Raw genomic sequence first — 72,089 nt, forward strand, 5'->3', positions numbered from 1 at the left:
CTTTCTTTATATTTTACCATGGAAATTTCACATGCATTCTTTATGAAAAGTTGTATGACTTCTTAAAAATTTTTGTTTTGCAATATTCATTTGCATTCTTTTTTCAAGGGAAACAACATCCCTACAATATATTTCTTAATAAAATGACATGGTTTATTTATTTTCAAGATGTAAATTTCTCATGCATCTTTTGGAAAAGTATTGCATAGAAACCATGCAGAACCTTCCAATGAAATAATTAATTCTTCTACACAAAAATCCCCGCAACTTTCAAGATTCCAAAGAAATATTTATAATTAATAAAATAACCCATAATTACTTGACAAAACACATGCAATTTATTTCCAAAGAAAGTCATGGTTACTTATATCTTTGTGCACAATAACCATGAAGTCCCATGTGCATACGTCATGTTCAGGAATACCTTTCATTGGAGCCACAATATTCCTCACCAAAGTTGTGATGATCAATGCCTCAAGACTTCACATGATGAAAACTCCAGTAGATTAAGGTGAGAGTCATTTTTCTAGTTTACAGATGAATTTAAAGAACCTGTAAAACTTTATTTATCTCAATGAGTTATCATTTTCTTTATTTGATTCAAATTAGTTTCCAACTAAATCATAATGATTCTTGTTCCCAACCATTTCGTTAAACATGGTAAAACTAATATTTTCCATTGTGAATTTCAACGTAAATGTAGTTTAGGGATATTACACAATCGCCCCCTTGAAGTAAACACCTTCCTTCATGTGTGTCATTAACTTTTACTCATGATATAATGATCTAAACCAAAAGAGAAACATTTTCCTTTAAAATGAAGGATTTTATTTATAGGCAATATCGATAAACCAAGAAAAACAATAATGTTTATCAATAGTCATAAGTATTTACAAGTGAAAAAATATGCAAGTTCTACTTTCCATCACATCGCCATTATTCAAATTCGTAAAATACAAAACAAAATCTCTATAACGCCTTATCATTACTTACCAATTACTCTTGAAACTCATGGTCACTTTTATGCAATTTTTCTAAGAATGATTTGACAACCCATCCACACTCCATGGAAAGCACCCTGTGATATATGACTAACTGATCCAACATAATCATATTAGTCACAACATTTTCAATCAAATGAAATACTCTTAAATATCAATCAATTATGTAATGTCAAGTGATATTTCAATCACAGTGCTTCTACAAGTACTTAGAGAGCACCAACACTGTAATCATCAAAATGATAAATTACTACACCATGTTCACACTATCTTAGCTCTCGCAAAAGACATCCACATAGTACTTCTAAAACTACTCAGAGAGCACCTATCTCTCTAATCGTCGAAATGATCAATAAATGTACCAAGTGCATACTATCATAGGCCCCGATAAGACATTCAAAAGATTAGTAATATAATAAAGGAACTTGTACCTCTAGTAATTCCTTTTTGAACAGTAGGCTCATTTCCTCTCAATATGTACATAAAATATTTACACAATCATATAGAAAATTCATTTTAATACAACACACAACTCATTGTTTAACTTGTTCTTCTATGAGAACCACAGTGGGAAAAATAATGCTCCTCCCAACCAATGGGAACTAGTTTCCACAACCAAATCGAGTCATTTTCACATCCCGGTAGTTCCTTGACAGAGACCATACTAGGCCCCATATGGAATTCAACTAGGAAACCAGATCAAGAATTCCAATGACCACACAGAGTCCAATACATGATTCCTCTTGGTAGTGTCTTGCCTATTCCTCTGAATCATCCTATTTATGAGGAATCTTGGGCCTCCTCCAACCAAATCTACAGAGCTTCCTGAGGCTTTTTCCCTCTTACCATCTTGACCAACTGTTTTCCCTTATTGATATCATATTATCTCTAGGGAGAAGAAATATGGGTAGGCAAGTGCCATCAACCTCTCTAGGTATGCAACCACCATCAACCCAAGGCCTCTTGGCCTTTCACAACTGTCCACAACTGACTGGCATGTGAAATTCTATTTTAGCACTCTTTCCATAGTAATTTACATAATAAACCATATGCACATTATCATTAAAAAGAAATAAACATTTATGTACACCATGCATTCATATAACATGGGTTCACAATTATATCTATATTGAGAGGAAACATAACTAACATAAAGGTGGTATACATTCTGATTCTCTAAATAACACAATCATGCATATCATAACATTATACTTTCTCATTTATGGTTGCAATTCATATAACAACATGTCACCTTCACAGGTTTTCTTGTTGCCATTAAGCTACCTCTACTTAATCCCATCAACAACGTTAGTCATAAATATGCATTGTTTAAACAAGTATTCACTTTCCCAATCATTTTAGTTTCATGCATACAATATTGTCATGCATAAAAGTATATGAAAATATTCATTATTGTGTAAATGTCAATAATAGTTAGGGTAACAATCCAAACATTTCCAATTTCCCACAGTGTAGTGTTCCCAATAGACCAAGACATGAAGTAAATAACCTAATGACTTGTTTACAACTTTCAATAAGCTTTAATCAAATCCAATTCATGCATATAAGTTTTAATAGTTGGTCATGCAACACTAAATAATCAATGCTACCAACCATCTTAATGCAATCATGAAAAAACTCAATCAACAACTAGCTATTACAGTCAAGTCTCACTACTCGACTCATTGTTTATTTTTAACATCTAAAAGGGTTCTTCCAATGTCCTTTTAAAACACTCTCTCATCCTCTTCAAGGACTTTCCCCATATTTTAAATTCAAGCAATCACTCATTAAAAGTAGTGCAATATAACTTTAGTCATGTTCATTAAATGTATCATTAATATTTTCATATTTGCAAAGGATGGTAGTCCATTTTCACTTTCACTGGTGAGTTCTCACGCTTGTTCATAGGTGCAATATAGGTTTTATTTTCTTTTATCCTCACCAAGATTCAAATGTCATGATCATAGTTTTACAACAGACATTATTACATAATACCCATGATCAATATGTAATTTTTTAGAATCATACCTCAGTTGTTTCCCACTAGTATCATACCTCGACTTCATTTCCTCTTACAAATTCCGAAAAGGCGTAAGTGTTGCAACCTTCATCTCTAATACCACTTGTAACATCCCCTAGTAATCTCACATGAAAATGTATGCATTTAGAATTTTATTACACAATTTACCCACAAGTAACTATCAAAATTACTAATGCAAAACTATCATTAACTATTAGATAGAATCTCCATTACATAGAGTAAATTTAGTAAGGGAATAGTAAATTACATAACCATTAATGACCATTGCTGTAGAATATTAACATAAACTTTCTGATGTAACATTGCATAAATTCCATGATTCCCTTAACTTAGTTAGTTAATTGTATTCTTAATAATATAAATGTCACATCATTAGACACTAATATACCCTCGAAATGCCGTAGGGTGAAATCAACAAATATTTAATTTTAATATTAAATGCTCATGAGTGTGTTCATCTCTCACTCAATGACTATAAGGGATTCCATCCCTTTAACATTGTCATAAAATATTACAAAGAATATCATCTCAAAAAAAACATAACTTGTTATAAGTTGTTACAATCATCATGACATCATTTACCCACAAAACCTTGAGCATTGTGTCTTTAGGGCCTTGTTCTTGTCATTATTATCCTACAGACAAAATTCCTTCAATCTGCATAGACCACTAACTTATTACCTTTCATAATGGTAACTTAATCCATCTTTCTATGTCACGGCCTTTTCCTACAACTGATATTGTCAGCAACCTATGATATCGTGATTAAATCAAGTATTAATCAAACCATGTCATAAATCTACACTAGTGGTGCTTCACTATCTATTCATGCATATTCATGAAGTGCAAACAAAATATCATGACATGCTTACTTTAACAACACAACATATGCATTAGTTATAAGAGTATAACCATCAATGCATTTCTGTAAACAAATATCACATTAACTACTATTCCCCTCGCATAAGGACACATTCTTGCAAGACAAATCACTACAACTGTCCACACATTCCTTTAAATTAAGCTAACACATCAATTATGATCTTCATGCATGTGAATTACATAAACTTTATCAAAAGAACTATCCCTTCAATTATTACTTTTAGTGCATACAAATACGTAAATAAAGCTAACACCACGAATGTTGTTCCTATGCATGAAAATGCATATGCTTTCCAAAAGAATGCTTAACAGAATAGAGCATGCAAAAATATGTTTAATTTTCCATAAAACTAATGCAATAAAGCATACAAATACATGTCTTCTTTTCCAAATATTATACCAATATTACCCATATATATATTCCAAGGAAACCAACACATTACTATGGTTTTTGTGCATGTAATTCATCTTCTTCTCCAAAGAATATTTTCCAATGTAGCCTAACACAACATGCTACCATTTCCCACATACAAATGTATATTTTTTCCTACGAAAGCTAATACAAATCTTGAATGTATGTACATTATCTTATTCCAAAAGAAACTAACATAATACTTATGATAGCATAAAAGTAATCACATATATTGTTTTCTAAAGAAATATAGCTCAATCGTTCTTCTATCCAAGTGAAGAACATATCTCTATAATTCAATCTCTAATCTTTGTGCATGCAAGAGCTTATCATAATAGCTCTTCTTAAATGTACGCAACACATATTCCCTTCTCTAAAACTCTACCATCATTAGGTATTATTTTCATGTAAACAAATACATACTTCTTTATCAAAAGAAAGTTAATATAACCTCATTTTTGTATCTTTCTACATGCAAGTTTCTCATGCTTCCCCTTTCAAGAAATTACTATAGGTAACCATGTTTTATGCATAAAACCCGGGTAACAATAACTAGGTTACCGTAACCTTTTATGTACCTAAATTAAGAAATTAACACAATTCATCTAGTCAGGCAAATTTTTCAAGAGATTATTCCTTTCAAGAAAATTAACATGATAAATTTATTTATCTACACACAAAAACATATTTTATATATCATAATGACTACCCTTTTGTGCATGCAACATATTTTTTTTCTAGCACAATGACCCTTACTTCAACGCATATAATATTTTCAAGAAACGAGCATGCATTCTTGTTCTTGTATGAAAAAGGTTCATATGCATATTTTATGAAAACTATCCTTATTTTTCATCAATTCATGCACAAAAGTCCTATGCAAGTCTCTCTGCACTCAAATCCTTGCAGTCTTTAAATAAACAACATGGGTAATATATGCATACATATTCATGAAAACCCTTCCAAGAAAAATAATCTAATTAACTTTTCTCTTTTCCAAGAATATGGTAATGTATGAAAAGACATTTCACTTCGAAATCTATTACAATGATGCATGCAATTAATATTTTATTTTCAAGAAGTAACATAGAAATTTATTTCAAGACTTCGAATATAATGGATATTATTATTGTGCGCATATTTCTATTCAGAGTCTCTAGGAATCATGCTAATATCTCCGAGGAAATTAATAATCTAATTTTCTTTCATAATTTCTTGGCAATATTTTCTTTAGTGATATAAATTAGTTTCTTTCTCTTTTCATAAGAAAAGTTTACAAACATTCTTTTGATGAAAAATATCATGATTTCTTTAATATTTTTGTGTGGAGGACCCACTTTTGTTTTCTTTCCAAGAAAACAACATCCCTAACTTATCTTTTACCATGCAATTTTCTTCCAAGAAAGTAATCTAGTTTATTTATCTTTTACCATGGAAATTTTCCACAACTAGATCGAGTCATTTTCACATCAAGAGAGTTATTTGAAAGAGACCATACCAGGTCCATTTTGGAATTCCATTGGCCAACCAGCGCAAGAATTCCAATGACCACACAGGGTCCAATACATGATTCCTCTTGGTAGTGTCCTGCCTATTCTTCTGACAACGTCATGCTTATCACAAATTTTGGGCCTCCTCAAACAAACTCTAAATCAACAGAGTTCCCTTAGGTTTTTTCTCTTCTTACCATATTGTCCAACTCTTGTCCCTTATTGAGATCATCTTATCTCTATAGAAAGGAAATTTGGGCAGGGAAGTGACACCAAATGCTCTAGGTAGGAACCCACCATCAACCCAAGGCCTCTTGGCCTTTCACAACTTTCCACAACTGTTCATCATGTGAAATTTTCTTTTATCACTCTTTCCACGGTAATTTACATAATAAACCATATGCAAATTATCATTAAAACAAAATAAACATTTATGTACATCATCCATTCATACAACATGGGCCCACAATATCTAGATTGATAAGAAACATAGCTAAAATACAAGTGGTTTACATTCTAATTTTTAAAATAACAAAATCATGCATATCATAGCATTATACTTTCTCATTTATGGTTGCAATTCACATTGCAACATTTTACCTTCACAGGTTTTCTTGTTGCCAAATTTAAGCTACCTCTTCTTAATCCTATCAACAACGTTAGTCATAAATATGCATTGTTTAAACAAATATTCATTTTCCTAATCATTTTAGCTTCATGCATGAAATATTGTCATGCATAAAAGTATATGCAAATATTCATTATAGTGTAAATGTTAATAACAATTAGGGTGAAAATCCAAACATTTCCAATTTCCTCTAGTGTACTATCACCAACAGACCAACACATAAAGTAACTACCATAATTACTTGTTTACAACTTGTAATAAAATTTAATAAAATCCAATTCATGCAGATAATTTTTAGCAGCTAGTCACGCAACACTAAATAATCAATGTTATCAGCCATCTTAATGTAGCCATGAAAAAACATAATCAACGACTAGTTATTATAGTCAAGTCTCACTATTCGAATCATTGTTTATTTTTAAAATCTAAAGGGGTTCTTCCAATTTCATTTTAAAACACTCTATCATCATCTTTAAGGACATTCCCAATATTTTACATTCAAGCATTCACTCATTAAAAGTAATGCATTGTAACGTTAGTCATGTTCATTAAATGTATCATTAATATTTTCATATTTGCAAAGTTTTGTAGTCTAATTTCACTTTCACTAGTGAGTGATCACGATTGTTCATTGGTGCAATAGAGGTTTTATTGTCTTTTATCGTCATCAAGATTCAAATGTCATGAGTATATTTTTGTAGCAGACTTTATTACTTATTACTCTTCAATGTGCTTATAAACATGCATCATGAACCTAAGGTCAAAAGTAGTCTATTGTGTATATCGATATGTAAATTTTTAGAATCATACCTCAGTTGTTTCCCACTAGTATCATACCTTGAATTCTTTTCCACTTAACAATTCCTAAAAGGTGTCAGTGCTACAACCTTCAGCTTTGATACCACTTATAACATCCCCTGATAACCTTGCATGAAAATGTATGGAGTTAGAATTTCTTTACACAATTTACCCAAGGGTAACTATCCAAATTACTATTCCAAAATCATCATTAACCATTAGATAGAATCTTCATCAATACATAGAGTAACTTTAGTAAGGGAATAGTAAATTACATAACCATTAACAACCATTGTTGTATCATATTAACGTAAACTTTCTGATGTAGCCTTGCATCAATTCCATAAGTATTTTCACTCAATTAGTTACTTGTATTCTTAATAATATAAATGACACATCATGCAAGGAATTAACATCATAAAAATGGCACAATAGGCAAGCACATCATTAGACACTGATATACGCTCGAAACCTCGTAGGATGAAAACCAACAACCTTTTAATTTTATTATTAAACGCTCATGAGGGTGTTCACCCCTTACTCAACGAATATAAGGGAGTTCATCCATTGACCATTGTAATAAAATATTATAAAGAATATCATCTAAAAAACAACATAACTCTTTATAAGCTATTACAATCATCATGACATCCTTTATCGACAAACCCTTGAGCATTTTGTCTTTAGGGCCTAGTTCTTACCATTAGTGGATTATCATGCATCTGACATTCCTTCAATCTGCATAAACCACTAAGTTATTTCCTGACATAACAGTAACTTAATCGATCTTTATATTTTGCATCCTTTTCCTGCAACTACTATTGTCAGTAACCTTTGATATCATGATTAAATCAAATATTAATCAAACCATTTCATAAATCTATACTAGTGGTGTTTCACCATCTATTCATGTACATTCATGAAATGCAAACAAAATACCATGACATGCTTCCTTTAACAACACTGCATATGCATTAGTTATAAGCGTATAACCATCAATGCATCTCTATAAACAAATATAACATTAATTAATATTCCCCTCACATAAGCACACATTCTTGCAAGACAAATCACTACAACTTTCTAGACATTCCTTGAAAGGAAACCTGCACATCAGTTATGGTCTTCATGTGTGTGAATTAGATAAACTTTAGCAAAGGAACTATCCCTTCAACTATTACTTTTGGTGCATGCAAATACGTAAATAAAGCTAACACAATGAATGTTGTTCCTATGCATGAAAATGCATATACTTTCCAAAAGAATGCTTAACACAATAGAGCATGCAAACACATGTTTCATTTTCGAGGAAATCTAGCATAATAGGGCATGAAAAAACGTGTTTTCTTTTCCATAAAACTAATGCAATAAAGCATACAAATACATGTCTTCTTTTCCAAATATTATACCAACATTACCCATATATATATTCCAACGAAACCAACAAATTACTATGGTTTTTGTGCATGTAATTCATCTTCTTTACCAAAGAATATTTTCCAATGTAGGCTAACACAACATGTTATCATCACGGGGGCTTCACTCAATGAACCTATGTCATATCGCGTGCATTCGTGGCATACTAAGAAATACCCCTTATTTGAATACATATTGGAAAATACCTCTAAAAATCACATTATTTAACCCCCTACAAATACAAACCCAATACATCTTCCCAATTTAAAAACCCCCCACTTTCACTAGATATTGTAGGTATCCATATTTTCATTAACATTTTTTATACCCCTTTATAATTTTTCATTAACTTCGAACTCCATTTTTTATACTTGCCAATATAAAATCCCTTTACCCTCTATATATCCCCCAATATATTATGTCATTTTTTCCTCAATAAATATCCCCCAATATGAACCCACGTGCTATGGTATTGCTTCCCTAGTGAAGCCCCCATGGTTATCATATCCCACATAAAAATGTATATTCTTTCCAACGAAATCTAATACAAATATTGCATGCCTATACATGATCTTATTCCAAAAGAAACTAACATAATAGTTATGATATCATAAAATTAATCACATATAATTTCTTCTAAAGAAATATAGCTCAATAGTTTTCTATCCAAGTGAATAACATATTTCTATAACTCAATGACTAATCGTTGTGCATGCAAGAGCTTATCATAATAGTCCCTGTTAAATGTACGCAACACGTATTCTCTTCTCTAAAACTCTACCATCATTAGCCATTATTTTCATGTAAACAAATACATACTTCTTTTTCAAAAGGAAGTTAATATAACCTCATTTTTCTATCTTTCTACATCCAAGTTTCTCATTCTTCCCTTTTCAAGAAATTACCATAAATAACCATCTTTTATGCATAAAACCCACAACAATAACAAGGTTAACTTAACCTTTTGTGCACCTAAATCAAGAAATTAACACAATTCATCTAGCCATGCAATTTTTTCAAGATATGATTCTTTTCAAGAAAATTAACATGATAAATTTCTTTATCTACACATACAAACACATTTTACTATATCACAATGACTACCCTTCTATGCATGCAAGATGTGTTTTTTTCCTAACACAATGACCATTACTTCAATGCACATAATCACATAATATTTTTAAGAAACGAGCATGCATTTTTGTTCTTGTCTGAAGAAGGTTCATATGCATCTTTTAATAAAACAATATTTATTTTTCATCAATTCATGAATAAAATCATATGCAAGTCTTTATGTATTCAAATCCTTGTAGTGACCATTACTTCAATGCACATAATCACATAATCTTTTTAAGAAACGAGCATGCATTTTTGTTCTTGTATGAAGAAGGTTCATATGTATATTTTAAGAAAACAATCTTTATTTTTCATCAATTCATGAACAAAATCATATGCAAGTCTTTCTGTATTCAAATCTTTTCAGTGTTTAAACAAACCACATGGGTAATATATGCATACAATTCATAAAATCCTTCCAAGAAAATTAATCTAATAACTTTTCTCATTTCCAAGAATCTAGTAATGTATGCAAAGACATTTCACTTCCAAATATGTTACAATGATGCATGCAATTAATATTTTGTTTTCAAGAATTAACACAAAAATTTATTTCAAGAATTCCTATATAACGGATATTATTATTGTGCACAAATTTCTATTAAGAGTCTATAGGAATCATGCTAATATCTCCAAGGAAGTTAATAATCTAATTTTCTCTCATAATTTGATATAACTTATTTTATTTCTCTTTTCATAAAAAAGTTTAGATACATTCTTTTCATGAAAATATCATGATTTATTTAATATTTTTGTGTGCAGGTTTTACTTGACTTTTCTTTCCAAGAAAACAACATCCATAACTTATCTTTTACAATGCAATTTTTCTTTAAGTAAAGTAATATAGTTTCTTCATCTTTTACCATGCAATTTTCTTTCCAGATATTAATATGGTTTCTTTATCTTTTACCATGAAAAATTCACATGCATTCTTTATGAAAAGTAGTATGACTTCTTAAATCTTTTTGTTTTGAAAGATTCATGGTTTATTTATTTTTAATAAGTCAAGTTCTCATGCATGTTTTTAGAAAATGGTTGCATAGAAACCATACAGAACCTTACAAAATGCCCTCCAATTTTCAAGAGTCTGAAGCAATATTTCTAATTAATAAAATAGCCTATAATTCCTTGCACAAAACACACACAATTTCTTTCCAAAGATAGTCATGGTTATTTATTTGTTCTGCTCAATAACCATACTTGATTAGCATGAAAGTAGTTTCCAATTTACTAATAAATTTAAAGAACCTATAAAACTTTCTTTATTCCAATGAGTTATCATTTTCTTTATTTTATTCAAATTAAGTTCCAACTAAATCATAACTATTCTTTTTTTTAACCATTTCACTAAACATGGTAAAAATAATCTTTTTCATTGTAAATGATATTACAATTTCAAATTTTAAGTATTTAAATTATTACTAATGGCTTATACTAAAAAATAATTGCTAATTCCTATATATATATATATATATATATATATATATATATATATATATATATATAGATAGATAGATATATATATATATATATATATATATATATATATATATATATATATATATATATATATATATATATATATATAGATATAATTGTTTTTTGTATTATAATTTAACTAATTTTATAATTTGATTGTTTAAATAATATTCATATATTTTATAGAATAAATTATTAAAATTAATTAAAATCTAAAACTAAAAATAAAAGTATTTAATTACATTGGATCGAATAATTGTGAACTTACTATCTATAACTAACATTCACACCCTATAAATAGTATAAATAATAAAAACCAAAAGTTATATTTCATTATCTTTAAAAACCAAAAGTAAATAATAAAAAGTTTTCTGAATCCCAGGATTTATGGACTTCCGAAAATCCATAAGGAGGGAGCCCCCCTTAGGCCCATTGTCAACACCATAGGTGGACCAACCTACCTTTTATCTAAGTATCTAGCCTCAAAACTTAAGCCCTTAGTTGGCCAAATGGAATCATTTGTAAAAGACTCCTCATCATTTCTCAATGAGTTAAAGGATGTGAGTTTTGATCTAGATAACATTCTAGTTAGCTTCGATGTGGTTTCCTTATATACTAATATTCCCATCAAAGAAGCCTTATGATCCAAAATTGGATCCTGGATAAACCTCTAAGTCTAAAAGACTTCATATAAGAGGTAAAAGGTCCCAAATGGCACAAATCCTTTATAAATCAAAGGAAAATGAAAGTTGTTGGCTACTGTCATAAATAGTCTCATTGCAGAGATCTCCTCACTCTAAATCCAACGCAACTTGAATGGGCGAAAATGGACTTCATATGAAGGAGTTATCCTAAAATGAAGCTACCCTTTTGATAAGGAAAAAGGAGCAAAATCCCTTAAAAAGGGATTCTAAAAACCCTCTAAGTTTTCAAAATCCTCATAAAAGGTCAAAACCATCACAAAAGTAGGACGTCTTAACAATTCAGATTACACTATTGGGCCTTAAAAAATATGAAGAAAAGGAGGAAATGAGGCCTATCGGAGGCTTTAACAGTGAATGCACAGGGGCTATCAGATCTGGCCGATCAACAGTCTAGATCCAGTCGGCAATCGCAATCAATGAAGGCAGTCAGGAGGCAGTCGAGAGGCAGTCAAAGGCATAACATGAGGGACCCGGGCTGATGCGATACCACGATCACTGATATCGGCGAACACAATGGAGCGGGACCTATGTATATTTGCGGTGCGATATGCCGATCACCGATGATCAGGTTGGAAAATTGGTATCAACGATGACCGGACTCGACGACAGTATGAATCGGGTTTGATATATTTTGAAATCCGCTGAAAGGCATTTTTTTTATGTATTTTCATATATTTTTCTATTAAACAAAATACAAAGGGGAAGCGATATGTGATGCTAGAGGCCAATCGGGGCAATTAGAGATCGATAGATCGGAGCGCAATAATACAAAGGGGAAGCTTGGAACAAGGCATTGCGACTCACAACAGCGACTCACAGGCAGACCCGAGAGGAGAATAGGGTGCAGTTATGAATGTTTCAAGTCCGGATGAACTGTGTTTTGGAGGATTTTCCATGTTTTTGCAGCGTTTTCCTGTGTTAACAGAAAACAACTATTTCAAGGATTTCGAAAACCCGATGCGCTCATCCATTGTGGAATAGGTGGCATTCATCCCCGAGGGAATTTAGCAATGATTGCTAATGCTCAAAGAAGGGATTCGAGTGGACCAAAATAGGGAGACGAAGAGCCCGAGAGGGAAATGAATAAACAGTGTTGTTTTGGCTTCAAAGCCACGGATGTCAAAGACAGAGGGGTGGGCTGAGTTGTTGAGGGCTGCTGAATTGATTGTTGGTTGTTGTTATTGATTATTGGGGGTTTTTGTTGCTAAAAGTGAAGCCAAGGTGAAAGAGGCAGTGCAGAAGCAAAAGGCAGCCAGGGGAGTCACTTGGAGTTCAAGTGAAAATCCCAGAGAGAGCTATAACCTGATAGAAGGCAAAAAGAATCCAGAGTGAATAGCGAAGAGCCGAGAGCCATAGCCAATGATCTAGAGTTAGTGCCAAGAGCCAGAACCAAGAGCCAAGAGCCAGAGCCAAGAGCCAGAGCTTCAAGAGCCAAGGGATAAGATGGTGTCTAACCCACTGTTTATGTCTAGAACAACAGGAGTTGAGCCAAAAATCTTGTAAAAAGGACTTATACCATAATCCCAGAGAGCCTAGTTGAGTTGACTAGAGCTCATGGAGATGTAGCCCAAGAGTTGTGGGTGAACTCCTAATTAAACTGTTGTCTTATGTGTTTGTTTTTACTATTGTTTTATTTACTGTTATATGTATTTTTATATCAGTTTCAACACACTAATTTACAACACAACAACCGAAAAACAAGTAATCAGTTGAAAACAAATACAAGCATACACCCATATTTTCAAGCATTTCTTAATTCCACATTTGTTAATCATTAAGACTTGGGAATATTTAAAGCTTTGGAAGTGGGAGAGGTTCTTGTAACTTAGACAAGAAGCCTAAGTGCCCCATTTTCAGATCAGGTGGTATCAAAGCCTGAGATTTAATTGACCTCACCTTCAAAGAAGGTTATATCAGCATGCTTGATTGACAAAGCAAAGACTATTTTTCTGAAAGGTATTTGAATAACAAGAGGCTGATTGTATGCTTGTTTTGTAGACTGACTATTTTCTGAGTTTGCAGAGGTGAAGGGAAAGCTATTGATAGCTCAGTCCAAGAAGGACAAGAAGAAGAAGGGATGAAGGCACTCTTCTTATCCCAAGGCAACCCAAAGCACAAGAGCTTTATCGCAAAAGGTTGCTTAAATAAGCTCCTTATTTATCTTGTTGAAGTTCTTTTTTGTTCATTGGCATAATGACAACTTCTACAAGTGGGTCCTCAAATTCTTCTCTCTTCACAAGACTCTTTGATGAAGACATGAAGCAAGAGTTGTCCACCATGATGGATATGGTGAGAGAAATGCATGAGGATGGAAGGAAGAGCAGCATACTTAGAGAACAGTTGAATTCCATGAAGGAAGAGAAGCAGTTGCTTGCTAACAAATTGCAGGAAATGGAGAGGAAACTTCATATTGCAAATATGAACCTGAAGAGGATGCATGAGTTGGAAACACAGCTCTTTGTTGCCCAAGAAGCCTTAGTCAGGTACTAGCTTGAAGAAGAGGTAAGCCATTCTAGTTTGTCTTCAAATTCCTCTGAGAATGTTTATATTGGTTCTTTTGAAAAACATACTAAAGGCATAGGTTCCAAGCTAATGTCCAAGATGAGCTATGAAGGAAAGGAATTGGGAAAGCATGAACAAGCTATTGTTAAACCAATAATGGTTGAGAAAAGGCCTAAGTATTTAGGTCTTGGCTATGGACAGTCTTATGGAGATAGTTCCAATGCTGCCATGAAGGCCATTGAAACAGTCCCAAGAAGGAGTTTCATGTCATGTCCTCTACCTCAAAAGTGTGAAGGTTGTATTCAAGAGGAATGTAATGGCTTGAAACATCATTTGCAGAATGCAGGTGTTCAGGAGCACACACTAGAACCAGAGATTTGGGGAGACTCTGTTATGAAACCAGCTCACAAAAAGATAGAAAAGAGAGATCCACGCCTTAGAATTCAGCCTCTTCGAGGGGGAAACCTCCTTTACATTACATAAATGAACAATTCTTGGATGATACAAATGACAAAACCTCCTTTCTATATATAGGAGTCTAAGGAGTCACAATATAATCCAGCCGACCTAACAATAATAATATAAAGCCACAAAAATAACAATAGAGGGATTCTATGGGGCACAGAAATAACAATATGGGGGTAATAGGGGCACAACAATATAAATAAGGGGTATAACTACAATAGTAATGGGGTAATCACTAGTATTATAGGGACCCAACATGCCCCTCTCCTTCAAAAAAGTGTTGTCCTCAACGCTTGAGTAGTTCTGGATACTTCTGCATAAAATTCTCATCCTCCCATGTGGAATCTTCAGCGGATAAGTTCTTCCACTTGATAAGATACTCTGAAATTGATCGATTTCGTAGCTGTCGAGTTCTTGTTTCTGTGACTGCTTCCGGTTCCAATATAATTTTTCCTTCCTCGTCAAGTTCTGGCAATATTGTTTGAACTGGGAGCTTGTCGCCTATAACCTTCTTTAAACATGAAACATGGAAAACTGGGTGCAATCGAGAAGCTGCAGGAAGCTCCAATTTGTATGCCATAGTACCAATCTTTTGCAACACCTTGTACGGACCATAATACTTTGGTGATAATTTATTATCCTTCTTAGCTTGCTTTAGGGACATTTGCTTATATGGTTGTAGCCGTAGGAATACCCAATCACCTACATCAAAACTTCTTTCACTGCGATGTTGATCTGCCTGTTGTTTCATTCTATTTTGTGCCAACACGAGGTTATCCTTTAAGAGTTGGAGGACTTGTTGTTGATGTTCGATGTGATGTTCCACTGCCTGAACCTTAGAATTTTCTCTTAAATATGATGTGATGGATGGTGGTTGATACCCATAAAGTGCCATAAATGGGGTCATTTTTGTTGCTGTATGGAAGGAAGTGTTATACCACCATTCAGCCAGAGGCAACCATTTGACCCATTGTGTCTGTTTATCAGATACAAAGCAACGAAGATATCCTTCCAAACATTTGTTTACTATCTCAGTTTGCCCATCAGATTGAGGATGATAAGATGAGCTATGAGCTAACTGAGTACCAAGACAAGAAAATAATTCTGTCCAAAAATTTCCAGTGAAAATGGGATCTCTGTCACTTACAATAATCTTTGGGTTTCCATGTAGCTTTTGAACTGTTTCCATAAATGCAGTAGAAACTGTACTGGCTTTAAATGGATGTGATAATGCACAAAAGTGTGCATACTTGGTAAGTCTGTCAACTACCACCATGATGACACTCTTTCCCTCAGACTTGGGTAAACCTGTGATAAAATCCATTGAAACCTCCTCCCAACGTTGGCTTGGAATGGATAAAGGTTGTAATAGACCCGGTGTCTTAATTGTTTCAACTTTATTTTGTTGGCAAACCAAACATTCCGCCACAAACTTTTGAATATCTGATTTAAGGCCATCCCAAAAAAATTCCTTCTTAACCCTGTGGTAAGTTTTTAAAAATCCTGAGTGCCCTCCTAAGGGAGAAGTGTGCAATTCCATAAGAATCTTTTGTTTTAGCTGGGAATTCTTACAGAGGTATAAGCGATCTTTGTACCATAACGAATCATTTTTCCAGCTAAATGTATCAGAAGTACTGGAATCTTGTTGTAGCTTTCGAATAAGTGCCCACACTTCTTCGTCATTCTTCCATTCCTCCCTTGCTTCGTTTATCCAATCTGGTTGGATAATAGAAATGGCACACAACAATGCTTCCACATCCTCATCCTTTCTTGAGAGTGCATCTGCCACCACATTTTGCTTCCCTTTTTTGTAGATGATTTCAAAGTCATAACCCAACATCTTTGTGACCCACTTTTGTTGCTCTTCAGAGGATAATCTTTGTTCTAAAAAGTATTTAAGGCTATCATGATCCGTTTTTACCTTGAAGTGTCTTCCCATTAGGTAGGGTCGCCATTTCTTAAGTGCATGGAGTATTGCCAACATTTCCTTCTCATAAATAGCTTTGCTTAAAAACTTTCCCTTGATTGGACGACTTTCAAAAGCAATGGGTCTTTCATCTTGCATTAGAACAGCACCAATTCCATTTCCTGAAGCATCACATTCCACAATAAAGGTTTTTGTGAAGTCCGGTGTAGCTAAGACCGGTGCTTGGCACATTGCCTCTTTAAGATGTTCAAAGGCCTTTGTTGCTTCCGGAGTCCATGAAAATGAATCTTTCTTCAATAATGTTGTTAGAGGTGCTGCTATTCTCCCATAATTCTTAACAAACTTGCGATAATACCCTGTCAACCCAAGAAATCCTCGCAGATGCTTTATGGATGTGGGGATTTTCCATTCCTTAATGGCTTTAATTTTGCTAGGGTCTACCTTAACTCCTTCATGAGATACAATATGACCCAAATATTCCACCTCCTGGACTCCAAAGAAACATTTGGATCTTTTTGCATATAATTGTTTCTCCTCCAATAGTTGTAGCACCCTGTCAACATGTTCAACATGATCCTTCCAAGACTTGCTGTAGATTAGTATATCATCAAAAAATACTAACACAAATTTTCTAAGGAATGGTTTGAAAATTGAATTCATCAAACCTTGAAATGTTGAAGGTGCATTGGTAAGGCCAAAAGGCATGACCAAAAATTCATAATGACCCTCATGAGTTCTAAATGTCGTTTTCGGAATGTCTTCAATCTTCATTCTGATTTGATGATATCCCGAACGAAGATCCAACTTGGTGAAGTAAATTGATCCATGCAATTCATCCAGTAATTCATCAATGACAGGAATGGGGAACTTATCTTTAATAGTGAGCTTGTTGAGCTCCCTATAATCCGGACACATGCGCCATGATCCATCCTTCTTGTGCACCAATACTACTGGAGCTGAGAAAGAACTTTGACTCGGTTGAATTATACCAGCCTCTAGCATTTCTGCAACCATACGTTCAATTTCACTTTTTTGGACATAGGGATATCTGTACGGCCTGATGTTTGGAGGAACACTTCCTGGAATCAGATGAATAGCATGATCATGATCACGCATAGGTGGGAGACCTTTGGGAGTCTCAAATACCTTGGAATGATTGTCCAAGACTTTTTGGAGATCTGGAGAAATAGATGATTCCAATGTGGAAACATCTAGCGAACATAATTGTGCAATTACACCTCTTTGCTCCTTTTTTAGAAGCTTTGTCATGCCATTAGAGCTGATTATCTTTCCTGGTTTCCCTGCAATACCCCTTAATTCAACTTCCTTTCCTTCCACAGAAAATTTCATGAAAAGTTCTTGAAAATTAAAAGCTATTGTACCCAAGGATTGTAGCCATTGGACTCCTAGTACAACATCAGCACCTCCCATTGGAATGGAAAGCATTGGGCTAGTCAATACATATTCTCCCATGGATAGCTTGATATTATGGCACTTTCCAGAGCAATTTATTGTTCCTCCATTTGCAATCATCACTTGACACTCTGGTGCTGGATATAGGAAGCAATTCAATTCTTTTGCTACCCTACAATGAATAAAATTGTGGGTGCTTCCTGAATCAATCAACACTATTACCTTTTTCTTCTTGATTTGTCCTTCTATCTTGATGGTTTGAGGAGTGGTAATTCCCGCCAATGCATTACAAGATATGGTCGGATTTATTTGTTCTTCATCTAGGCTTTGTTCCTGGAATATATCCTCTTCTTTTGACCTTTCTTGCTCCTTTTCTTCTTCCTCTTCACAATCTATGTAGAATAATTTCTTCTCAGCACACTTATGACCTTTTGTGTATTTGCTATCACAATTGTAACAAAGCCCTTTTGCTCTTTTTTCTTCCAATTGTTGTGGTGTCAACCTTGTAGGTTGTGGAAGACTATGGGCAACAACACTTCCGTCTTTATAGTTGTGAGTGGTATGCTTCCTAGTTGCCATAATTTTGCTTTCCATTTTTCTTGCTAACCTGAATGCCTTCTCTAATGAATCAGGTTCCCAAAGGCGCACATCATGTTGGATATTATCCTTTAAAGACCCTATGAACACATCAATCCTATGCTCCTCTGGAATATCTTTTACCCTTATGTTCAATTTTTGGAACTCCTCAATGTGCTCCATTATTGAACCCTTTTGTTTGAGACTTATCAATTGGCTAAAAAAAGTGTTGCTTTTTGTATCCTCATAATGTGCTATCAATTCTTCCGTAAAAATTGCCCAAGTGATAAATTGTTTACGAGAACAAAGCCATTGATACCATACAAACTGATTTGGTTCCAAATATAAAGTTGCCATACGTACCTTTTGTGTGTTTTGCACATTATTGAGATCGAAGAATTGCTCCATCTGTAATATCCATGTGGCGGGATCCTTGCCATCAAACTTCCTCATATCGATTTTTGGAATATGGTGGGTCTTCGATCCAACATTAGAGTCTATGGAATCATGATTAACATTTCTTTTGTTCTCATCATGAGTTTCCTTTACTACCTTTTCACCATTAGTAAGTATTTCTTGTAGAAAATTTGTCAAATCTGTCTTCAAATCTGCCATGTCTGTCTTCAAATCTGTCCTCAAATCTGTATTCAGATCATCCATCTTAGCTTCCATGCCCTTTATCTTAGATTCCACGCCATTTATCTTAGATTCCACGCCATTTATCTTAGCATCTGTTAGCTTTTGTGAGCGTGACATTTGTTGCACTTGTTCTTGTAATTTTGATATATCATGTAGCATTTCTTCCTCTTCTTCATGAGTCATGCTAGAGCTTTCAGGTTCCTTACTAGGTGTTTGCATTTTCTTTCCTCGGGGCATCAGTTACCGATAATAATGCTTTACTATGCCCTTTGAATTCCTTCAAACCAAGCTTATGCAAAAATAAAAAACTACACACCTTTTTTTACTTTGTAGAAGCCTGATATTGAATCTGATGTATCTCTGTAATTTCGAATCATCCAGTTCTGAAATTGTGACCTGTAGTAGCCTTCTATGTCCTCTTTCCAATGCCACAAGTCTGATCCAAATTGGATTCTCCAAGAAAGAGTTATGCACAATCTCCCACAGTGACCTGATTATAGACTATTTCAGTAGAGCGAACTTGTCGAAGTGCCACGTGTCACTGTTTCAACCTTTGACTCTGAAAAATATATAAAAGAAACTACAGTCCGTCCTCTTTCTGTACCTTCTTACAAATTTCAATCCGATGCTCAGAAAGAAAGTTATGACGATTTTCCCCAGGTCACCTGTTTTGAGTGTAATTCAGGAGTCTGCAAAAAGACCAACTTCCTCAGATCATATCTCCGAAAATATCGCGCGAAAAGCTCTGAAATTCAGACCCAAGGTTCACGCGATTTCTTCTCAAATGGGTTTTTTTTGCGACTTCTGAAACGTCACAGAAAAAAAAGTTATAGCGAAAATGCCACGATGACCTGTTTGGAGCAGCGAAACCCTAGAATCCAAAGCTCTGATACCAAATGTTATGAAACCAGCTCACAAAAAGATAGAAAAGAGAGATCCACGCCTTAGAATTCAGCCTCTTCGAGGGGCAACCTCCTTTACATTACATAAATGAACAATTCTTGGATGATACAAATGACAAAACCTCCTTTCTATATATAGGAGTCTAAGGAGTCACAATATAATCCAGCCGACCTAACAATAATAATATAAAGCCACAAAAATAACAATAGAGGGATTCTATGGGGCACAGAAATAACAATATGGGGGTAATAGGGGCACAACAATATAAATAAGGGGTATAACTACAATAGTAATGGGGTAATCACTAGTATTATAGGGACCCAACAGACTCCAACAGCCTTGAAGAGATTGATGGTGTTCCAAAGGGAGCCACTTCTTCATTTGCTTCACCTCCGCATGAAGGCAATAAAGGTGAAAGAGAAAGGTATAAATATGGTTCTAAACATTTTCCTTTTGACTGTGCAAATCATGATGAATTTCCACATATGTATGGGAAAGAATTGCATGTTCCTTTTGTGGTTTGGATAACCATGATGTTTCTACATGTTGGAAGAGAATGGCCACATACAGGAAGTAGAAGAAGGAAAAGAAGCAAGAAGCCAAAGGTCCATTGGATAAGGCAAATCATGTTTTCAAAAGGATGCACATGCAGTGCACTTACTGCCATAAGCAAGGACATCTTGCTGCAAAATGTTGGACTTTGAATCCAGCGATGCTTCCACAAAAGTTGAAGAAAGTGGAAAGAGAAGATGGCAGAAATGGAAGTGAAGATTCCATGAATGATGTGTCTTAGAATGGTTCACATGATGATGCTGATGTGCAGACAAAGGTAGTACCTTTGGAAGGGATTGGTAAGGAATAGTTAGAGTTCTTATCTGATTGAGATAACATGTCTATTGATGCATCTACATTATATCTCATTTCAACTTCAAAAGCACAGTGTGCTTAAGCGAAAGTTGAAGGATGAAATGCATGCATGAGAATGAGATGCATGAACACATGGATGTTGATGATTTCCTTGTTTTTGAATATGTATGTGTAATTAACTTGCAGGGTTGATTTCTTTGACATGCATGTAATACCATGTTGACTTGAAAGAAGTTAACTTGGTCTCCAAATGGAGATAATGATGAAGTGTTTCATCTTTTGAAAAAGAGTCCTAATGGTCTTTTTCTACATGCTTGACTTAAAGAGTCATTTGTTTAAAGGCATGTTTTGTGAGCTTGTTGTCTAGTCCATCATTTGTATGCAGATGTAAGACATGGAGGTGTTCACAAGATGTGAAATCTGTTTCTTTTGTTGGAGCAGGAGTTATTCCATCCAGTTGTTGTTTGTATGCCTATTGTTGTTAACAATTGTTGTTGGCAACCTTTCAAATAGCTACAAATGAAAGTTTTGTGGAGAATATGTACTTCACATTTGTTTGAGCCACCTTGGATCAATGGTCAAGGCAAAGAAGTTCAAACCACCTTCTATGACTAGTTCAGCAGAAGTTTTGCAGAAAGGCAAGGAGGAAGACAGTTCTTCCTAGGAAGACCAGCCCGTCCAAAAAGGGAAGTGGTCAGAAACTTTAGTTCAGAGACACTATGCAAAGGCAAGTGTAGGGAGGCTGAAAGAAGAGGGTGAGTCACTCTCATTTACTGTTCAAATTAGTATATCAGTCTTTTGGAGACCAAAATTTCTTTTAGTGGGAAGGCGTGATCCAAAAATGGATCCTGGATAAACCTATAAGTGCGATGCAGGAGCATTCAGCCCAAGGAAAATCATTGTAAATAGTAGACATAGGGGGTCATGCATTTTAGGAAATAGTTTTCCTAAGTATCAAGTTAATGCAATATTTAAGCCTTTAAGTGTGATTTAATTAGATAATAGGAGAATATGTAAATTCTCTCAAAACAAATAAAGGAGAAAATGAGTGGTGAATAAATGACAAAGAGTCAGAAGTCAAATCCAACTCTTAGGTAGTTTCGTGATTCAAGGAACAAGAGAGAGCTTTTAGGAATTAATTAGAGTAGAAGTGGACCATTGAACTGATAAGGGGACTATTCTGTTTTAAAGCAGAGAAAAGACGGAGTGGATAAAGTCTGCCACATATGTATGCATGTAGCGAGATTTAGGGCTTTTGTTAAAGGATGGGATTAGGTTCTTCATAGTAATCCAATCCAAAGTTTCCATATAAATATATGTAAGCCTAAGGGCAGAAAGTAGAGGCCACGAATAGTAGAAATAAGCCCTGTGCAATACGAGGAGTCTCGAATGTATTCTGTGTTTTACATTAATATATATATATATATATACAGATTTTTATCCTGACTGTGTCAGTGTGTGTTGAAGAGTATTTCATGAATTATTTACTATGAATTCGTAGGCTCTACAGGTTGCAGGCAAAATTCTGAAGGATGCAAAGGGATGAAGCGATTTAGAGGAATCAAAATGGATTTCGAATCCAAGTGAAGAGATAGAGTAAGCTCTGGAGGAATGGCGTAGCAAGGATGTGCTTAAGAATTAAGCTCATAGAAGCTGAACCGTGGAAGGCAGAGTTCTGAAGAACAAGCAGAGAAAGAGGAGCACGATTTAGAAGAATCGAAAGGAATCATTAAGTCCAATTGGAGCATCAGAGTGGAGCTTTAGAGAAAAAGAGTGAAGTTAAGCGCTAGCGAGAATGAGTTGAGAAGCAGAAGAGTGGAAAGTAGAACCTTTGAAGAAGTCAAACTACAAAGAAGAAACTCAAGAAAACGCGACAAAACTAAATACAGAGAGAGGAGCGAAAAAGTGAAGGATGGATGCTCAGCAGCCATTGGATCATTAAGATCAATTGCCAAGATTAAGTCGCGTCAGCAAAAACCCTTTTAAGATTATCGGAGCGAGCCTTGGAGGATTGGGATGAGCGAGTGCTGATTTATCGTGAACCGTTGGATCGTGACCAGATCAATGGTCACGATGTAAATCGCAATCAGAAGTTGGAGGTACCAAGGGTCAACAGTAGTGTTTAGCGATGTTTCGATATCATGAACAACGATAAATTTCTTATCACATATTGGAGAAAGCAGAGGTTGGAGCAGCGTTGTGGAGCGATAAGTTATGGACCTGATGATAAATATAGTCACAATTCAAATGAATTTGAAATCTGAATAAAAGGTTTCAGAGCAAGGTTTTAATGAAATCCCATATACATATATAAATGTTCTGATAGTTGAATATCGGAGTTGGAGGGGTTTTGTAATGATATATGTGATGTGTTGTGATGGATGCGATGGCTGATAGCGATAGGGCTTAGCCTCAGAATTTGTACTAAGACTATACTAAGGGTGGAAAGGCTTGTTTTGTGTAATTTTCACTTTGTAATGCTTTAATAAGTGAAAGGGATGATAGAAGGTTTTATACATTGAAACGTATAATGTATTGAAGGGTAAATGAGAAGGGTTTTGATTCCAGATAGGAAGGTTTGGCGGGGTGATTGAAGTTCCAATAACAAAAGAACTTATAAAGGGCCTTGACCATTTGAGGAATGAAGATTTGACTCCATTGTAGAGTCAAATACCTGGGAGAAAATTATGGATGCATTATTAATATGAATACTGTGGGTATATGTTGGGTAACCTTGGTGTTAGTTTGGCTAAGTATGGTTATATGTCGGGGACCCTTGCATCATTAGTGGTATCAGAGCAGATTTGTAATCTGTAAGAGGGAACTTTGAAGTTCTTGGAAGACTATAGTAGTTTTAGCAGAGGCTTGGAGTAGGCAGGAATAGAGGATTCCTTGAAGGAAGGAGAAAGAAATATTGCTTAATGAAAGTTCTGAAGGAAAGAGGACTTGGAAACCAACCAGAGGCCAATCCATTTAAAGTGTAGAAGAATGGGTGAAACAAGATCATGCCGAGATCTTGGAGGAGAGGTAATATGTTTTGTTCCAATTGAGAATGTGTGTTTGTACTAATACATAGGTGATATCAAGAGAAGCTGTGAGAAGAGAACAGATGAGTTCTTGAAGCCAGAGTAAGGAGAATACTCTGAAGAAGAAGTGACAGTGAACCTGAAGAATCCAACAAGAGATTGGACAAAGAGGACAGCTGAAGTGTTCTCAAAAGAGAGTGAGAGATTGCAGAAGCCTAAAAGGAGCAAAGGTGTTTCTCAAGAAGAGGTTCTAGAAAGAGGACCTATGCTTACCAAAAGATTGAGTGAGGAGAGATTAGTGAGGTAAGATTGCAGCGAGGAGGACTAGTTGTTGCAGAGGCTTGTTGCAAAGGATCTCATGAAGATAGAAGTGAAGAATATGATTACTGGTAGTCATAGCAGAGGTTCAGAGAGAAGCCACAACAAAAGAAAGATGAAGAAAGAGGATGCCAAGGTAAGTGGCATGAGAATCAGTCAAGAAGAAATTGACAAAGAGGTTGCTGAATTAAAAGAACAACTCAATGCATTAAGGAGAATGCTTGAGGATAGCCAGAGACTAGGTTGGGTCTTGACGAAAAAACCAGTAAAATGGCAAGACGTACAGAGAAGGCTACAACAAATGCAAGTAAAGTGGCCGATGGAAAAACTCAAGGAAGTTGAGTTGGAAATAAAAATGGAAGAATCCATTTGTGAGCCAGAACCAAGAGAATTTCTGGGAGAAATTGAAGATGAAGACTTGAAGACTGAAACTTCAAGTGAGGCCAAGGGGTCTAATGGTTTTAAAACTAACAATTTGTGTATGTATGTAGGTGAACATGTAAAGAAGGACAATTTGTTGATATTGTCATGAAGAAGGAAGAAGACCAGCAGAATCTAAATTCTATTATGGAAAAAGATGAGATAGATAGATCTCATATACAGCTAGAGAAAGATGTCAACCAACCAAGTGAAGGGCTTGTGGAGATTGAAGAAGAGACTATTAAAGAATTTCTAAATCATATGAATGATTTAGAACAGCAAGGAGATATGATGGTTGAAGCATCAAGTGAGACCATAGGGTCTTATATTTTTAATACTAATAGTTTGTCTATGGATGCAGAACAAATACAGAAGAATATTAATGTTGATGGGACAAGGATAGCTCTTGGAGAAGGTAAACAGCAAGGAACTGAAGGCAAACTTGAGGAAGAGACTATGTTAGCTGAAAACATAATAAAGGATCATCAATTCACTATGATGATAGGCATAATGGAGATAGCCATGGAAACTATTGAGACAGACAGTAGGGAAGAAGGACATCTACTGAAAGATGTTAAGAAGGAAGAAGTCTATGAAAAAGACTTAGCAAAGGAGAAAGAACACTAACAAAGGAGTTTTTTGAAGAGGATGGATAGTCTTTTGAAGATGTCGAAAGTCTGGAAGAGTATGATGGAGAAGATATATTGAATAAGGGAAGTAGTGATTTGCTACAACAGAAAGACCTTGAGATTACAAGGGTCAAAGGAAGACAGTGTTTTAATACTGTAACATAGCATGTGAAGGATGAAGCTGGAAGAAGAGAGCATTGTGATGAAATTCTTGTTTAGTGTGAAGAAGAGATTAAACTACTGGAGAAACTGATGAGAGAACCTGATGGTAGAACATAAGCTGTAGTTACAGTTTCTAAAGATGGAGATGTGTCTCAAGTAGCCATGGAGATAGGAAGATGTAATAATTTGTTTGCAGGTTAATTAAAAAGCATGAATGAGTTTGAGTATGTGATCAAAGAGATTGAGCATAGATTGTTTGAAGATGGTAAAGAGGTAGTAGGAATCAAACAATTTCAAAGTGAAGATAACTAGCAGCAGGTTAAAGGAGGAGAAGTTCACTACTATGAACCCAAGCAGGAAGATATCATTAGAACAGATGGTGTGGAGGAGAAATTAATTGACAGTCTCATGAATTCTGCTGAGAATTCAAATCAGCATACTAATGTGCTGACAGAGGAGAAGGAGAAAACAGAACAGCAAACTAAATTGTTGCCAAAGGAAAACAAGGCACAACAGCCTTGTGTTTTTAATTTTAACAAGTGTGTTGTGAATGCAGGTTTTGTTGTAGATGCTGAAGGAGATTTGGCATAGATGAACAGCCAAATAAAGGTGAAAGAAGATAATTCTATGGAAGAAATCAATCCATGGAATAGAGAAGTTAATTTGCTGGAGAAAATGTTGAACAGTCATGATGCAATCATGAAAGAGGGTAAGGATGATAGGGAGGTAGCAAGCAAACCAAAAGTTGGAGCCAATAAAGCAAAAATTGCAGCAAGCCAAGCAGGAGTCAGCATAGGAGTCAACATAGGAGTCAGGATAACAAGCAAAGAAAAAAAGGAGGCAATTTCTACAGCAAAAGTGGGGGCAATGTATATAATGGCAGCAAGAAAAGCCAGCGTAGAAGACAACAAACAACCTGGAACACAAAGAAAGAGGAAGAAGTAAGGAGTAGAATATGGACCAGCCCAAAGATATGCTGGACATAGAAATTGAAGAAATATGGTAGCAGATGATGAAGCAAAACAAATGGAGGAAAGTGGTAGCAACAGGAAGCAAGATCAATCAGAACTTGAACCTAATTGACAAGAAGAAGAATACAGCAGACATACAGTAGCAGCAAAGGTACAAGGCATCTGGACAGTTACAAAACAAAGTGTGGGATCCAGGAAGACAAAGACCAGAAGACACATGATCAGGAGATCATGAATACATTCTAGTTTGGGAGTCTGATGCAGGAGCATTCAACCCAAGGAAAATCATTGTAAATAGTAGACATAGGGGGTCATGCATTTTAGGAAATAGTTTTCCTAAGTATTAAGTTAATGCAATATTTAGGCCTTTAAGTGTGATTTAATTAGATAATAGGAGAATATGTAAATTCTCTCAAAACAAACAAATGAGAACATGGGTGGTGAATAAATGACAAAGAGTTAGAAGTCAAATCCAACTCTTAGGCAGTTCCATGATTCAAGGAACAAGAGAGAGCTTTTAGGAATTAATTAGAGTAGAAGTGGACCATTGAGCTAATAAGGGGACTTTTCCATTTTAAAGCAGAGAAAAGATGGAGTGGATAAAGTCTGCCACATATGTATTCATGTAGCGATATTTAGGGCTTTTGTTAAAGGATGGGTCAAGTCATTCATAGTAATCCAATCCAAAGTTTCCATATAAATATATGTAAGCCTAAGGGCAGAAAGGAGAGACCGCAAATAGTAGAAATCAGGCCTGTGCGAGACGAGGAGTCTCGAATGTAATCTGTGTTTTACATTAATATATATATATATATATATATATATATATATATATATATATATATATATATATATATATATATATATATATATATACAGAGTTTTATCCTGACTATGTCAGTGTGTGTTGAAGAGTATTTCATGAATTATTTACTCTAAATTCGTAGGCTCTGCAGGTTGCAGGCAAAATTTTGAAGGATTCAGAGGGACGGAGCGATTCAGAGGAATCACAATGGATTTCAAATCCAAGTGAAGAGACAGAGGAAGCTCTGGAGGAATGGCATAGCAAGGATGCACTTAAGAGTTAAGCTCAGAGAAGCTGAACCATGGAAGGCGGAGTTCTGAAGAACAAGTAGAGAAAGAGCAACACGATTTAGAAGAATCAAAAGGAATCATCGAGTCCAATTGGAGCATTAGAGCGGAGCTCTAGAGAAAAAGAGTGAAGTTAAGCGCTAGCGAAAATGAGTTGAGTAGCAGAAGAGTGGAAAGTAGAACCTTTGAAGAAGTCGAGCTACAAAGAAGAAACTGAAGAAAACGTGGAAAAACTAAATATAGAGAGAGGAGCGGAAAAGTGAAGGATGGACACTTAGCAGCCGTTGGATCATTAAGATCAACAGCCAAGATTAAGTTGTGTCAGCAAAAACCCTTTTAAGATTATCGGAGTGAGCCTTGGAGGATTGGAATGAGCGAGTGTCGATTTATTGTGAACCATTGGATCGTGACCAGATCAATGGTCACAATGTAAATCGCAATCGGAAGTCGGAGGTACCAAGGGCCAGTAGTAGTGTTTAGGGGTGTTGTGATATCATGAACAGTGATAAATCGCTTATCGCATATCAGAGAAAGAAGAGGGTGGAGCAGTGTTGTGGAGCAATAAGTTATGGACCTGACAATAAATATAGTCACAATTCAAATGAATTTGAAATCCGAATAAAGGGTTTCAGAGCGGGGTTTTAATGAAATCCCATATACATATATAAACATTCCGATAGCTGAATATCAGAGTCGGAGGGATGATGTAATTATATGTGATGTGTTGTGATGGATGCGATGGCCGATTGCAATGGGGTTTAGCATCAGAATTTGTACTGAGACCGTATTAAGGGCGGAAAGGCTTGTTTTGTGTAATTTTCCCTTTGTAATGGTTTAATAAGTGAAAGGGCTGATAGAAGGTTTTATACATTGAAACGTATAATGTATTGAAGGGTAAATGCGAAGGGTTTTGATTCCCAATAGGAAGGTTCGGTGGGGTGATTGAAGTTCCGATAAAAAAAGAACTTATAAAGGGCCTTGACCATTTGAGGAATGAAGATTTGAGTCCATTGTAGAGTCAAATACCTGGGAGAAAATTGTGGATTTATTATTAATATGCATATTATGGGTATATGTTGGGTAACCCCGACGTTAGTTTGGCTAAGTATGGTTATATGTCGGGGACCCCTGCATCAAAGTGTAAAAGACTTCATATAAGAGGTAAAAGGTGCCAAATGACACAAATCCTTTGTAAATCAGAGGAAAATGAAAGTCACTGGCTGATGTCAGAAATAGTCTCATTACAGAGATCTCCTCATTCTGAATCCAACGCAACTTGAATGGGCGAAAACGGACTTCAGATGAAGGAGTTATCATAAAATGAAGTTGCCCTTTTGATAAGGAAAAAGGAGCAAAATCCCTTAAAAAGGGATTCTAAAAACCCTCTAAGTCTTCAAAATCCTCATAAAAGGTCAAAACCATCACAAAAGGAGGACCTCTTAACAATTTGGATTACACTATCCGGCCTTAAAAAAAATGAAGAAATGGCAGAAATGAGGCCTATCAGAGGCTTTAACAGTATGCTTAGGGGCTATCGGATCTAGCCGATCAATGGTCCAGATCCGGTCGGCAATCGCAATCGGTGAAGGCAGTCGGGAGGCGGTCAGAGGAATAATGCGAGGGAACCGGGTCGATGCGATACCGCGATCACCGATATCGATGGATCGCTATCAACGAACACAATGGAGCAGGGCCTATGTATATATGTGGTGTGATATGTTGATCACCGATGATCAGGTCGGCGAATCGGTATCGTCGATGACCGGACCCGACGGTAATATGAACAGGGTTTGATATATTTTGAAATCCACTGAAAGGCATTTTTTTATGTATTTTCCTATATTTCGCTATTAAACGAAAATACAAAGGGGAAGCGATATGCAATGATAGAGGTCGATCAAAGCGATTAGAGATTGGCAAATCAGAGCATAATAATACAAAGGGGAAACCTTGGAATAAGGCATTGCGACTTGCGATAGTGACACATAGGCATAGTTTTAAAAAACGGTCATTCCGAAACAGAAATGGCCGAGTTGGTTCGTTCCATTGCCCGTCGGAGTGACTCAGCAGAAAAAACGGCTCGGTTGGCTGAGTCAGCCATGACTCGGCCGAGTCATTAAATGACTCGGCCAAGTCATGGCTGACTCGGCCAACTCGGCCGTTTCCCGTACTGACTTGGCCGAGTCATAAACAGCGGCTTGTAACCCACTAAAACAGTGATTTAACATTATTTTAATGAAATTTTAAGGGGTTTGCTGATTGGTTTGGACTTCAAGGTGTTTTATGAATTAGCTAAATGTTATTTGGGGTCCAGTTCCTCCTCCCAAACCCTATTTAACACACTCAAATGCTCTCATTCTATCACAGGAATCTCATGCATTTGAATGACAACTTCTTTGAGAGTTAGTGAGCAGTTCTTGAGCTTGTTTTTGGAGCAGCAGTGAGGAGTCTTGGGGGAGCATTGTAGCTGGAGTGAGGAGCTTCTTGGGCATCCATTTGGAGTAGCATTGAGGAGTTGATTCTTGGAGCAAGCTTGAGGAGGCAGTTTGTGCCTGGAGGTATTTTTTTTCACCTCTATAAATCTGTTTTTGCTTGTTAAATTTTAGATGCATATCTAGAAAGCCTAGAGAGTGTTTTTTGTCAAAGAAATGAACATTGAACCAATGTTTTTTTTTTTTCATTTTCAGATTGTTTGCTTTCATTTCCTAGTCAAAAAATGCCACCTAGAGCGAGAGATCCTACTTGGGCATATGTTGAAATGGTTGATAGTCAGATGCAATGCAAATTTTACCATAGGAAAATTAAGGAAGGTCCTGGGGGCATTAATAGGCTGAAACAACACTTGGCAGGGATTAGAGGCCAAATTACCCCATGTACCTCACTAGAAATTGGGGAGATTAGGAAGCATTTTTTGGCCAACTTTGAGAAATTTAAAGAAGATAAGGCAAGGCAAAGAGACATACAGGCTGAAATTGGGAGGAAGAGGGAGATACAAAAAATGATGGCTACCAAACCCCATTATGATTTTCAGGGTTCTTCCTCTATCCCTCAAGCTGATACATCCAACCCTTTCCGATATGTTCCTCCCTCTTTTGGTTCTGTTGAAGATAAGGGAAAGGGTAGAATGAAAAAGGGTGATGTGACTATCAAAAGTTATTTCACTCCCTCCTCTCCATTAGATGCACATGGTCCTGAAGTTAGTAAAAATCAAATGCATCCCACTTGAGATGACCATTGGAAGAAAGAATTGAGGGAGACTGCTTGTGAGTACATAGCTATATGGTGGTATGATGCTGATATCCCCTTTAATGCTGCTCGTTCACCATATTATGAGCCTATGTTTGATGCCATACATGCTGCTGGAAAAGGCTTCAAAGGCCCTACTATGCATGAGCTAAGGGGGTATCGTTTGCAGAAAGAAATTCAATCCATTAATGAGTATTTGAAAGAGTTCAAGGACTCATGGGCAAGAACATGATGTACCATCATGTCAGATGGATGGACTGATCAAAGAAACCGTACCATCATAAACTTTCTTGTCTTCTGCCCACGGGGAACCATGTTTTTAAAATCAGTTGATGCATTTGATAAGTAAAAGATGGGCAATTGTTGTTTCAGCTATTGGATCAGGTTGTTGAGGAGGTGGGGGTGGCTAATGTTGTTCAAGTCATCACAGATAATGCCTCTAACTATGTTCTTGCTGGTAAACTGTTAGAGGAAAAACACAAGACCATCTTTTGGACCCCATGTGCTGCACATTGCATAGACCTCATGCTTGAGGATATTGGAAAAATAGAGTGGGTCAAAAACACTATAGATCATGCCAAAAGAATAACAAAATTTATCTACAACCATACATTGATTTTGAGCCTCATGAGGAAACACACTACGGGCAAGGATATTATTAGGCCTGCCATCACTAGATTTGCTACACATTTTTTGACATTGCAATCTATGCTTTCCCAACATAGAAACTTGCAAAAAATGTTTTCCAGTGATGAATGGAATCAAAGCAATTGGTCTAACAAACCGGAAGGCAAATAATTGAAAAGGAAAGTCTATGAAGAAACTTTTTGGAGAAAGGCAGCAGAGATTGTGAAGCTTGTTGAGCCACTAGTTAAGGTGTTGCAGTTGGTGGATGGGGAAAGGTTGGCTATGGGCTTCATTTATGAGGCTATGGATCAAGCAAAGGAGCAAATAAAGATGGTATACAAGGATAGAGTGGCAAAGTATGGGCCCATTTTGGCAATCATTGATGAAAGATGGAACAATCAACTCCATGGCCCTATACATGTAGCTGGGTATTTTTTGAACTCATGGTATCATTATAAAGCTAAGGAGTCAGGAGCTTTGAGGGGGGAGGTCAGATATGAACTGAATGATTGCATTGATCACATGATCCCATTGGAGTCTGATCAGCTGGAGATACACCAACAGGTCACAACCTTCAGCAATGCATTAAGTACCTTTGGGAAGAACCTAGCAAAGATTGCAAGAGAAGCAGATGAGCCAGGTAAACAAAAATTTCAATTTTCAAATTCTTAATAGTTTTACTTTTTTTTTTAAGTTTTTTAAATCGTTTATAATTTGAAAGTTAGATATAATTTGTAATTTGTTGAGCTAACTCATTACACTCCTATGTTTTTTGCAGCACAATGGTGGGAGGCCTTTGGTGGCCATTGTCCTGAATTGCAAAGGTTTGAAATTCATATTTTGAGTCAAACTTGCAATGCATCTGGGTGTGAGTGCAATTGGTCTGTCTTTGAGAGGATTCACACAAAGAAGAGAAACTGTTTGGATAAAAAACGGTTAAATGATCTAGTTTATGTCCAATACAACCTCTGGCTCAAATGAAACCATTTGCTAAACAAAAGACCTGATTCAGATCCCATTGTGTTGGAAGACATTGATCCAACATCAAATTGGGTAGTGGAGAGTTGTCCAGCAGAGTTTGATCCTGATGAGGATCTTGATTCAGATTTAGATATCGAGACATCAGTTTAACTTGAACATGTTGTTCAGTTGAATGCAGATCCCAATCCACCAACCTCGGTCTCACAGCCAGCAAGGACTCCAGTTGTAGGTGCTTCCTCTGCTCAGCCACGATAGAAGCACAACCGCATATCTACTCTATCTCAACTTGCATCTGCTGCAGTTGCACAGCCTGCTAGTGGTACCACTTCTACAGTTGCAGTTGGAGATGACGATGATGATGAGGAGCCATGGGGCCCCCTGTTTGACTCTGATGATGATGATCCAGAGATTGATCGACATGATCTTGGCTCCTCTGGCAGTAGCTACTAGCCAGTAGTACTAGTACTGGAGTCTGGTCACCATCACAGTTTACTTTTGTTGTAGAGGTCATTTCTAGCCTCCTTGGTTGTTTTTTTTTGTTTTGAGTCTTTGATCATGTATGATAGTTGACTATGTATTGCCATTAGGTACCATTTTGATATAATGGATTGGTTCATGAGCCTACTTTGATCATATGTTGTCTTCCATCTATATTATAATCTTGTGTGTTTGGAAACATGAATGAAAATCTTTAAAATTATGTTTAAAATCTTTAAAATTATGTTTTTTTATGAAAAAAATAAATATTTAATGTATTTTTTACAATGACCGAGTCATTGAAATCGAGCCAGCCGAGTCATTACTGTTTCGGAATCGGATTCGGAGTCAATCCTCGGTCGAGTCGGAGTCGGAGTCGGAGTTTTAAAACTATGCTCATAGGCGGACCCGAGAGAAGAATAAGGCACAGTAATGAATGTTTGAAGTCTAGATGAACTGTGTTTTGGAGGATTTTTTGTGTTTTTGTATCGTTTTCCTGTGTTAATAGAAAACGACTGTTTCAAGGATTTTGAAAACCCAATGCGCTCATCCGTTGTGGAATAGGTGGCATTCATCCCTAAGGGAATTTAGTAATCAGCAGTGTCATTTTGGCTTCAAAGCCACAGATGTTAAAGACAGAGGGGTGGGCTGAGTTGAGGGCTGTTGAATTGATTTTTGGTTGTTGTTGTTGACTTCTGGGGGTTTTTGTTGCTGAAAGTGAAGCCAAGGCAGGAAGCCAAGGTGAAAGAGGTAGCGTAGAAGCCAAAGAGGCAGCGTAGAAGCAAAAGGCAATCAGGGGAGTCACTTGGAGTTTAAGTGAAAAGCCCAGAGAGAGCTGTAACCTAATAGATGGGAAAAAGAAGCCAGAGCCAAGAGCCAAGAGCTAGAACCAAGAGCCAAGAGCCAGAGCCAAGGGATAAGATGGTGTCTAAACCCACTATTTATGTGTAGAACAACAGGATTTGACCCAAAGAGCTTGTAAAAAGGACTTATACCATAATCCCAGAGAGCCTAGTTGAGTTGACTAGATCTCATGGAGATGTAGCCCAAGAGTTGTGGGTGAACTCCTAGTTAAAATGTTGTCTTATGTGTTTGTTTTTACTGTTGTTTTATTTACTATTATATGTATTTATATATCAATTTCAGCATGCTAATTTACAGGACAACAACAGAAATTAAAGCAAGTAATGAATTGAAAACAAATACAAGCATACACCCATATTTCCAAGAATTTCTTAATTCCGCATTGGTTAATCATTAAGACTTGGGAAAATTTAAAGCTTTGGAAGTGGGAGAGGTTCTTTTAACTTAGACAAGAAGCCTAAGTGCCCCATTTTCAGATCACCTTAGATGTCATCTTTCGTCTTACTAATCCCGACACTGCTAAACTAGTCGAGATCAACCTTACTTCCACTTTCTTCTGTTTCGAAGGTGAGTTCTATGAACAAACCTGTGGTGTAGCCATGGGCTAACCCATATCCGCTATTGTTGCTAACTGTTTATGGAGGATTTTGAATCCAAAGCTTTGGCCTTAGCTATTTTTAAACCGAAACTTTGGAAAAGATTTGTAGACGCTACGTGCTCTATTTGGCAGCATGGTCCGAATATGTTGGGTCCCTATAATACTAGTGATTACCCCATTACTATTGTAGTTATACCCCTTATTTATATTGTTGTACCCCTATTACCCCCATATTTTATTTCTGTGCCCCATAGAATCCCTCTATTGTTATTTTTGTGGCTTTATATTATTATTGTTAGGTCGCCTGGATTATATTGTGACTCCTTAGACTCCTATATATAGAAAGGAGGTTTTGTCATTTGTATCATCCAAGAATTGTTCATTTATGTAATGTAAAGGAGGTTTCCCCCTCGAAGAGGCTGAATTCTAAGGCGTTGATCTATCTTTTCTATCTTTTCTTGAGCTGGTTTCATAACATTTGGTATCAGAGCTTTGGATTCTAGGGTTTCGCTGCTCCAAACAGGTCATCGTGGCATTTTCGCTATAACTTTTTTTCTGTGACGTTTCAGAAGTTGCAAAAAAAACCCATTTGAGAAGAAATCGCGCTGAACCTTGGGTCCGAATTTCAGAGCTTTTCGCGCGATATTTGCGGAGATATGATCTGAGGAAGTTGGTCTTTTTGCAGACTCCTGAATTACATTCAAAACAGGTGACCTGGGGAAAATCGTCATAACTTTCTCTCTGGGGATCGGATTGAAATTTCGTAAGAAGGTACAGAAAGAGGACGGACTGTAGTTTCTTGTGTGTGTGTTTCAGATTCAAAGGTTGAAACAGTGACTCGTGGCACGTCGTACAAGTTCGCTCTACTGAACTAGTCTAAAAGCAAGTCACTGTGGGAGATTTCACATAACTCTTCCTTGGAGAATCCAATTTGGCTCAGACTTGTGGCATTGGAAAGAGGACACAGAAGGCTACTACAGGTAGCAATTTCAGAACTGGATGATCCGAAATTACAGAGATACATCAGATTCAATATCAGGCTTCTATAAAGTGAAAAAAGGTGTGTAGTTTTTTTTTAAATTTTTGTGTAAGCTTGGTTTAACGGAATTCAAAGGGCATAGTAAAGCATTATTATCGGTAACTGATGCCCCGAGGAAAGAAAATGCAAACACCTAGTAAGGAACCTGAAAGCTCTAGCATGACTCATGAAGAAGAGGAAGAAATGCTACATGATATATCAAAATTACAAGAACAAGTGCAACAAATGTCACGCTCACAAAAGCTAACAGAAGCTAAGATAAGTGGCGTGGAATCTAAGATAAAGGGCATGGAAGCTAAGATGGATGATTCGAAGACAGATTTGAAGAGAGACATGGCAGATTTGAAGATAGATTTGAAGACAGACATGGAAGAATTGAAGAAGTTGCTACAAGAAAGGGTCACTAATGGTGAAAAGGTAGTAAAGGAAACTCATGATGAGAACAAAAGAAATGTTAATCATGATTCCATAGACGCTAATGTTGGATCGAAGAATCACCATATTCCAAAAATCGATATGAGGAAGTTTGATGGCAAGGATCCCGCCACATGGATATTACAGATGGAGCAATTCTTCGATCTCAATAATGTGCAAAACACACAAAAGGTACGTATGGAAACTGTATATTTGGAACCAAATCAGTTTGTATGGTATCAATGGCTTTGTTCTCGTAAACAATTTATCACTTGGGCAATTTTTACGGAAGAATTGATAGCACATTATGAAGATACAAAAAGCAACACTTTTTTTAGCCAATTGATAAGTCTCAAACAAAAGGGTTCAATAATGGAGCACATTGAGGAGTTCCAAAAATTGAACATAAGGGTAAAAGATATTCCAGAGGAGCATAGGATTGATGTGTTCATAGGGTCTTTAAAGGATAATATCCAACATGATGTTCGCCTTTGGGAACCTGATTCATTAGAGAAGGCATTCAGGTTAGCAAGAAAAATGGAAAGCAAAATTATGGCAACTAGGAAGCATACCACTCACAACTATAAAGACGGAAGTGTTGTTGCCCCTAGTCTTCCACAACCTATAAGGTTGACACCACAACAATTGGAAGAAAAAAGAGCAAAAGGGCTTTGTTACAGTTGTGATAGCAAATACACTAAAGGTCATAAGTGTGCTGAGAAGAAATTATTCTACATAGATTGTGAAGAGGAAGAAGAAAAGGAGCAAGAAAGGTCAAAAGAAGAAGATATACTCCAGGAACAAAGCCTAGATGAAGAACAAATAAATCCGACCATATCTTGTAATGCATTGGCGGGAATTACCACTCCTCAAACCATCAAGATAGAAGGACAAATCAAGAAGAAAAAGGTAATAGTGTTGATTGATTCAGGAAGCACCCACAATTTTATTCATTGTAGGGTAGCAAAAGAATTGAATTGCTTCCTATATCCAGCACCAGAGTGTCAAGTGATGATTGCAAATGGAGGAACAATAAATTGCTCTGGAAAGTGCCATAATATCAAGCTATCCATGGGAGAATATGTATTGACTAGCCCAATGCTTTCCATTCCAATGGGAGGTGCTGATGTTGTACTAGGAGTCCAATGGCTACAATCCTTGGGTACAATAGCTTTTAATTTTCAAGAACTTTTCATCAAATTTTCTACGGAAGGAAAGGAAGTTGAATTAAGGGGTATTGCAGGGAAACCAGGAAAGATAATCAGCTCTAATGGCATGACAAAGCTTCTAAAAAAGGAGCAAAGAGGTGTAATTGCACAATTATGTTCGCTAGATGTTTCCACATTGGAATCATCTATTTCTCCAGATCTCCAAAAAGTCCTGGACAATCATTCCAAGGTATTTGAGACTCCCAAAGGTCTCCCACCTATGCGTGATCATGATCATGCTATTCATCTGATTCCAGGAAGTGTTCCTCCAAACATCAGGCCGTACAGATATCCCTATGTCCAAAAAAGTGAAATTGAACGTATGGTTGCAGAAATGCTAGAGGCTGGTATAATTCAACCGAGTCAAAGTTCTTTCTCAGCTCCAGTAGTATTGGTGCACAAGAAGGATGGATCATGGCGCATGTGTCCGGATTATAGGGAGCTCAACAAGCTCACTATTAAAGATAAGTTCCCCATTCCTGTTATTGATGAATTACTGGATGAATTGCATGGATCAATTTACTTCACCAAGTTGGATCTTCGTTCGGGATATCATCAAATCAGAATGAAGATTGAAGACATTCCGAAAACGACATTTAGAACTCATGAGGGTCATTATGAATTTTTGGTCATGCCTTTTGGCCTTACCAATGCACCTTCAACATTTCAAGGTTTGATGAATTCAATTTTCAAACCATTCCTTAGAAAATTTGTGTTAGTATTTTTTGATGATATACTAATCTACAGCAAGTCTTGGAAGGATCATGTTGAACATGTTGACAGGGTGCTACAACTATTGGAGGAGAAACAATTATATGCAAAAAGATCCAAATGTTTCTTTGGAGTCCAGGAGGTGGAATATTTGGGTCATATTGTATCTCATGAAGGAGTTAAGGTAGACCCTAGCAAAATTAAAGCCATTAAGGAATGGAAAATCCCCACATCCATAAAGCATCTGCGAGGATTTCTTGGGTTGACAGGGTATTATCGCAAGTTTGTTAAGAATTATGGGAGAATAGCAGCACCTCTAACAACATTATTGAAGAAAGATTCATTTTCATGGACTCCGGAAGCAACAAAGGCCTTTGAACATCTTAAAGAGGCAATGTGCCAAGCACCGGTCTTAGCTACACCGGACTTCACAAAAACCTTTATTGTGGAATGTGATGCTTCAGGAAATGGAATTGGTGTTGTTCTAATGCAAGATGAAAGACCCATTGCTTTTGAAAGTCGTCCAATCAAGGGAAAGTTTTTAAGCAAAGCTATTTATGAGAAGGAAATGTTGGCAATACTCCATGCACTTAAGAAATGGCGACCCTACCTAATGGGAAGACACTTCAAGGTAAAAACGGATCATGATAGCCTTAAATACTTTTTAGAACAAAGATTATCCTCTGAAGAGCAACAAAAGTGGGTCACAAAGATGTTGGGTTATGACTTTGAAATCATCTACAAAAAAGGGAAGCAAAATGTGGTGGCAGATGCACTCTCAAGAAAGGATGAGGATGTGGAAGCATTGTTGTGTGCCATTTCTATTATCCAACCAGATTGGATAAACGAAGCAAGGGAGGAATGGAAGAATGACGAAGAAGTGTGGGCACTTATTCGAAAGCTACAACAAGATTCCAGTACTTCTGATACATTTAGCTGGCAAAATGATTCGTTATGGTACAAAGATCGCTTATACCTCTGTAAGAATTCCCAGCTAAAACAAAAGATTCTTATGGAATTGCACACTTCTCCCTTAGGAGGGCACTCAGGATTTTTAAAAACTTACCACAGGGTTAAGAAGGAATTTTTTTGGGATGGCCTTAAATCAGATATTCAAAAGTTTGTGGCGGAATGTTTGGTTTGCCAGCAAAATAAAGTTGAAACAATTAAGACACCGGGTCTATTACAACCTTTATCCATTCCAAGCCAACGTTGGGAGGAGGTTTCAATGGATTTTATCACAGGTTTACCCAAGTCTGAGGGAAAGAGTGTCATCATGGTGGTAGTTGACAGACTTACCAAGTATGCACACTTTTGTGCATTATCACATCCATTTAAAGCCAGTACAGTTTCTACTGCATTTATGGAAACAGTTCAAAAGCTACATGGAAACCCAAAGATTATTGTAAGTGACAGAGATCCCATTTTCACTGGAAATTTTTGGACAGAATTATTTTCTTGTCTTGGTACTCAGTTAGCTCATAGCTCATCTTATCATCCTCAATCTGATGGGCAAACTGAGATAGTAAACAAATGTTTGGAAGGATATCTTCGTTGCTTTGTATCTGATAAACAGACACAATGGGTCAAATGGTTGCCTCTGGCTGAATGGTGGTATAACACTTCCTTCCATACAGCAACAAAAATGACCCCATTTATGGCACTTTATGGGTATCAACCACCATCCATCACATCATATTTAAGAGAAAATTCTAAGGTTCAGGCAGTGGAACATCACATCGAACATCAACAACAAGTCCTCCAACTCTTAAAGGATAACCTCGTGTTGGCACAAAATAGAATGAAACAACAGGCAGATCAACATCGCAGTGAAAGAAGTTTTGATGTAGGTGATTGGGTATTCCTACGGCTACAACCATATAAGCAAATGTCCCTAAAGCAAGCTAAGAAGGATAATAAATTATCACCAAAGTATTATGGTCCGTACAAGGTGTTGCAAAAGATTGGTACTATGGCATACAAATTGGAGCTTCCTGCAGCTTCTCGATTGCACCCAGTTTTCCATGTTTCATGTTTAAAGAAGGTTATAGGTGACAAGCTCCCAATTCAAACAATATTGCCAGAACTTGACGAGGAAGGAAAAATTATATTGGAACCGGAAGCAGTCACAGAAACAAGAACTCGACAGCTACGAAATCGATCAATTTCAGAGTATCTTATCAAGTGGAAGAACTTATCCGCTGAAGATTCCACATGGGAGGATGAGAATTTTATGCAGAAGTATCCAGAACTACTCAAGCGTTGAGGACAACACTTTTTTGAAGGAGAGGGGCATGTTGGGTCCCTATAATACTAGTGATTACCCCATTACTATTGTAGTTATACCCCTTATTTATATTGTTGTGCCCCTATTACCCCCATATTGTTATTCTGTGCCCCATAGAATCCCTCTATTGTTATTTTTGTGGCTTTATATTATTATTGTTAGGTCGGCTGGATTATATTGTGACTCCTTAGACTCCTATATATAGAAAGGAGGTTTTGTCATTTGTATCATCCAAGAATTGTTCATTTATGTAATGTAAAGGAGGTTGCCCCCTCGAAGAGGCTGAATTCTAAGGCGTTGATCTATCTTTTCTATCTTTTCTTGAGCTGGTTTCATAACAGAATAAGTTAGATCTCTTCTTTCAACATCTTAATAATCAATCTAGCTCCATTAAGTTTACCATGGAGAAAGAAATCAATAGTTGCCTCCCTTTCCTTGATGTCCTCATTTCTAAGAAAGAGGATGGCTCATTTTCCCATCAGTATTTCAGAAGAAAACTCATACGGAGCAATATTTTCATGCGAGTTCCCATCATTTCCTTGCTCATAAATTGGGTGTTCTATGCACTCTAGCTACCCGTGCTATGAGGGTTTTTGATGTTGACCATTTTTCCATAGAGGAATCCCATCTCTTGAAGGTTTTTGCTAATAATGGTTACAGTAAGAAACAAGGCCTTAAAGCCTTCCTCAAATCCAACAAAAGTCCTAAGGTTAAAACAAATCCTAAGGATCTAGTTATGGGATTAACCTCCCTTTCATCCAAGGGACGACTGATAGGATTGCAAGAATCCTCAGAAAGCACAACATTCCCTCTACCTTTCGACCCCTTAACATCATCAAAAGTTCCTTGAGATAAGCAAAAGACCCTGTGGACCCCAAGGATATGAAGGGTGTTTATGTCATCCCATGCTCTTGTGGAACTTCATACATTGGTGAAACTGGTCGTTCTATTAATCAAAGGATTAAGGAACACGCTGCCGATATTAAGCATGGAAGGACCTGCTCTTCGGCCTTAGCAGAGCATGCTGAGAAAACCAAGCATCAGATATGCATTGAAGAGGCTAAGGTCATTGCTAAGATTTCTCAATTTCATCACCGTAAATTTAGGGAAGCCATTGAAATTGAGAGGAGGCCAAGTAATCTTAATAGAGACGACGGTTGGAAAATCAACAGTTGTTGGATTCCAACCCTTTCCTCTTAGTTCCTTCCCTTTCTTGTCTCTTTTTTTGGTTTCTCTTCCCCTGAGGTTTTTTTTTTCCAAGAGCAAAGGAAATGAAAATTAATTAAGAATAAAAATCCTTAATTCATTTATTTATTTATCTTTTTATTTTTATAATTTTAATTAGTTTATAAAAGTACATTTATATCTACTATCTATGAAACAAAAAATAGACAACTAAAATCTAGGAACAAAAAATAATTAGAATACATTCAAATTTAATTCATAATTATTCAAAAAATTATATCTATATATCTATATATATATATATATATATATATATATATATATATATATATATATATATATATAAAATACAAATTTCATTTATAACTAGATAACTAGACCAAGATAATTAATTTATCAATACATAGTATATTTGACTTAAATAATTTAACATTATTCATTTAGCTTAGTTAGTGTTTCATTTATAATAATAATAATAAATTGACTTATAAAGATCATATTGAACATATAATTGAAATAAGTTTAGGACATAAACATGTTTCATTTATACCAAGATAATTAATTTATAACTAAATAATATATCTATTTAATATTATTTGACTCGATTATCTCAATATTATTATTTTTTACATTTAATTCATTAATTCATTTGACTTAATTATTAATTAAAAAAAATGACTTATAAGCATCAAGTTGGTGTTTATAGGTTTATAATTATACACTATATTTGATTTATTATTTTATTATTAATTATTAACAAATAATAGTATTTTGTCCCATTTATCCTATCCAGTCAAAAATAACAGTTTTTGTTTCCCCTATACTTGTTACATGGTCCTCACTCCTTATTTAACTTGAAGCTATGATTTGATGGTGATGATGAACCACATTTTTTAGTTGTTTCTGCTATAGTTGTTACATGGTCTTGACTCCTTGTTTAACTCGAAGCTATGATCTGATGGTGATAATGAACCACACTGATTGGTTTGAAACGTGTTGACCTCATTTTACCAATGTGATTTCTTCCAAAAATATCTTCAAATAATATATATATTTTTTGTTATTTTATAATTTGATTACTTTCATTTTACAGTTTGATTATTTAACTAAATAATATTCATATATTTTATATGATAAATTAATTAAAATCTAAAACTAAAATTAAAAATGATTGTAAACCTACACTCTATAACTATTATAAAAACTAAAAAATAGATTTCATTACCATAATAATAAAAAAACAAAAAAAACAAAACAAAGGTACATAATAAACATCAAATAAATTTCCATTTTAGAATATTATAAATATTATATTTACTTTCCATATTTAATAAAAGTATATTATTAAAAAGTTTGATTTTAAATTTATCAGGTTATTTATTGAACTATATTTATATTATAAAGAGAGTATTTAATTTAATTACCAATACTACAAATAAATTTAAGATTTTGTTAAAAATATTTTTATATAAAAATTGGTGATTATTTAAAAAAAATTACTTCTTAACAAACTTTTAATTAACATTATTGGTAACTTTTTGTTAAAGTTATTATAATTTATTTAGTTTTGTTTTTGACTGGGTATTAGTTTGTTTTTGACCAAAAATTTATGACGTTTATCCATAGTTTAACATTAGGTATTCAATTTTTATTAATATTTACATTTATTTATTTGTAATGTGATTAGTTGAGGTTTTATTATGGGTTCTTTAATAACTTCAATTTCTATTAGTTATTAATTTTTTTTAGTTTTATTTATTTTTTATCTAAGTTTTTAATTTGCTTTTTTTCTATTATTTCTATTTTCATCCATTATAATATTTTCACAGAATTTATTATTGTACTAAAAATATGTTTTTATAAATTTAATTATAAAAAATTATATATATATAAACCGTATTAGTTAATCAGACTTTTTATTTTTTTGTTTTTTGTGATGATATTCAATAATACAATATTTTATTAATTGTTTTATTTTTGTGATAAATTTTTGTCTTTTATTATTATTTTAATTAAACTTATTATGTAACCTTTCCTTGAAAACCTTTCTGCGAAAATAATCTAAATTATCATAGTTATGATAAATCTATAAAAATCCATCAACATAGACAAATCGGGTGGATTGATTTTGTTATTAAATTTACAATTCTTTCTTCGAACCAACAGGAGATTTCATGTATCAAGATGCTCTTTTATTTGCAATTTGATATCAAAGATACACTAGCACATTCCCACTCAGATGATTATTAAAACAATCACGAAGGAAACCCGTTGCCCTGTATACTTTCAGCACTTGCGCTATAGTCTGTTACATGCTAAGGCTCTACAGTAACCCATTCCATTTTGCAGATAGATGTTCACTTAACAGATCGGCAATCAATTTCCACCAACTGGCTGTCTGCTTCATCGTTGTGGCATCGGACACTATCTAGATAATACTGATGAAAGATTTGTTGAGGGCTGGTATATACGTGATAGCCCTCTTCCTAAATGACCGGAATATCCATTCTGTTTTATTTCCAGAATTGCTCCCAAAACGCCAGAGGATCTGCAGACTCTAAGGCAGGCGAGCTCATATTTGTATCTTCACTCGTTTGCGGTGTCGCGCTGTGTAATTTGGGATCCGAATCTTCATGGCATCCTGTAATTAGGGTTAAGAGATTAGCATGTTGCACGCTAATGTTAGCCAGCTCTGCTTGTCTTACAGCCAATTGCGTTTGGAGCTCTGCTACTTTATTCTGGAGGTCATTGATTATGCCTACACAGCCATGTACAGGATCTCGACATCTTTGGCTTGCTTCGTACACCAAGCTGTTTACTGCATCACCTCTCTGCTCGGCCGGAAGATTCTGCAACATGGGTGGTAATATATAATTTCGCAGATAAAAAAATTTGGGTGGTTTTAGTAGGTTCTAATGGTTAAGAATATATAATTTCTCAGGTAAAAATAAAAGAATTGTCAAGTGAATTTAATGATTAAAAATATAATTTGTCACACAAAAAAATCTATATCTAATATTAAAATTACATGTTTTCATTCATAAATCTAATGATTAACAATATATGATTTCATTTCTGTTTCATAAATCTAATAATTAACAATATATGATTTCATTTCTGTTTGGTCGTTTATGGCGGATGAAATAACCTAACCATTAGAAACGTTGAAAACACTACACAGTTTATTAACGGAAATCTTCAACCACAATTCCAATAAAAACACTCATATATCAATTTAAATTAAATCAAATCAAATTAAACTATTGAGTTTGGGAGAGACTAGATTTAGTAGTAGAAAACCAATAATTTTACATTTCACTTATTCTCTTCGTGATCGTAGGCTGCATAATTTAGTAATATAACGAACCTCCAGTAATTTGACAACATGGCCATTTCCGAACACTTTGTGTACCAACATAAATTTGTGGGGATTGCTTTGAGGAAAATAAGGCGCGAGAACGCATTTCTGTGAACACTTCTTTTTCTGGATCTTGCAAGCAGCACACGTAGATGTGGATGATGTTTTTGACTTGGGAGCAGTGACTTCTTCACTCATCTGCAAAACAATTCGAGTCCGTTCTGTTAGCAGTAGCTACCATAGCATTTCTCTCTTTTGTTTCAGTCGGATACTTTCACAAGTATTGATTACCTCTCCGTTGCTGTGTAGTCGGCGCAGTTGTCTCTCCGTTGCTGTGTAGTCGGCGCAGGTGTTTTTTCTAACGAGACGGAATACAGAGAAAATGGAAGAAGTAAAATTCATACGAGGACGAACCTCGTAATTATAGGCAAATAGAAAGCATCTTTCAGATACGAAGGAACGGCGAAGGATAGATTTGTGCGTGTTGACGAGGAAGTCTAGAAAAGCAGTCATTGTTTTGTTAACAGTACACTGAGGAAGCAACATGTAGGTTTCCGCAGTGCCACGTGGACGGGGTTGGATCCATTTAACCAGAATTCTAGTGAAAACGGACCTAGGAAGGATCTCGCCAGGGTTGAAGATTGAGATAGGAAGGATCTCGCTAGGGTTGAAGATTGAGATTGATATTGCTGGAGGAAAAAGATTTTTTTGAAGTTTATAATACAATTGAAACTTTTAGGTGTGCGAGTAAAGTTTTACCATAAACAAGTTATGCTGAATAATAACTTTACAGATTGTATTAAACATGTTAAAATCTAGGAGCTTAGATTATAGTATTTTTTATTTTTGTTTTAATAATTAGGTTGAATTTGGTGTGGTCTTAGTGTTTAAGTTGGGTTAGTGTTATGGAATAAAGTTATATTGAAGTGAGATTTAGTTTGGTTGCTTTGTGAAACGCTTTAATTTTTTTTTTAAAATGTTTTTATTTTCAATTTCTTTTTACGAGGTTTAGATTTAAAAATATAGTTCCCAAGTTTGAATTTGAATTTCGATTGGAATATTATAGGAAATAATTTGATTCCAAAAATTTTAATTTTGAAAAAGCTCGCCAATATATTTTAAAAGATTCATTTATATATTTCAAAATTTACCAAATCCTCTTACAATCTTAGTAAGGGTGCCTCTTGCTTTAGCTTACCCATCTAAGTGCTCTCTCTTAGCTATGAGGAATATAAGCCGCAATCCATTAATATAGAAAGGAGTTTTTGGTCTCCCACTCCTTAGTTTTGATGTCTCCAACCCATATCATTCTGTTTCCTAAAGCCAATCATTGTTTATGGATAATTTGGCCAAATCAAAAAGTTAATGAACATTCAAATTTTTTGGTCTATCATAATTTGATAATTATGCTTGATAATATGAAAACTAAACTGCCTATAAATTATCTAATCGAAATCCAATGTTTAAAAATATTATACATATCACTTACCCATATCACTTATGTTTCTTAAAACCAATCATCACTTATGTTTCTTAAAACCAATCATTTTTTGATGAATGATTCAGCCAAATCAAAAAATTCAGCTAAATCAAAAAATTAATAAATATTCAAATTTTTTAATTTACCAAAATTTAATAACTATGTTTAATAATATGAAAACTAAACACTGGATAAACTAATCTAAACCCAATGAATAAAAAACTTAAACATATCACTTGTAAAAATTAAATTACAAAATTTAAAAAATTCCCCAAAATATCTCCCCATGTGAAAAAAACAAGTGATGTCCTTTTATAATTAGTTTATTAAAGAAAAAGTAACCATAGTAATTGATTTATTAAAGAGAAAGTAACCATTGATGGAATAACTTGGATTTGAGATAGGTTCATTCCGTGCTGAGAGAATCCATAAAAATCCAGGGGTTTTATTGCCTAAGTGGGAAAAGTTATGATTTCTTAAAGAGAAAGTAACCATTGATGGAATAACTTGGATTTGAGATAGGTTCATTCCGTGCCGAGAGAATCCATAAAATGCCAGGGGTTTTATTGCCTAAGTGGGAAAAGTTAAAAGGTCAAAACGTTAACTTTATTATTATGTAAATATCTATTTATGGTGTGAGATTGATCGAAAATTTTTGGTGAATTATATTTAAAAAAACAAACCAATAAATAAATTATTTTAATTAGGAATGGAATTTGATGGATAAATTGTCTGTTATTTAAATATTAAATATATGTAAAATATTTATAAAATTAAAAAAAAAAAATTGAAAAATACATAACTATCAAATTTAATTAGATGTGTAGGTTTTGAAATTTCAACCCTGACTCCGACATCCAAAATCCTACGGATTTGAAATTACTTCCATCTAAGTCAAGCATGGAATAATCCGGGGCCAACGGGGCTTTTCTGGGCCCCACCTCAATGTGTGCTAACCAATCTGAACGAGCGAATTTGACGGATTTCATAGTCAAATTTGATAATGTATATGGTCGAAATATCCGACAGGTTGGCCCGCTCTCCCACTCCATCAACTTTTTGGTCCTTCTCCTGACCGGGCGAAAATAAAGGGAAAAAAAATGGTTCCAGGAGAGCCGATCACGCGAATTATTATTTTTGGTTTCAAATTGTCCATATCGAAGACAGACAGCATAATTCGGGCCCAACAAGGATTTCCGTTACCTCAAATCTGTTTACGCGCCGAATTCAACGGAATTCATAGTAAAATTCCAAAAAAAATTAGAGTCATAGTTTGGAAAGAAAGGTCGCAAAAGAATCCAAATGTTTTGTTGACTCGTTGTAGGAATCCATCCATTGGTTTCTGGAAGAGACAGCCTACCGAATTTTTGGGTTTTTTCGCATACACCAATATACTGGTGAAAGAAATCGTTCCAGCAGAGTTTAAATCTAGCTATTTTATTTTATTTTAATTTAATTAATTAATTAATTAATTTTTTATTTTAAATTGTAGAATGGTCGAATTAATTTGTGTTAATCAATTTTTAAATTTTATTAATTTTTATGTTTGTGTAATTTTGAGTGGCCATGTGTTTTTTTGGTTACAATATAAGTGTAGTTTAACTTATAATTTATAAAAAATTATAGTCTTTTTTTTTCAAGCAAAATTATGTTTTTTTATTGTTTAAAATATATTTTTGAATGCATAAATCAATTCAACACCATGAAAAACTCAAGCGGCACTAGAATTTTACAAGTCAAATGGCTTAAACTCAAGTTTTTAAAAATATTTCCCATATTTGTTAGATTTTAAGCTTCTGTGTAGTTTTTTGGAGTGGTATGATCCGGATTATCCACAGTTTCGTGTTCATTCTGTCGACGTTTCAAACCCCAAAGGGGGTCCATCATCAGGACTAAATATGAAAGAATATGAATGAAAACTTATTTCCCATATTATAATTAAAATTAATTAGAAATAGTCATTTCTTCTATAAATTAGACTATGCAGCCCATTATTTATAGTAATGGGGTATATCTTGAAGTTTAATCTAGAAATATGTGTTAATTAATCTAGAAGTTTAATGGAGTACATTATATATCTCTGCTGAGAAAGGTCATAGACTCAAACCCAAAAAAGTAAAGTATGCACTAACATTCATAGATCTATTTTTAAAAGAAAATAGATAGAGATTTGTATTAAGAAAATATGGATTGGAAGGTTAAAACTTTAACATATTCCTATCTTCTGTTTTTTTTTTTTAAGGAAATAGATAAAGATAAATATTTGTATTAAAAGAATATTGATTGCAAGGTTAGAACTTTAACATATTCCACTCTTCTTTGAGAGTTTGAGATTGAGCACAAAGACTCCAAACCTTCAAACGAATTCCCCATTGACAAAAATACTTCAGTGCTTTTTTAACTAAATATTTTCCAAACAAACCCCAAAATACAAACACATTTACATTTCATTTTTTAATTTGATCTAGTTTGACTTCTTGTTTTTCTTGGAGAAAAATGTTTTCCTTTCTTTCCAACTTGAATCCAACCCATATTTTTTGCAAATTCGGGAAGATTGTTCTTCAACAATTGCATGGTATTTTCCTTGAAATCTTCCTCATCCACCAGACCAACACAAACATATTTCCTTTTCAATGAGATTCCTTGTGATTTCTAGAGATAATCTATTTTCAACTAGGGTTTGCCACTTTTAGCTAATGTTGCATTCAGGGGATCTATGTTGGCAACCAAAGCATCCACATTGGAAGTGAATTTTCTTGATTAGTTTTTGTTGCCGCTACTGTGGTTTCTTTGACTGAAATTACTTCCTTCTTGTCTTTTAATTCTTTCCTGCCCTGTGCTCTTCTTTTTTTAATGTCGCATAATGGTCACCTTGTGCATCTCCCCACCATTTTGGTCTTCTAGGATTTTTCCAATCTTTGCTATTCTGAGGACGCTTTGGGCAATTTTTAATTACATGTTTTGTTTCATGGCATGCTTTACATCTACTTCTTGTCTTCTAATTCTTTCTTGCCCTGAAGCTCTTCTTTTTTTAATACCGCATAATGGTCTCCTTATGCATCATGGTTTGGAGTCATCAATTAATCTCTGTGTCCATCTCCACACAAATCCAAACATAAGTAGTCTTGAATTTTTTAGATAGGCCTTCCCAATGGAAAACGATCTTTGATTCGAGAAATGCAAGGAAAGATTCGACAGTCTTACCCAAACTGGGGCTGAAGAAATTGATGTCATTACTGCATCAAAACTGGGGCTGAAGAAACTGATGTCATTACTGCATCAAACGTGGGAGACTGAGGCTACATGCAAAGGCCAGTGCTCCCCCAAAACCACAACCCAACTTCACAAATAACTTTCTTATCTTCAATCTTTTCAAAAACCGTAGTTAAAAAACCTCGTGCCATAGGGTAAATATTTAGCTCATCCATAAAAGGGGCTTCCATGTCTTAGAGATCCATTTATGGAGATTGGTCAGCCACGGCCAGAACCCATTAAACCTGCAAAAGAAAAAAATATATTTGTGAGATCACACTATCTGTCAGATCACACTATTTGTCAGATCACACAAATTCATCGTTGAACGATTTGCAAAAGAAATCTCCAAAAAAATTCCAATATCTACAAAAAAAAAAAAAAAAAATTCCATACAAAAAGAACAAAAATTGAGTGGCTAAGGTTTCACCCTAATGACCCCAAAAAGTTTCAAAATTCTTTCTATCTTCATCTTCTTCACACTACCGTGCATATTCGCTACCAATTCAATATTAACCTCACTAACATTCATTAATTATTTAAATTAATCTTCATCTTAAAAAAACTATTATTAATAAATTAAGTTATTAAATAGAATATACACTCATGCCCATAAATTTTAGAAATCAAATTAATTGGGAAATTTCAGATTAAATTAACTGATAAATTATTTTATAGATCCGTATGCTTCTAAAAAAATATATTATTATTATTTAATTAATAAAACAAGACTCCATCATCCAACTCAGCAAGTTTAGCCAGTTATAAAAAAGAATGCCTATAAATGTTAACAATTAAATTAATTACTAGAGTAGTTTCCAGATAGTTTCCAGATTGCTAGTGCTTTTAAAAGTATATTATTTTTATTTAATTAGTATTACTACTTTTTAAAAATGATCCATTTTTTAAAAATAGGACGCCATCATCCAACTCAGCCAGTTTAGCAAAGCTATTAAAAAAAATAGCCACAGAATAAAAAGTGAGGCAAAAAAACAAAGCGCCATTATGAAGTCAGTTTTTAAGAGAAAAACGATAGTGTGGATAATCATAATCGTACGGTCGGCCCTCTGGTCCGTTTTACAAAAAATCGACACGCTGGGCCCCGTTGTAATTTGGATCTACCCTCTCACTCTGCATAATTTAGAGTCAGCAGGAAGGGAGAGTTGGAAAAAAATATTTTCACATTTGTGGATATTAACTTAACTTGATAGGGGATTTAATGTTTTAAAAGAGTTAACGGAGGAGCAACTCTGTGGTTTCCATTTGTGGTTTATACAAATGAACGGTGGTCATTACCACCAAATTTCTAAACCACTGGTTATTTCCTAATTTTGTTTTGACTGGTTTGATCTGTTTACCCGATTTGATCGGCCGCTCTCATTACTTATGGGTTTGGATAATTATTTTATGATTTATATTTATGTTTATTTTAATATTATTTTTAGAGTTTTAATTTAATTATTAATAATTATTGTTATATTTATTTTAAAATAGGGTTTTTAGAATTTTAATTTAATTATTAATAATATTAAATGGTAGTTATTAAATGGATGATAGCCGGGATTTAACTTTTAATTTAATTATTAATAATTATTTGTACGTTTATTTTGGAAGAGATTTCTTAAATGAAAATTATTAAACTGATGATAAAGATTTAACCTTTATAAAATATTTTAAAATATCTTTATTAATATATACAAATCAAAAGTTGAGATATATTAGATCGATTAATTAAAAAATACCATATCAACAAGTGTCATATGAAATTATTTATGGTTTTTTGGGATAAGGTATTGATAAGTCATGTTATTGGCCTATGGTATTGTAACAAAGTCTCTTTATAAATTAAGAATCTTGATGGTAAAATTGGTATAAATCTCCGTGAACTAAAAATTGATTTATAGTTTTTCAAATGTATATATATGTTTAACTTATATATATATATATATATATATATATATATATATATATATATATATATATATATATATATATATATATATAATAAAGTTATAATTTCATTAGTTTGATTTTTTTTTAATTTTAACAATATGAGATGTATTGTGACTAGCTCAGATTTATCAAATCTCTCAAAGTGCAAACTTTTTTTAGTGTAAAATTTGAGGGAAAGTTTGCACGCATAGAGATTTTATCCTCTCGAAGCTTGATAGGATGAATCTAGATTGGTTTAATTATTAATAAAAAATTATAATTACTATTTTATTTTATTTTTATTTTTACTTAATTTAACTTAGTCAAAATGTTTACAACATAACATAATCTTAGAACATCTCTTCCATACTGAGAGAAGTAAGTGCTTTGATGCTTCTTATGGATTAATGGCTATTACAAGTCATCTAATTTATATGGTTGTACTTTTACAACATCTCCTCCATAGTGGGTTAGAGAGTCTGTGCAGCGAAGTAAATGTTTTGATGGTTCTTATGGATTGATGGCTATCAACATTTACCAACCATTTAATTTACATGATTGCACTATTATTATTATATATGTTTGATAATTTAGTTTCATATGAAAAAGATGTGTGCTAAATATATTGAATATGGTGTTTGAAAAAATAAATTAAAAATAATAAAAAATGAAAATAATGTTTAGAATAATTATATATATATATATATAAACTAACTAATTTAATTTCTTTTTATATATTAATAAGCTAAATTTTTGGTGAAATTTCTTATTATATTGTAGGTTATGGTTTTTTCCAAATATTTTAAAATAAATAAAAAAATTATAAATAATTTTGTTATATACTTCATTTTATATATAAAAGAGAAAGGTAAGAATAGAAAATTTTCACAAAGAACTTGGTTATATATTTCATTTTATATACAAAAGATGAAAGTAAGAATAGAAAAGCGTTTTTAGGAAGGTGAGGAGGAAGAAAATGAAGAGAGTAGATATAAGAAAGAAAAATAAGATGGAGGGTGGATAGATATTGGATTAAAATTTGTTTCTATATTTGAGATTAAAATATATTAAGATGCCTTTTTTAATGTTTTTTTCCGTATGGTATTAGTGGAATAAAAAGGTGCTAATCAAGAAAATTTTGATATAAAAGGTTGTTAATCAAGAAAATTTTATTTGGTCAACCTAAATAAAATGTCTAGAATCGTGGAAATATTTGAAGTTATGTTAGTTATTTAAATGGGTTTTGATTAATATAATAATGTATTATTTTAAGAAATGTGGAAATTATCATATAACAAATGTGATTAGATAATAATCATTTTTGCCTTAAAATAGTTTCCATAAGTTGATTGGTTATTGCAACGGTTACTTCTCCTAGGTTCTAGATACTTAGAGAAAATGTACTAGAGAAAAGATTGTTCTCTTTACTATTAATGAGACCATACCCAATTCTAGGAGGATAACTCTCAAATCTAAAGAAACCCCATTTATAGATACATTTTCAAATACATGGTACTAGTAGGGACATTTCTACTAGATGATTAGGAATCCAAAAATACATTATATCCTATAGGGAATGAAACTCCTCTTAATGATGGACTTACTCGAGGATTATTTCATCCTTCAAAAACATTACTGCCCCCAACATGGATAGGAATAGGAATAGACCCCCCCATACGTCATAGTTTTCAAAAATAACAAGTCTGAACTGGAAACGGTCAAACTAGCCAGTTCATTAGCCTTGACCATTAAATTGGTTGAAAAACGTGGTTTTCTGAGCGGCGCACAGGTTTTTTGGTCTAACTGGCCATAAACCAACTAGTTTTCCCATAAACCAGCCGGTTCCTTCATAAACAGATTGATTTATTGCCAGACCAGCTATAGACCCCACAAAATGTAGTTTTGTGAGTTTTGATGCCATTTTGAGGGAAATTTGGGGTTGTTTCCCTCTAAAAGCAACCCCTCTAAGAAAAACATGCCTCCCCTCTTATTTGCCTCACACATATCAAACCTAGCAACACTAGAAATCAATGGTAATATTAAATTTTTAAAGTAAAAGTGGCATTTTCTTTATTTTTCATTTTCATCCTTTTACTTAAATTTTTAACATTACCATGAAATGACTAAGGATGTTTGAGAGTGGTTTCGACCTCATTGGATTTCATATGGAGAAACTAGAATGTTATAGTTCACTCAAAATTCTGCAGACTTAATGGTTTTAGGGATTTCATGGTTTGGGGATATGCAATGTTTCCATTTGATTCTTTCATGCATGAGGGTATGAGATTGGAGTTTGATCATGAGCATGAATCCCTTTAAGAACCTTGATGTTGGTGGCATTCGTTTTTGAACTTTGTTGATGTTGGTGTTATTTATTGTTGATCTCCTCTACCATGGCCTTAACAAGAATGTACCCTTCACTCAAAGGAAAATAATTAGTTAGGGATGCTAAGATTTTTCTACCACATAATAAGGCTGAGGAGATGAACCCTTCACTCAAACCAAAATCACTAGTGTTAGGTTCCTATACCAATAGGAGTCATAATTTTGATTGACTAAGGTTAAGCCTTGTAATATTGTACATACCCTTGCTTTCTGCAAATGTTTTCCATATTAAAAAATTAAAAAATGTAAAGAGGGTATGTCCTAAAAGAATAATCAAAGGACAAGAAGAATGAAAATAGGTCACAAAAAAATGAAAAATATGAACCCCAAGAAAAAAAAAAAAAAAAACCATGAAAGTGTGCAAATCAAAATGCCACTAATATTTACTTTTTTATGCTTAATAAATGATTGTGTGCAGCTTGTTACTTATGCCACAATCTATGAATAGTCAAAATGTTTAAACTTGGCTATTTCATGTGTTCAACTTCATGTTTATAGATAGAGAATAAAATCTAACCAAATAGTGTAATCTTGGCAGATAATTAGATAGGTAGAGTAAATAAAAGAAGCTCAACTATTTAAACTGAGCCCTTGGATGAGATAAGGTTTGATTTAGATAGTTTTCTATGTAAAGAAAAGAAAATATTGATAAGTGTTTTCTAGCTTAAGTGCACCCTAATAAAGTGAAGAAAAAATGGTAGAATAAGTAGATGGGTAAGTAGAAGAAAGGTTGCAGAAGTATGACGATTGATTAGACAAAAAGAATATTTATCATTTTTCATCATATGTTCCAAATATGAATGGACAATCAAGCATGCAAATGGATTTCAAAGTCAATTAATTAACTTCCCCCATTCATTTCACCTCTTTACTTAACTAATTTCCCAAAATAAAGTTCAAAGTACTTAAAAACCTTGAAATCAAAGAGGCTTAGAGCATTTCTCTGAATTTTGGAGGGACCAGACCCTCAGCTCAAAGACTTATGGATATCAAGTACTAGGTTACCCTCATAAAAGTTCACCCCCCCCCCCCCTTCAGTTCATTCATTTTCCTAATAACACTCCTTTTCCTAAGGTTAAAACACTTTTTTCCTAGGAAAAAGCAATTCTCCCCCCATATCAAACACTTTTCATACCAAAAACCCACAAAAATTATTTACCCTAAGTATTAATGTAAATATGTGAAAAACATGTAATTCACAAAAAAGCATTTTGCTTAGTGTTTTTCCCTTTTTCCACCCATTTTTCATATTAATTAGTAATTTTATTATATTAAATCCGGATAAACCCAATTTCCCATATATATTTAACTCCTACGTACAAATTAATCTTACACCCCAGTTTAATTATAAACTATGATTTTCACCTTAAAATCGAACCAAAACCTTTAACTGTTCGATCTGCAATCAAGTTAATAAAGCCCCTTGTAATCCTCCGTTAATTACCCTGATGGCCTTATCTCACTTTAAGCCTGATACTGTCGTAATAAAGTGCCCGCCGGACCCCCCACTAGCCTCCGCACAACTTCTCCACCCGATCACCATGTGATCATCCCCCTCCTCATCAGACGACCCTTATCCATATCAGGCCAACCAGACATCCGTCCTTTACCCACCCGGTAAAGTGGTTTCCCCCTTGGCCCCCAATGCTACGTGTCATCTGATGAGTGGAATCGGGAAGCCCCTCCCAAATACCACAGAGCGCCCAAAAGCAATGCGAAATAAACTGTTTACTGCCCTCCCACTACGTGACAAATTAACCACTATTCACCTCGTACCCACCAAAAAAATAACTTTTTGCGTATAAAATCCAAAAGCCCCAAAATTGTTTATTTTAGTTGAAATTTCATCTGCAAGCCTCTATATGCATGCACGACACGTGCAATCGTCGAAGCTGTCAACCCACGTACAATTTCACTCCAAAGACACTGCAAACAACCCAGTCGGCCTTGCAGCCTATACGAAGCCCATTCAACCACTTGCAGTCGCCAGCCACCCTACTCAGAGCCAATTCACCCCAGTTCCAGGTATTTAAACCAGAATTCACCTAATACCCTATCAATTTCAAAGTAACGAGTTGTTGAGTGTTTTTATTTAAGTTAAAAACTAATTAAAAATACTCAAGAGCTTGAGCCATAAACCACTGTAGAACACCGTTGCCCAAAAAAATCTGAATCCCTCCCCACACTCAAATCCAGAAGAACTGAGTATGGCTGCCCCAAATGCAATGGATGTGAGGCCCATCACTACACCTTATTTAGACCTAGACCACCTTCCCCTAGCTGACACAGACTTCCAGATAAAAGATACCACTATCAGAGAGCTCCTGCCCAAAGTGCATTGCCAAAGTAGGGACAAGTTCCTGAACCATGCTGATGAAATTGGCCTTTGGGAGTAAAATTTTCCCAAGTACCAGTTCCCCCAAGTCCACATTTTTCCTGAAATTATGCATATGTGCTATGCTTGCTACATCCCCAGTCACAGAACCATCATGTCTCATGACCAGAAGGTCCTTTTGACCATTACCGTCAAATCCATCAATGAAATGTTGCAGCTCCAACCAAGGCCAAACCTAACTCCCCTCTAAATTGGAGACCTATTGGACTTATACCCTAAACTCAGCGCTGCCAAATTGGGCCAACTATTCGAAATCTTCATCGTAGAAGAAAAGCACATCCCTAATGACCCCCCTCCATATGTAGCAGCTATATTTTCCCCTTGGGGCCGAAATATTGTAGCCATGCTATCTTGTGTTTTGGGTTACTCCACAAGTGAGTACATTGATGAAATTATCCTGGCTTTCATGTCCATCTATACCCCAGGATACCCCCCCTGCAACCATTTATGACTTTACCACATTCATAGCTAACATAATGCACGAGTAGTTCAAAAGAATGGGAAATGAAAGGGTTTTCAAGTACTCCTCAGTTTTATACCATATGTTCTTATATTATCAATCAGAAAATTTCCCATTCACCCTCCAAAAGCTGGACTCCAAGGGTCAACCTAGGTCAGTCATTTTTTGGACCCCGTTAGTCCATGAGTATCGGTCTCCATACTCTTATTTAGATTTCATTGATTTATTTGTGCATCCGATTACGAAAATGTTGACTGGAAACCCACCTCCAAGAATCAGTCCAGAAATAAAGAGAGTCCTTCAACCGTCAAAGCAGACCAAAGTGGGTGACTAGCACCTTTACCAGAACCACACAAAAATCGGGATATATGGTTGCATGCTTGCACCATACAAATTGCCAAGATACCTGCCTATGAGGTTGTTTGCATTAGAATACTACAGGCAAATTATCAATGTAGATGAGATAAACATTGTAAATGCCAAGAAGAAGGCCAATTTAAAAATAAAATACCAACTAGGCCCCTTCATATGTAACTCTAGGGAGGCTGGGAAAGAGGAAAATTTGATACTACAGAAGATGAAGTTCCAGAGAAGTTTTGTTTGGAGATATGACCCTTTGGAATTCATCACCAAGAAGAGGCAAAAGGTCAAGCTAGGATCTTTTATTCACCGTCCCATACTTGAGATTGAAGCATATGCCAACCAATCAGAATGGGTGGAAGGAACCCTAGTTGATCAAGACAACACCAGAATAGATATAGAGAACGCTCTAATCGATCTTGAAAAACAACTTGATGAGGGTTCTTTCCTACAGGTGCCAGAACAGTCAGACAAGCCAGAGAAATCAAGCAGACCAGAGACAACCATGAGTACCCCCTCAGTTGTGCAGACTCCTCTAAATGAGGAGAAGAGCCTAAAAATAAGTAGGGAGGAGGCCACCACATCAGCAAGGGCCACTTCACAGACTTATGCAGATACAAGCCAAGCAAAAAGACAGAGAGTGAATCCTGTCTCTGAATAGGAATACATAGAGGAAACAACAGAAGTCACCAACACAGAAGGAAATAGGAGCAGGCCCATCACCCCATCAGAAGGCACACCCTCCACATCACAAACTCAAGGGTTGGAAAGGCAGCTCAGTCTTGAGGTATCTTCCTTTAGAATGCCTACTAACAAAGACCAAGACATCAAGGAAAGGTACAGGGAAATAAAAGCAAGGAATGAGAAGCTTAAGGTCCAAACTTATGCCCAGTACTTGAAGATGACCCCTACCAATCAAACAAGGCTAATTCTAGCCTTTGATATCAAAGAGGAGAAAATGCAGATGAATTTTATCAAGCCTACAACCCAACAACCAAAAACATCCTTAGATTTCAAGAAAGTAGATTTTGAAGTGCTGGAAAGGGATATCCATCCCATAGACCAGATTGAGCTACACAAGCAAACAGGGGAGATGATATACTCCACTTTGAATGGAAAGGCCATATATACCCACCAACTACAAAATTCCTTAAACAACATATCTACACAATTCCAGTTGGAAAAGGCCTCCTCACAGGCCAAGGACACAAGAATCAAGTCCTTAGAGGACTTAGTAATTGAATTGGGACACGATCCCAAGGATATAAAAGCCACAGAGAAACTAATTAAGAAGAAAAATGATGATATCGCTGCACTCAAGAAGCAGCTAAAGATACCCCAGCTGCATCATCCACAAACATTAGAGGTCCTAGAAGCCCAACAAGGACATGAAGAGCTCATGGACTTGGTCCTAAAGCTGAATGATCAACTCAAGGAGACAGAGAAGGAGTTGGACACTTTAATTCAATCAAAGCAAAGTGACTTGGCCACAACTTCCAGAACTGTCATCCCCACAGTATCCACAGCAGTTCCTTCTACACTAGCAGCATCACTGGCACCCACAACTCCACCTGCAACAGCATTGCCAGTAACAGCAGAATCTACTACAGCAGCAGGAGCACCAGGGGACAAAGAAGCAGAAATTTTGAAAGCCATGGAAGATATGTCTATCCAAGCTACAGAGATGAAAAGATTGAAGGAAAAGGTGGAAAGTTTGGAAACTCACTGCAAACTTTCCCAAATCAAGCAGAAAGAAGAAACACAAAGGGCCCGGAGAATGGGTGAGAGGATCAAAATACTGGAAAAGGATTTGACACTTGAGAAGCCACTTGGACAAACCAAGGAAATGTTGTGGGCCAATATCATTGACTCTATCAATGATATTTGGCCATCAATCCAAGTTATTTTTGAGCAAACAAAGCTAGTAAAGATAGCTACTAAAGCTATCCAAAAAGTGAAGGAGGAATTTGGAAATAAGCCTGAGGATGCAAATAGACTCATCCATTTCCTCAATAGAAAAAATAGATATGAGCTACATGAGCTGAACATTGAAGACAGAACTGCCACCATTCTAGAAATAAGGAAGGTCCTTTCTAAAAGGAACCTTATGCTTAATTTGGAAGAAAAGTGCCACAATATGCAGGTAGCCATTGATAGGTTCATGGCTAAATTTCAGATTTTGAGGGAAAAGGGTTTGCCTAGTCCTATGGTCATCAATGATAAACTCATGACACAATTGGATTATGGCAACAAAATCAGACAGTTGGCTAAGGAACAAGCCAACTCTTCATCCATTAAAGCCTTGCCAATGGGAAAAGTATTATATTACACATTTGAGAACTTGTTTTTCCTTGAGCATGAGGTAAAACAATTATCCCGCACCAAGCCAAATTTTGCTAAATATACCGAGGTTGATGAGATTTACAAGAGAATGGTAAATTTGAAATTACCAGATGTAGAATGGTGGGAGACAATGACAGATTTACTGTGATAAATAAACAATTGAAAGTTATTGTGCAGTAAAAATGAAGGCAACAGAGTAAAATAGGTAAAAACAACACAACAGGGTCAAAGAGTAGCAGGGTCAAAGAGTATCAGATGAAAGATCAAAGTAAAGAAGACTCCAGCATAAAAATGCCACAACTATCAGCCAGCATAAAGGGCTACACCTCAACCATAAAGGCCAACACAACCATAATTAAAGGGATAGCAAGAAATAGTTCATTAGCTGTATCTATTTTCTTGCTAGATGATATTTGTATTTCCTATAATAAATCTCAAGTTGTTTTGAGATATTTTGTAATAAGTTTTTGTATAAATACTTCACAATTCAAAGTGTGTAGTGTGGATTCCAAAACATTTCTATAGACTTTTTCTCTCAAATAAGAAATTCTATTGTATCAATGACTGGATTGGCTTACTGGATAAAGGAATAAAGAACATATATTTTACAGGATTCTTATGTAAAGTGAAATACAAATAAGTGTTCTCTCATGTTCAATGTTGTTTTCCTTCAAGTTTTTCATAATCTTTATGTATCTCTAAAATCTAAATGTTATAACATGGAATGATATTTTAGAAATTGCTTAAATGCACTCTATCTTGACTATTATACATTATTATACGTTTTCTTCACAAATCTAAGTTAAAGAATTCTTGATTGCTCCTTAGTTTTTGTGACTTCTTGTGATCTATAGAAAAGGATTCTTAATTGCGCTTTGTTCATGATTATCCTTTGTTCTCCATTCTGATCTCGGTCTAATGATTCTTGAGTGCCATTTCCCCCTGGTTGGAGTTACTTCCCCCATTACGCTTAAAGATTTGCATTTTGCTCTGCTAGCCTGCCCTGTGAACATTCCCTTTAATGAATTGGTCCAGTCCTGATATCCATTTGTTGACTCCATAGCCCAATGGCTTGAAGACCTAGTTCTATCCATCTGCTCTAAGAATTCCACCACCCAACCTTCAAATCAAAACCAAAACCCTAAGGAACACTAAGAACTAGCCTAAAATTTCATAAGAAACAAAGCTAAATTATATAGAGAGAGCCCTCTTTGAGTCATAGGTTGGCTAGAGCCTATACTTAAAATATTGGTTTGTGGTTACCTCGGTTTCTTCTTTCTTCTGATAACTTCAAAGGAAAATTCTGAGTGATAACAACTATTTAGGCATGTTAAACTTTTTCAATTGTTATCATATTATAAGGTTGAGAAATCCAAGTCTAAAGACTTTGAGCGAGTTGATGTTTATGAATCTCTTGTTGACGATCCCATTTTTAGTAGCACCGAATCAATGATGATTTTCATGAGTGATCATGTTGTTCAATGATTTGTAGTTTTGATGTATATTTCTGCTACTACTACTACCACTACTACTAAGGTTGAAGAGGAGTTTTAGGAGTCCTCAAAAACTTAGCCAGATTATTCATGTAACTCATGTTGATGATCCCTTGTCTAGTAGTGGTGATGAGTTTGATCATGATGAGGAGTGATCATGTTGTTCATCGATATGTATACTTGTAGTAGGCTAGTGACCCCATATCTTACAACATTGTTTTTGGACTCTAGAGGCCATTTAGAGCCTGATTGATTATGTATTATGTTGCTTATATGCATTGCACTTAGTGCCAATTTGATATATTCACCTTTACCTGGTATATAAATGAGAAAAATTTGCATATTTTATCTCTATTGGTTTGGAGTCATGGTTTTAAATCTTAAAAACAATTTTTTTCATTAAAAACTAATTATTTCATGTATTTTTTTAAAGGCTGGTTCATTAAGATGTGACAGTCCCAATTTGAGCCATTCCGGTTTGAAACCCAGTTTGATAGGTGGATTGGTCTGGTCACCGATTCCGGTTTTTAAAACTAGGCCATGGATATAATTTTCCATCACTAAAAAAAGGTAGATTAACTATAGGTTTAGCGGGGCTAGTTGGGAATCACTCAACACTGGGTTGATATCTTGGTCTCTATTGCATATAGTGTTTTCATTGATGATAACAAGTGCCATCGATGTCAAAAGGGAATTTTTGAGATAGTAGTAACTTATCAGGCAAAGGCAGAAGTATGATCGATGGATATCTCATGCAACCTCATCAATTGATGTTAAAGGGAGTTTAAAGTTTATTGAGTTTTTAACAAGATTATGACACCCTAATGATCCTATCAACAATATGGTTTCACATTCCTTTTCGATACCTTCACAATGATATATACCACTCTAAAAAAATCCTCCGAGTAAAGAAGTTATGGCCATTTGAAAATAAAAATTATTGAAGGCCCAAAACTATAGGGAAAACCCCCAAATATTAATTAGTTAAGTAGTGTGCACCTTTGAGAAAATCTATGATAGATGATATACCAACATGACAAACTTTAACATCATTAAAGTTCAATCACATCTTCACCAATTAGTTGAATGTGGCAAATGAATTAGAAATTGTATGGTAGAGATCATAGCAACTTGCATGATGTTTAACATGGGTCATTGACCTATCCCACAAAGACACGTGGTGGCTAGATATTGGTCATGAGTTATGACATAGATGCATAGTCAAAGAGGATGACACATGGGAACAAATTTGGGTGATGTGGCCCCGTTACACTCTCAGTAGATGACATCATTGAGTGACATAGTAGGGTGACATGGTGCCACCTAACATTGCCACGTGGTAGGCATATTTGGTAAATTTTGATAGGTGAAAGGCCCAAATATGATTGACATGTGGCACCCCTCACGAGATTCCATGTGGCATGATGACATCATGTGGATGACTAAGGATCCCTAGGGACACAATCATAGGGTATGGTCACATGGGACCGTGGTAGAAATATTAAGGGCTTGACCTAAGTGTTTGGTTCTAACACGATCATATGGTAACAATATATGGATAAATCCCTTGATTCTAAGGATTAAATACTACCCCAAAGTCAACTTATTCAATCCCTGGGACCATGGCATTAATATACATATGCGTCCAAGAAATCACAACAACACACACTTGTGAATGTGAAGAATATATCATGAATATTGTGGTTGGTTGATAGATTTTGATTCATCACTTTGGTTTGGTTTTGGGTTCAATTTTTTTAAAGCGAAGGACAATCTTTTTTGTTTCTCTTTTGTTATGGTTTGATAGGCATGAATGTCGTTTTAATTCTAGAACAAAATAAGTATTAATTCCTTGACATATTTGGAATAATTCTGATAGGAATCACAAAAAAACAATGGAGGTAGGAAGTGCCCAATTTGGAAAAGATTGAGGGAAAAGGATTGCAAGAAAATTATATACTATAACTCAATCTATTATGGTAAAAACATCTGGCTACATTTGGCCAAAAAGAGTTGATTTATGAATGGTTGTAGGTAGAGTCATCGGATGATTTTTTGTGGCAACAATTGTAGCCTAAAATTTGTGGCATGGCACATCAAATATCCCACCATTCACATCAGATAGGTTGACGAATCCATTGGACATGTTGATTTGGAATTAGTAGTGTATATGAGTTGGCACCATTGGTTAGGATCACTTAGCAGTGGTAATTGATCAATATTATACTAGTCACAGAGTTGATGAATCCAATGAATAGGTCAACTTGGCATTGACAAGGCATATAAGTTGGTGCCATTGGTTGGGCCAACTTGTTAGCAATAATGGAGTACTATTAAATTAGTCACGGGCTCGATGAATCCATTAACACGTTGGATGGGTCAACTTGGCATTAACAGAGGTGCCATTGGTTAGGCCAATTTGGAAATTACCTTGGTTTAATATTATACCAGCCACGAGGTTAATGAATCCTTAATACGATGATCTTGTCAACTTGTAATAGCATTGGATTAATGTATTGATATTATATTTGACTATTCATGGGGTCGAATCCTTACACCCTTTATGATGATTGATGTCCAAAAATAATAAAAAGAATTTGGGAGTGTTACATTGTAAGCCTCATCGTTTAATCCACTTGGTAGTTGGTTCATGTTGTGTGTGTTGAGAACCAAGTTCGAGTCCCGATAGCTGTCAGGTTGGAAATTTTTATTATGATTTATAGTTTTCATTTTGTAGAAGTTTTAAGTGGTCAGGAAAAGATCCTCATGTAGAACTGACCACTGAAATTTTGTTCATTTTGTAGAAGCATGCCCAAAAGGGGGAAATTTGTAGAACCCTTGATTTAATATATTGGTTTGTATGTTTTTTGGGGCTTTCTGGGCTGATTATCAATGTTGCAAATTGGATTTTGAAAGCAGCTCGATGATAAAAGCTTAGAGGTGGAAATTTCCAGAGGCAAGAAGAGCCTTATTGATGTATTATTGATGACCATAATTTCAGTTATATGTTTTGAGGACTTTTTAGGAGGTTGCAGTGGTTTTGAGATTGTGGTAGAAGTATGATCCAATACGATTCATATGTGACCAGATTGGTGAACATGTTGAAACATGGTTCTTGATAATGTATGAAAGGGAATTAGTAGCATTATGGCATAAACAAGTTACTCAATTTGAAGATTTATATTATTTGAAGAGCAAGTGGACCCATTTTGAACGATTTTCAAAATAGGTCGATAAGAGGTTGAAGAAGGAGGTGGGTGCATCCACCAAGGTTGGAACCTCAATCAGGTTGGAGCATAGAGTAGGTCAAAGCCTTCTCATCATTGATATTGGAGCCTCAAATAGGTTTGATCCTTGAGAAAATCGAAGATTTCTCATCATCAAGGTTGGTGCCTCAATCAGGTTGGTGCCTAGAGTAGATCAAAGCCCTCTCATCATCAAGGTTGGATCCTTAATTAGGTTGGGACCTAGAGAAAGTATAATCTTTCTCATCATCAAGGTTGGTGCCTCAATTAGGTTGTAGCCTAGAGTGAATTATTGCTTGCACATTTTTGAGGTTAGTGCCTCAATCAGGTTGTAGCCTACCACAAATAGCAGCTTACATATTCTGGGGGTGGGTGCCTATGGAAGGTCGGAGCCTGTAAATATATATAATTAATTGAAGAATAAGAAGAAGAAGAATATTTGGTTTTCCCTTGAATGGGTTTCCATATAAAATCTTGAGTCTCTTTATGATTTATGTGATGGGTTCTCAATGTGTCATTGATGTGATGCTATCTTTATGATGCAATGCTTTATTTTTTGATATGTTGCATATGGTTATTTTTCATTGCAATTTAATTTTTTGTTAATGAAAATTATGAAATGGTAAAATTTATCTCACACTGATTCATCCCCCCCCCCACCCCTCTGTGTGATCCTTGGTCCGTTAAGTGGTATCAGAGCCAGGTTACCTTTAGGAATAATTAACTACTTGAAGGTTGAGTTAAGGAAAGATCTACATAAATAGGGTAGTAAGTAAGCCACACGTGTTTGATGTATCCAATATTACTTTTTGAAGATAAGAATGGAGACCTATCTCATCTCCTTGGGAGTAGATGTGGGAAATTGTGGAGACTGATGATAAAGTTCCTAATTCTATTTCAATTGATGTAGCTGATAGGGCACTCTACACATCTAATTCCCGAGCCAAACATGCTATATTAACTGGATTCATAAAATCAAAATTTGTCAAAGTAATTGAGATGAGGTATGCAATAAGCTCCAAACTTATTATGAAGGGGATATAGAAGTTAGAGAAGTCAGGATGAAAGCTCTCAAGGGCCAATTCTAAATTTTGAAGATGGAAGAAGATGAGGATATTGCTTCATATTCTCTTCGAGTAGACAATATTGTTAACTCCATTGAAGGCTCAGTGAAGAAGTCAAGGATAGGTTTGTTGTTCGAAAGGTTTTAAGATATCTTGCATCAAGATTCAATCCCAAAGTATCATCCCTTTAAGAACTGGCAGAAGTGAACAAAATGACCATGGATATGCTTCATGGAACTTTCTCAGCATACAAGTTAAGAATAAGGGAGGACAAATTGGGAGTCAAGGAAGCAACCTTCAAATCAGCCAAAGAAGATAAAAAGAAAGAAGATCAAGTAGACTTTATCTATGATGAAGAAGAAACCAAGTTTGTCCAAAATTTAAAAAGAAGAAACAACAAGTTCAAAGGTAATCTCCCTTTCAAGTGATTTGAATGTGGACGGATAAGTCATTATGCATCTAAATGTCTTTATTCTAAGATGAATGCTAATGATTATGAGTCAAGATTCAATAAGCATCAAAATAAGAAGCAGGAAAGTAAGAATAAGAATTTATATTCAAAATAACATAGTGACAATGACTACCTATATATAAGTATTTATCGATAAAATATCTTTAAAATAGAACAAGAAGGATATCTAGTAGAAAGCCAAGATCCCCACAATTCCCATTCCAAATGAAAGTATGGCCGATGAGGAAAGGTGTGAAATATTATTCATCACTGAAATAGAAGAACCTACACCAGATTCAATTTATGAAGGAAAACTTAGAAGTGTATTGAAATAAATAAATATTCTAAAAAATAAGGAAGGCCAACTGATGCATCAACTTCAAGACAAAAATCTAAATGTAGACACCATTGTTTCTCTCAAAGTCTAGCTAGAAGAAGAAAAAAAGGTAAAGGAATATTTTCTTGAGTGGTTAAATGAGAAGAAAAAAATTTGTGAAAGACTAGAGGAAGAAGCTTTCCTCTTAAGAGAAGAATTGGAGCAACTCAAATAAAAAGTTTCATAAAGGGTATGAATCTCTAGATCACATTCTAAGCATGCATATGTATCCTCATATCAAAATAGGTCTTAGTTATCAAGAAAATTATTAGGAACCCAAGAGAAGTAGTTCGCTAAGAAAATTAAATGAAGATCATTTCAAGAGGTTCAATTAGACATTCATTGCATCTAGCAGAAAATTCCTTGAAGACCTTAAGAAATTGATGAACCATCCCAAGCATGTTCATTTCAATGATTCGCGACAAAATGGCAGGAAGCAACAAAGTTCACAAAATGAAGGAAGTGAGAATAAGGGAAGGACATCTCCCATGACAAGGAATATTCATAAAGGATCCACAAGAAACAATTAAGTAGGTATTGGAAACCAACAAATGAATGTGATTTCTCCAATCAATAACTTGATAAGGTCAAGATTTCCCTCTACATCTAGGCATTAATATAAATTCTTTGGTTATCTATTTTCATGTAAAAAAATTAGGTACAAAGCACAAGATTGAAAAACCTATGATGTGGTCAGGTATAGGGGATAAGATCAAGGGCTAAGATAGTTCGTTAGCCATTTACACAAATTTTGAAGCCCAGTGTTGAATGTTACATATGTCACAAATAAGGTCATACAACATGAGATTGCAAACTCAACTTGAGATGGTAGAAAATAGAGGGACTTCCCACCAATTCAAATATTAGCTCTATATGATGGAGAAAAAGATAGGAAGCGCCAAGATTGGATATGATCCCTTAAATTTAATTTCCTGGTGAAGGATTCTTCAAGGATATAATTTTGAATCAAAACTTGAAGAAGAAAATTATATGCAGGTAGAATGAGAACCTTAATAATATGGAGCAGCATGTGAATAATGAAAAATTCCATCGGCCAATATGATTTTCTAATGATATATCAGATATAAAGTAAGGATAGGTAACATGAATGCATTATCAGATGTAGTGAAAAGATGAGTAAGGGAAGTATGGCATCAAAGGGATAATATTTCAAGTCCATAAGAGAATGTAGGTATAGTTAGGAGCAACATTGGAAGCATGGTCTCAGGGGGTGTTATCGGGAAATCTAGTGTCCACTCGGAGCTGCTAGTCCCACTAAGACTGGTAGCTATCTTAGAAACAAACAAACTAAAACTACTTTCGCTTTCCTTTATGAGAAGTAGATAAGAGGGGAAAAAAAGACACCAACCTCAGTCTTGCGCTTGGTTCCTTGCCTGGTTCCTCTCCTTTCTGATAGATCCTTGCCACTTTCCCTTCGTCTACCCAGCTTCAAAGAGCCCCTGTAGAATCAAAGCAGCATAATACTATCGAAGAACAAAGATCTACAATCATAAACAATATAGGACCAGATATATATTGACCACACAAATGCATATATCATCAAACATACAAGAATGTGGAGGAAAACTTGAATAGCTTTATTAATATCAAGAACAGCAAAACGGATTACAACCAATTGTTCTGACCCAGTGTCATCCTCCCAGCATGAAAGCCCTTCTTCACCTCATGAAAAGCTTAGATCACCCAACACTATGATATTCCACCAAGAAACCAATAACACTTCCTTACAAGATACAAAATTCCAGCCTCTGGATCTCTGGGATGAGGGATCCATATATAGATGATTGCAGGGGGGTGAGTCAGCTTCTGGGATTTTGATTAGTGTCCTCTCTCTGATAGTTCTTGATTCCACTTGGAGATTGATGATCTCTTACTCATCCCTGGGCGAATTCAGAGAGGCAAGTGTCACAGGAGAAGTTTCTGGAAGATTCCATGACGATCCACCTTGCAAACTATCTCTGCCATTTGTCTACTCTCGCCCATCGCACCCTATAGAAGGGCTTTCCAGTATGCATCGCACCATTTACACTGGGCAGGTGAGATGCACCGCACCCTCTGCACTGGGTGGTCTATATGGTCCAGCTTTGACCAGTTTTGAGGAGTTTTCTGTGGAGAACTTTTGGGAGATGATGTAATCAGTCGACCTTGTTATTTTAGGGTGTGAAGCAACGCTTTTAGGGGCTTAGGATCACTTGGTTTATGGACATGTATGATTAGGTTTCAGTGCCCAAAAATTTCTATAACAGTTGCCCCCTAAAGCATGAGGTCGTTAATCTTTTGATGTCGGGTGAAATGCTTTATCATGAGGATCCGAAGTTTTTTTTTTTTTTTTTTTTTTTGAGCTGGAAGGCAACCTGTAATAAGATACAATACAATACATTATCTTCATAATATTTTTCATGATCTAGCTAAGGTGGGCATTCCCATGCTCAGCTTTATAAATTCATTTCCACGTACATAAGACAGACAACCGTCTGTGTGGCAGACTGATGATTCTGATAGAGCCATCATCCTTTGATTTGGATGATCATCTGTGCAGCAATGATGAACATTTGATGTCTTTATTTTCCTGAATATATCGTAGCCCGGATGGATGAAACTAGATTCGGGGTCTTCAAACTCGTCCAATCTTCACTCGGAGTACAAGTCGATCCATGTGAAATATGTTCTGGAGTCGAACATGGAGAGACATCGCCTGATTACCAGCCAATGATGTAAGCTATTAACAAGTGCGAGAGGAATCACCAATAATGATGATGACCCTCAAGGTACTACAGTACAGTTCATGTGGTGTGAAAAAGGGACTTGGCGTCGAACACCACGTAAAATCTTTCGGTCGAAGGCCATTGATGTAAACCTGTTGCCGGAAGTGAGAAACTTGCCATTGAGGCATGCAAGCTTCAAAGTATTGAAAGGGTTGTTCCTAAGTAAGCTTCTTGGATAATAAGCTGATGTCGACAAGAAGTGACCCGTCGTAGGAAGGCCTTAATTAATCCCACATCTACGACATGGAACAGAGTAAATGATTTTTGGAGTTGAAAACGCTCTGATGATACAGGGTTCAGGGTGGCCGTCATGAAAGAATGGAGCGTGAATGTATTGCAACGGATGAGACACAGCTGTTATTGGGAAATCTAGTGTCCACTCGGAGCTGCTAGTCCCACTAAGACTGGTAGCTATCTTAGAAACAAACAAACTAAAACTACTTTCATTTTCCTTTATGAGAAGTAGATAAGAGGGGAATGAAGGACACCAACCTCAGTCTTGCGCTTGGTTCCTTGCTCGGTTTCTCTCCCTTCTGACAGATCCTTGCCGCCTCTCCTTCGTCTACCCAGCTTCAAAGAGCACCTGTGGGATCAAAGCAGCATAATACTATCGAAGAACAGAGATCTACAATCATAATCAATATAGGACCAGATATATATTGACCACACAAATACATATATCATCAAACATACAAGGATGTGGAGGAAAACTTGAATAGCTTTATTAATATCAAGAATAGCAAAGAGGATTACAACCAATTGTTCTGACCCATCATCATCCTCCATCATGAAAGCCCTTCTTTCACCTCATGAAAAGCTTAGATCACCCAACACTATGAGGCTCCACCAAGAAGCTGACAACACTTCCTTACAAGATACAAAATTCCAGCCTCTAGATCTCTGGGATGAGGGATCCATATATAGATGATTGCAAGGGGGTGAGTCAACTTCTGGGAATTTGATTAGTGTCTTCTCTCTGATAGTTCTTGATTCCACTTGGAGATCTCATTGATCTCTTACTCATCCTTGGGCGATTCTGAGAGGCAAGTGTCATAGGAGAAGTTTCTGGAAGATTCTATGATCATCCACCTCGCAAACTGTCTCTGCCATTTGTTCACTCTCGCCCATCGCACCCTACAGAAGGGATTTCCAGTATGCATCACACCCTTAGCACTGAGAAACCTGTATGGTCCATTTTTGACCAGTTCTGAGTAGTTTCCTATGGAGAACTTCTGGGAGATGATGTAATAAGCTAACCTTGTTCTTTTAGGGTATGGAACAACACATCTAAGGAATTAGGAGCCCTTGGTTTATGGACATGTATGATTGGGGTTGCAGTGCCCAAAAATGGCTATAACAGTTGCCCCCTAAATCATGAGGTCGTTAATCTTTTGATGTCGGGTGAAATGCTTTATCATGAGGATCCGAAGTTTTTTCGAGCTGGAAGGTGACCTGTAATAAGATACAATACAATACATTATCTTCATAATATTTTTCATCATCTAGCTGAGGTGGGAATTCCCATGCTTAGCTTTATAAATTCATTTTCATGTACATAAGACAGACAACCATATGTGCGGGAGACTGATGATTCTGATAGAGTCATCATCCTTTGATTCAGATGATCATCTGTGTAGCAACAATGTACATTTGATGTCTTTATTTTCCTAAATATATCGCAGCCCAGATGGATGAAACTAGATCCAAGGTCTTCAAACTCATCCAATATTCACTTGGAGTACAAGTCGATCCATGTGAAATATGTTCTGGCGTCGAACATGGAAGTACATCGCCTGATTACTAGCTAATGATGTAAGCTGTTAACAAGCGCGAGAGGAATCACCGATAATGATGATGACCCTCAAGGTACTATAGTACATTTTACGTGGTTTGAAAAAGGACTTGGTGTCGAACACCACGCAAAATCTTTTAGTTGAAGGCCATTGATGTAAACCTGCCACCGGAAGTAAGAAACTTGCCATTGAGGCATGCAAGCTTCAAAGTACTGAAAGGGTTGTTCCTAGGTCGACTTCTTAGATAATGAGCTGATGTCGACAAGAAGCAACCCATCATAGGAGGGCCTTAATGAATCCCACATCTACGACACGAAATGGAGTAAATGATTTTGGAGGTGAAAACGATCTGATGATACAGGGTTCAGGGTGGCAGTCATGAAAGAATGGAGCGTGAATGTATTGCAGCGGATGAGACACAGGTGAATTCTTTGAGCGACTTCTCTTGAACATACCAGCGACACTGAAATGGATTGGTAGTGTTCACCCCAAATATGGATGGTGTGGTGGACCAATGGTGATATGACCAGTGAACGAAACAACCCAACCCGACTCGGATGCGGAGTGAAAGTTTCATGTTCAAGAGTGACTTGCTACCAATAAAGTTTCTTCAAGTTTTCTTCCCAATTTTTCCCCAGTCATTGCTGACCAGTACCTCTTTATTTTTGTCAAGCTTGAGGAGGATAACATGTGCTTGTTCTATAATTTTCCCTTCAGGCAACCCGTCGCTATGTTTTAACGAGCCTAGCGATAGTGAAACTCGTTCTTGTCCGTATGGACAAGTTTGTTGCTATTCGGTTTTAACGAGTTTAACGACAAAGATAACTCTGTCCTTTTCAATTTTAGAGAGTCTGAAAGGGACATAAAGGAAACTTCAATAATCCTTTTTCGTCACATAATCCCTTAAGTCTGAAAAAGTATAAAATAATACGAAAGGTATGAATTTTCAGTAATTTTAACGAGCCGAACAAAACAAGCGCTCGATCTTTTTGTGTAATAATCTCTCAGGTCCAAAAAGATTAAAATCTAGAGGAGGGATAGCACTTTCGGTCGCTTTAACGAGCTGGAGAGGCCAATTGCTCGACAATCTTTTCATATTTTATGAGTCAGGTGAAAAGAGCTTAAAGGAGACTCGTTTTTTGAGGAATGAGTGATACTTTCAGGTAGCAGCTGATTCCAAGTAAGGTTTGGAATTTTCCAATCACGACAGTGTCACAAGGATGGTTAACAGGATCACTCTTCGCAGTTGTTCCTGAAAAGGGGTAAACAATCAAATGGAGGTGAATGATCGGCTAAAACAGAGTGGAGGTGATGGTAAGAACATGACCAGGGCTCAAAAGTTGATGATAATGCATTCACAATGGTTATTTACAGGAAATTGGTTCATTTTTTAACGAGC

The 72,089-nt window shown here is 35.5% G+C and overlaps 1 protein-coding gene across 1 annotated transcript; it reads right to left on the reverse strand.

Annotated features, from left to right (window-relative positions):
- Nucleotides 1-43,865: 43,865 nt before the first annotated feature.
- On the reverse strand, nucleotides 43,866-45,388 carry LOC149154411 (LOB domain-containing protein 11-like). Its single transcript, XM_089444138.1, has 3 exons — nucleotides 45,167-45,388; nucleotides 44,885-45,073; nucleotides 43,866-44,366 (listed from the first exon to the last, which is right to left on the reverse strand). Exons 1-3 carry the CDS (start codon nucleotides 45,386-45,388, stop codon nucleotides 44,031-44,033), a joined length of 747 nt encoding a protein of 248 aa, XP_089300264.1. The 3' UTR covers nucleotides 43,866-44,030.
- Between the last annotated feature and the right edge of the window lie 26,701 nt (nucleotides 45,389-72,089).

This window comes from Pinus tabuliformis, chromosome 9 (assembly GCF_031772625.1).
Source record: "Pinus tabuliformis cultivar Carrire ecotype Pingquan chromosome 9, CPIR1, whole genome shotgun sequence".
NCBI classification, from domain to species: Eukaryota; Viridiplantae; Streptophyta; class Pinopsida; order Pinales; family Pinaceae; genus Pinus; species Pinus tabuliformis.

Excerpts from the sequence above, each read along its gene's own strand:
- LOC149154411 (XM_089444138.1), bottom strand. The coding sequence starts at position 45,388 with ATGACTGCTTTTCTAGACTTCCTCGTCAACACGCACAAATCTATCCTT. Across the intron at positions 45,074-45,166 it reads GACTACACAGCAACGGAGAG|ATGAGTGAAGAAGTCACTGC; the intron begins GTAATCAATACT and ends ATTGTTTTGCAG. Across the intron at positions 44,367-44,884 it reads ATGTTGTCAAATTACTGGAG|AATCTTCCGGCCGAGCAGAG; the intron begins GTTCGTTATATT and ends CCCATGTTGCAG.